This window comes from Saccopteryx bilineata, chromosome 9, assembly GCF_036850765.1.
Source record: "Saccopteryx bilineata isolate mSacBil1 chromosome 9, mSacBil1_pri_phased_curated, whole genome shotgun sequence".
Taxonomy (NCBI): Eukaryota; Metazoa; Chordata; class Mammalia; order Chiroptera; family Emballonuridae; genus Saccopteryx; species Saccopteryx bilineata.
In genome coordinates this window covers 41,238,138-41,305,343 of record NC_089498.1, presented here as the reverse complement: position 1 = coordinate 41,305,343, position 67,206 = coordinate 41,238,138, and the positions used below count along the sequence as shown (strand labels likewise).

Here is a 67,206-nt window from a genome sequence, read left to right as displayed (position 1 = left end):
TTATTGAGTGTTTTAAACATAAAGGGATGCTATATCTTATCAAATGCCTTCTCTGCATCTATTGATATGATCATATGACTTTTGTTCTTTGTTTTGTGATATGATGTATAATGTATCGATTTTCATATGTTGAGCCATCCTTGTGCTCCTGGAATAAATTCCACTTCGTCGTGATATATTATTTTTTTTAATGCATTGCTGTATTTGATAGTATTTTATTTAGAATTTTTGCTTCTGTATTCATTAGAGATATTAGTATGTAGTTTTTTTTTTTTTTGTATTTTTGTATTTTTCTGAAGCTGGAAACGGGGATAGACAGTCAGACAGACTCCCGCACGCACCCGACCGGGATCCACCTGGCACGCCCACCAGGTGGCGACGCTCTGCCCCTCCGGGGCGTGGCTCCGTCGCAACCAGAGCCACTCTAGGACCTGGGGCAGAGGCCAAGGAGCCATCCCCAGCGCCCAGGCCATCTTTGCTCCAATGGAGCCTCGCTGTGGGAGGGGAAGAGAGAGACAGAGAGGAAGGAGAGGGGAAGGGGTGGAGAAGCAGACGGGCGCTTCTCCTGTATGCCCTGGCTGGGAATCGAACCCGGGACCTCTGCATGCCAGGCCGACGCTCCACCACTGAGCCAACTGGCCAGGGCCTGTAGTTTTATTTTCTTGTAGTGTCTTTTCCAGGTTTTGTTATGAGGGTTATGTTGGCCTCATAAAATATGTTAGGAGGTAGTGCTTTTTCTTTATTTTTTGGAAGACTTTCAGAAGAATAGGAACACCTCTTCTATGACTGTTTGGTAGAAATCACTAGTGTAGCTGTATGGTTCTGGACATTTTTTTGGCGGGGGGGTTGATAGTTGTTTCTATTTTCTCACTGCTTAATGTTAAGCCTAATTCAGAGGGACTCGAAACATTGAAGACACGAACAAAATCCGTCGACTCCACACCAAAGCTTTATTGTCTAGCTTGGCCAAGTGGCGGCAACTCTGACAGAAATCTGAGGGAGAGCGCACTGGCCCTTTGTTCTACCTAGTTTTTATAGTTTTTTTTTTTTTTTTTTCATTTTTCTGAAGCTGGAAACAGGGAGAGACAGTCAGACAGACTCCCGCATGCGCCTGACCAGGATCCACCCGGCACGCCCACCAGGGGCGACGCTCTGCCCACCAGGGGGCGATGCTCTGCCCACCCTGGGCGTCGCCATGTTGCGACCAGAGCCACTCTAGCACCTGAGGCAGAGGCCACAGAGCCATCCCCAGCACCCGGGCCATCTTTGCTCCAATGGAGCCTTGGCTGCAGGAGGGGAAGAGAGAGACAGAGAGGAAAGCGCCGCGGAGGGGTGGAGAAGCAAATGGACGCTTCTCCTGTGTGCCCTGGCCGGGAATCGAACCTGGGTCCTCCGCACGCTAGGCCGACACTCTACCGCTGAGCCAACCGGCCAGGGCAGTTTTTATAGTTTTGCAAGTGGGAAGTACAGAAGCAAAAATTGCAGTTAGGTGCCCTTTACCACTATTGGTTATAGTCATATGCCCTTTAACATGATAGGACCATGTTCAATTTGCAAGCCATACATCATTTTGGAGAAAACAAAATTTATAAGTCAACACAATGGTAGAAAGATGTCTCTTTACATATTAAGAGGCATTCCTATATTTTCTAATGTTTATCCGCCATCTCTTTGTCCAGAGTCACACACATTAACCACATGCATTCACATGGGAGAGGTAGTTTCCTGAAAATGGCTCATTACTATAAGAAAAGGTTTATTTTGGCTTTTCTCTTCCTGCACCTGGCTAGCCATTCACCCCTTTCCCCACAGGTGTACTGGAAGGTCAGTGAATCCATGTTTTCCTTCCCTTTGCATTTACAATACAATGCCAAGGGCCATCCTGGTTTTATGCCAATCACACAGTACAGAGATTATTCTCAAAATTTCTCTGCACACCTTAACCCAAATTAATAAAATGTTCTTCAAGCCTCTTAAAATATTAATATTAATTCTGTGCTTTTGGTACTTTACAACACTTGTGGGTGAGGTGGTGCAGTGGCTCCTCAGGGCTCCTCACTTAAGGTCTATTTAGGCTTTCCTCTTCTTTGTGACTCAGTCTAGGAAGATTGTATAGTTCTAGGAATTTATCCATTTCTTCTAGATTGTTGAATTTGGTGGTATATAATTTTTCATACTATTCTACAATGATCCTTTGTATATCTATGCTATCTGTGGTAATTTTACCTCTTTCATTTTGGATTTTGTTTATATGAGACCTTTTTCTTTTTTCCTTAGTGAGTCTAGCCAGAGGTTTATGAATTTTATTGATCTTTTCAAGGAACCAGCTCTTTGTTGAATTACTTATTTCTCTAGTTCTTCTGTTCTCTTTCATTTATTTCTGCTCTAATTTGTACTATTTCCTTCATTCTGCTGATTTTGGGTTGCCTTTACTTTTCTTTTTATAATTCCTTAAGATGTGATGTTAACTTGTTTACTTGGGATCTCTCTTGTTTCTGGATATACGTCTGTAATGATATAAACTTCCCTCTTATTACTGCTTTCACTGCATCCCAGAAAGTTTGATACATCGTGTTGTCATTTTCGTTTGTCTGTATTTAACTTTTGATCTCTACTTTTATTTCTTCTTTGACTCTGTCATTTTTTAGAAGTATGTTGTTTAATTTTCACATTTTTGTGGGTTTGCTTACTTCTTTTTTGCAGTTGAATTCTAGTTTCAAAGCCTTATGGTGAAAAAATATGGTTGGTATAATTTCAATGTTCCTGAATTTGTTGATGTTAGTTTTGTGACCCAACATATGGTCTATCCTTGAGAATGTTCCATGCACACTGGAGAAGAATATACAATGTAATTTTTGGGCAGGAAATGTCTATTATGTCTGTTTGGTTCAGAATGTCATTTAAGGCTGGATTTTTTTTATTCCATTTTTGTTTGAATGATTTATCTAAATTTGTCAATGGTGTATTGACATCTCCAAGTATGATTATGTTTTTGTCTGCTTCTACTTTTAGATCAGTTTGTAGATGTCTTATATACTATTTTGGTGCTCCCTGGTTTGGTGCATATATATATATTATGAAGTGTTATGTCTTCTTGGTATAATATCCTCTTTATCATTATGAAATGTCCACCTTTTCTCTGATTAACTTTGTTGTCTTGAAGTCAGCACTGGCAGATACGAATATGGCTACACCTGCTTTTCTTTGGATATTTGTTTGGAGAATTGTTTTCAATCTTTCACATTGAATCTGCTCTTGTCCTTGTATTTTAGATGTGTTTCTTGAAGGCAGTTTATAGTTGGGTTTTGCTTTTTGATCCAATATGCTCTTCTGTGCCTCTTTATTGGTGAGTTCAGTCTGTTTACATGGAGGGTAATTTTTGACACATGAGGATTTCCTATAGGCATTTTATGTATTGCTTTCTAATAGCTCTGTGTCTCTTTTGGTTTTTCTTTTTTGTTTTCTGTCAGTTGTTTTTGTATGGTGGTATTCCATATGTAATAAGGTGCCAAAGAATTGTAAAAAATTGTTAACACTAGTATTTTAAAAGGAAGAGTCAGGCCCCCTTACCCCTCCTTTCTGAATAGAAAAAAAAAAACCAGAGAAAGAGATTAAAGGGGCAAAAGTTAGTATTTGAAAACTTCCTTTCCCTTCAATAAGATCCTTTAGGAGACAATGTTTACATATCCTACACTGATTAGTCCTGAGAGTGATGTGCACCTCTAGACAAAGAGATCAGGAGCCTACTCCCCTTTGCTTGAAAAACGTGCATTCTGTAACATTTTATATTCTTTCTAATAATCATCCCTTTTGAAATTCTTTATATATATAAAACTTGTAAACTAAAACAAGAGGGGACTACCTTATTGGGTTTTCCTAATAAGCTAGCCCCAACACTTTTATCAAAGGCAATCTCCTTATCCTAAACTGTATCTACAGGGATGGGGGAGTGGACACTTGAAGATTTGGAATTTCTTTAATATGTAAAACGACATTTACCACTACTGTGTTGGGTATGTAAAACATTTATCACTACTGTGTTATTTTGTAGTTAATGTATAGGAATGTTTTTTCCTTTTAATAGATCCTAAAGATAAATGTAAGCTTATCAGTAAATGACTTGTATCATGCTCCCCCTCTTACCCCCCAACCTGTATGTGATCATGTCTATATAACTAGCCTCAGAGCTATATTCGAGTCTGCACGATTTGGGTTAGCTATACCCCGTGTAAGTCATATGTAGCCAGCTTATTAATAAATCTTCTCTTAAAATTTCTTCTGTGTCCTGCCTTGGTGTCTCTATGTAACCCGCGGATTGTAGTACTTTACAACACTTCCTTCCTTCCCTTGTTTCTCATTGTTTTAAGCTCCATATTTTAGTAGTGGCTATTTTGTGGATGGTTACCATTAAGTCATGAAGAGAAAAATGGTCATATTTACAAGAGCTCATTATCTTATGAGTGTTTCTGCACTCCATCCTTCTTTGCTATTGCTGATCTTTATCCTCTCCTCTTTTATGTTATTTTTGTCACATATTATCCTAGTTTTTATTGTGATTTTGTTGGAGATTTTATTTATAGTTTTGTTTTGTTCTTTTTATCTGGCAAGATAACCCCCTTTAGTATTTCCTGCAGTTGGGGTTTTCTGGTGATAATTTCCCTGTGCTTCTGTATGTCTATAAAAGTTTTTAATTCTCCTTTACATTTGAAGGATATCTTTTATGGATATTGTACTCTTGGATGGTAATTTTTCTCTTTCAGTACTTTGCATATTTGGGTCCACTCTATTCTGGCTTGTAGAGTTTCTGCTCTGAAGTCTGACAATACCCTAATGATTTTTTCTTTATATTTTATGTTCTACTTTTCCCTCTCTGCTTCAAGGATTCTTTCTCATTGATTTATTACAATTTTATTATGCTGTGCCTTGGAGAAAGTCTGTTTTGGTTGAGATAACTCTATGTTTGTAGGGAATCACCCATCTAACCTTGAACCCTCTATGACTTGGATTGGGGAACTTTAATTAAAAAGCCCTTATATGAATGTCTTTGGGATGCAAAGGCCAAGAAATTTTGTGAGTGATTTTTGTGCAGACACAAAGGAATGCATGTGAACAGGCTTTTAGGAAATTAGCCTGGAGTTCTAGATTGCTCCTTCCTTTGTGCTTGTTATTAGCAAAAGAAAAAGAATGTAATGACTGAAATTAGCCCTTTCTTCATGTCAACAAGGAATAGATTAGTCCTTCTTTCCCTTTATCACCTGATCTTTCTTCCCTGTAATCCTTTTACCTTTGTTCTTGCAAAAATTTTCTGATTCTCATCAATGAAAGCTGAGGGAGAAGAAGATTCAGGAGGTTTTTGTCACTCTTCCTCTTCCTCTTTCTTTTGACATCAGTTTGTATCTCTTCCTCTTGACTAAGGTGACCAACTTTTTTACAATGAAAAAGAGGACAAAAATAAATTGAAGAAAACAATATTGTAAATAAAAGAAACATTTTATTCATTGCAACAATAGTACACTATAATATGATAAATGCATAATAAAAATACTTGTAATATTTTATATTGTAATTATGCTTACATGCCTATTAATTTTAATAATAATTGTAAGAAAAAAGTACTCATTTAGTGAAACTAAATATCAAACAAAATCACTAATTTGGAGTGACATTTGGGTATATTTATCATTTTCTAATTTCAAAACGTCTTTTATGCAACTGTAAAGCCAGTAGCCACGGCCACCATCACAGCTGTTCCCCATCTCCTTCTCTGCACAAACTGGCTTCTTCAGCATTCCTCCATCTTGGTTGCCTCTCCTCTCCTCCACGTGTCTCTGTTCTCTTACAGCATGGGCTCCTCCTAGAATGTAATCCCTCTTCTCCTGGAACAATGTGATCTCTCTTCCTTTTAAAACCTTTTGGTGCGAAAGCCCTCCCCCAACACACATTAATACAATCACGTCCATCCCAAGCAATCACCTGGGTGATGGGCTTCCATGTGGGCAGCACCATCTTTAACAAAGTGAGCATAATATATAAATATTTTATCTGCCCAACAGCAACTATTTAATTAAAATGCATTATTAATAGATAATGGTGTGAGGGTTAGATTTCCACTTTAAAACTCTAATTTCAGGAAAACATTTGTAAATAAAATTATATATTTGGGAATTATTAAATAGATAATAAATTAATAAAATGTGAATTGTGCTTACCTATGATTGAATATTCACTGAGAAAGAAATAATCATGAGTCTACAATGTCGTATGTGCTGTGTCATATTTCAGTAAGAAGTACACTAAGCCATTTGTGCACTCAGTATATTGCACACACTCTCAAGGTCTCCCATGCGGAGCGCATGAGTCTCATAATTGCGTCTTGCTGCACTAATCCTTGACGAATCATCATGTCAAATACAAATATGTCACATCACATGCACAGATTGAATATGACTATTTACAGATTAGTCTTCCAATATCAAAAAGGAGGACATGTAGGAGGACACTTTTTGAAGGACGGAACTTACAAAAGAAGGACTGGGCCCTGGCCGGTTGGCTCAGTGGTAGAGCGTTGGCCTGGCGTGCAGGGGTCCCGGGTTCGATTCCCGGCCAGGGCACACAGGGGAAGCACCCATCTGCTTCTCCACCCCTCCCCCTCTCCTTCCTTTTCCCCTCCTGCAGCCAGTGGCTCACTTGTTCCAGCATGGCCCTGGGTGATGAGGATATAGCTCTGTTGTAGCGTTTCAGCCTCAGGTGCTAAAAATAGCTCATTACTTGAGAATTGGCCCAAGATGGGGGATGCCAGGTGGATCCCGGTTGGGGCACATGTGGGAATCTGTCTCACTATCTTCCCTCCTCTCACTTAAAAAAATAATAAAAAAAGAGAAATAAACAGATAATTTTTTATAATCTGTTACCTCTGCATACCATGAGAACATAGTTCAATATGTTTTGTCCACATCATCTAAAATGGATGATTTCAGATTGAGTAGGAGTGTGTTTTTACAGGGAACAGTGACATTTAAAGATGTGGCTATTGACTTCACCCAGGAAGAGTGGCAGCAATTGGATCCTGCTCAAAGGAACCTGTACCGGAATGTGATGCTAGAAAACTATACCAACTTAATCACAGTGGGTAAGGGTAGTTTCCTGTATAACCCAAATTCTGGGAGTTAAGTTGCTTTTCCCTTCCAATTTTCTGAAGTGTGTGGAACCATTAGGTGGTAGAGTGAGTTTGTACTTTAGAAGCCTTTACTTATGTGAACGTGCATGCTGCATCTTTCAAAACAAAAAGTCCTTTTTGGTTATGATTCAGGGGGTAACATCCCCAGAAACCACACTTTTCTTGTCCTTCAGAAAGCCTGGTTTCCCTGTGCCAGGCTAAACTCTTGGAAGATTTTTTGTTCTAGTGTTTATGCTTAAATCTTATGTTATTTCCCTTTGACAGGCTGTCCATTCACCAAACCTGATGTGATTTTCAAGTTGGAGCAAGAAAAAGAACCATGGGTGGCAGAGGAAGAAGTGTTAAGGAGACACTGTCCAGGTTAGTGGGAGGGAACCAGACAGGTGAAGAAGAGCCACAGCTTTTTTTATTGATTCTAATGTGAATAGTTGATTCCACTGAAGTGTTCTTCAAAGGTATTGTCCTAAAGACCAGACTTTTACAGTGAGGATTGCTGTGAATTCTTTATGAACCTAAGTTATTTCTAGATAAGATTTTTAACTTCCTTCCAAGAAACTTTAAGAACCAGTTGGCCTTTTCCCCTGTATACTAAACATCAGTATTTCCTAACTCATTTCCAGCTTTACTTTGATAATCATTATGTTTTTGACATCTTCAGTGTCTGCCTACCTTTTCACATAGGATACTTTTTTTTTTCAGATATTCAAATAAACATGTTAACATTTATACTTCTTATTTTTTTTTTTTAATAATAAGTGAGAGGCAGCGATGCAGAGAGACAGACTCCTGCATGCACCTGACCAGGATCCACCCGGCAAGCCCCCTACATGGTGATGCTCTGCCCATTTGGGGCTGCTGCTAGTTGCTCAGCAACTGAGCTATTTCAGTGCCTGAGGCAAAGCCATGGAGACATCCTCAGCACCTGGGTCAACTTACTCAAACCATTTGAGTAATGACTACAGGAGGAGAAGAGAGAGAGAGAAGAGAGAGGGGTGGAGAAGCAGATGTTCACTTCTCCTGTGTGCCTTGACAAGGAATCAAACCTGGCACTTCCACACACTGAGCTAATTAATGCTCTACTGCTGAGCCAACCAGCCAGGGCCATAGTTATAGTTCTTTAATTTCTATTTGCTTTTGTTTCTTCCATTATAAATGCCTTAATATTATATTTTGTACCCATAATCATACTTTCCACTGTATTGTTAGCTTTTGCTCCCATACTTGAGTAATGTCTACAACCCTTTTACTTCAAAAAATGTTTTAAAGACAGTGCTTCATTTGTTAGCTTGCATTTTCTACTACATTTGTCATGTTTATATATGCTTGTATTTCTGTGTGTATATGTGTGAGGTGTGTATACACACATATCTATACATGTATACACATATATAGATTCATACAAATACATACATGTTGTTCTAATTTGATTGATTTTTATCAAGTCTTTCTTCTCACCAAGATGATTTTAACAATTGATACTTCTAGCAACAATTTCTGCCAACTTAGTCTACTAACATTTTTTTTTATTTTTTTTTATTTTTACTGACATTTTTAAAATCTTCTCTAAATTGATAGGTGAAAAATAAACTTGTAATAGTTTGAATTTGCATTTCCTTTATTATTAGTGCAGGCACACCTCTTTTGATGTTTAAAATCTATCAATATTTCTTTCAAAACAGTTTGTATCTTGTGCCCTTTTTCTTGTTGAGTTCTTAATTTTTATGAACTCTTATATTAATGTGAACCCTTTATCATATGTTTTTCTAGTATGTTTTCACAGTGGTCATTTAAAGTACAATTCCTCTTTGAAATACTTTTACCTACCTTGAGTTTTTTAAGGTTCATGTAGTTAAAATAATAATCTTTTCTTACAGGAAATTATAATCTGATTTTTTTCTTTTATGTATATGCGTAAATGCTATTTACATATATAAATATTTTTAGTAATGACTTCTCCCATTTTTTGCTATGAATTGAAGTGTTCTTTCTCAGTCTTTGAAGCCAGTTTTACACTGGTTTCATAAATAAAATTTGGGAGCTTTTCTTCATGTTCTGGAACACTTGTAATGGGTCTGGCATATACATCCCTTTAAGTTAGGGGTCGGGAACCTTTTTGGCTGAGAGAGCCATGAACGCCACATATTTTAAAATGTAATTCCGTGAGAATCATACAATGACCCGTGTATGTTACGCATTATCCAATAAAAATTTTGTGTTGTCCCGGAGGACAGCTGTGATTGGCCCCAGCCACCTGCAACCATGAACATGAGCGGTAGGAAATGAATGGATTGTAATACATGAGAATGTTTTATATTTTTAATGTTATTATTTTTTTAATTAAAGATTTGTCTGTGAGCCAGATGCAGCCATCAAAAGAGCCACATCTGGCTTATGAGCCATAGGTTCCCAACCCCTGCTTTAAGCATTGGTTTATCTTACCTGTTGAACTCTCTTTGGACCTTGTGGATCATTGAGGGAAGGTTCTTTGACAGCTTTTTCCACTGTAGCTTCTTTAACTATAAGATAGGGTTTTGTTTTTCTGTCTCTTGTATCTCTTGGCATTTTTGATAATAGATTATATTTTTCTAGAAAATTATCCATTTAATACTGATTTTCAAATTAATTTTAAGAGTTGAACAACATAATTTCTGTAAATATTTGTTTCCTCTGTATCTATAAAAGCTTATAACATATTGATGTCCCAGGGTGATATGTTATATTTAACCATTTATTTCATCTGTATTTTCAAATCTGTTCATATAAAATTACTGATAGTGTTTTCTTCTTATTTATGTTTTCTATTAATTCTGTAAATTTCTTAGCCAGCATTATCAAATATTGGCTCTCTTTAATTCTCTCTACACTCTACTTTGGGACTCCTATTAGATAGATTCTAGACCTTTTCTTTTTTTCTCCATATATATTTTTTTATCTACTACTATTTTCTACTTCCCTGTCTGTCTTGCCTTCTCAGTTGTTTGGATATATTTTTCAGTTTACTGATTCTCTCTCCAACTGTTTATATTTACCTTTTTTTTTTTTTTTTTTTTTTTTTTATTTTTCTGAAGCTGGAAATGGGGAGAGACAGTCAGACAGATCCCAGTCGGGCGCATGATCCCGCATGCGCCCGACTGAGATCCACCTGGCACGCCCACCAGGGGGCGACGCTCTGCCCACCAGGGGGCGATGCTCTGCCCCTCCAGGGCGTCGCTCTGTTGCGACCAGAGCCACTCCAGTGCCTGGGGCAGAGGCCAAGGAGCCATCCCCAGCGCCTGGGCCATCTTTGCTCCAATGGAGCCTCACTGCAGGAGAGGAGGAGAGAGACAGAGAGGAAGGAGAGGGGGAGGGGTGGCGAAACAGATGGGTGCTTCTCCTGTGTGCCCTGGCCGGTAATCGAACCCGGGACTTCTGCACGCCAGGCCGACGCTCTACCACTGAGCCAACCGGCCAGGGCCTATATTTACCTTTTTAACTTATCCACTTATTAAGATTTTTTTTTCAGTAGTGGTATTTTGTATTTTTAGAAATTTCTTGGGGATTTTTTTTTGTTTTCATTTTTATTTAAAAATATTTGAAACTATTTTAAACACAAAGATATAGGAAAAACATAACACGCATCTATGTATGAACTGTTAATGTTAAATTGATACAAAGATTTCTTGTATTTTACTTTATTTTAAAAATCACTTTTAATTTTTCAATTATATTTGACATACAATATTATATTAACTTCAGGTCTATACCCCAATGATTAGACATTATATATCTTACCAAGTAATCATCCCACTAAATCTTGAACCCATCTGACACCATTACACAGTTATTAAAATATTGTTGACTATATTCCCTATGTAGTACTTTATATCCCTGTAACTATTCTGTTAATACAAATCTGTACTTACTTCATCTTTTCCACCCATGCTCCTAATCCCCTACCATCTGACAACTGTCAAAATGTTCTCTGTATCTGAGTCTGGATCTGTTCTGCTTGTTCATTACTTTGTTTTTTAGATTCAATTGCTGAGAGATGTGTATTTATTACCATTTTAATGTTCATATTTTTTTTTATCTTCTCCATCTTAAAGAAGAACCTTTAGCATTTCATGTAATACTGGTTTGGTGGTAATGAACTCCTGTATTTTTTGTTTTGGTTCTTGATTTTTGTCTGAGAAGCTCTTTATACATACTTTGATTCTATATGATAGTTTTGCTGGATAGAGTAATCTTGGTTGTAAGTCATTGCTTTTTATCATTTTGTCTTATTTAAAACATTGAATTTAATGGGGTACATTCATCAATAAGAGTTCATAGGTTTCAGGTAAACATCTCTATAGAATTTGAACTGTTGATTGTGTTGTGTACCCATCAGCCAATCTCAAATCACTCTCTGTCACCGCATACTTATCCCTTTTTATTCTCCTGACCCACACCAGTGCCCACCCCTCTCTTTGGTAACCACTTCACTTTTATCTATGTCCATGACTTTCAGTTTTATATACCACCTACATGAGAAATTATGTAGACTTATTAGCTTTTCCAGATTTATTTCACTTAGTTCAGTGTTCTTAAGGTCCATCTACATTGCTGTAAATGTCACTATGCCATCATTTATTATGGCTGAGTAGTATTCCATTGTATATATGTACTACAATTCTTTATCCAATCTTCTGTCAAAGGAAACTTTGATTTTTTCATGTCTTGACCACTGTGAATAATGCTACAGTGAACATGGGGGTGCATGTGTCTTTATACACCAATGTATTTGAGTTTTGGGGGTATATACCCAGTAGAAGGATTGCTGGGTCATATGGTAGTTCTATTCTTAATTTTTTGAGGAAGCACCAAACTTTCCCACCAGCAATGAATGAGGGTTCCTATTTCTCCAACACTTGTTATTACTTGTCTTGTTGATAATAGCCAATTTAACATTTGTGAGGTGGTATCCCATTTTAGTTTTGATTTGCATTTCTCAAATAGCTAGTGAAGATGGCATCTTTTCATATATCTCTTGGCCATTTGTATGTCTTTTTGGGAGAATTGTTCAGATCCTCTCCCCATTTTTTAATTGGATTGTTTGCTTGTTTGTTGCTGAGCTTTGTGAGTTCTTTTGGATATTAACTGTTTATCAGAGCTGTTGTTTGCAACTGTCATCTCTCATTTAGTTGGTTGCCTTTTCGTCTTGTTATCAGTTTCTTTTGCTGTGCAGAAGCTTTTCAGTTTGATATAGTCCCATTCATTTATTTGTGCCTTTACTTCCCTTGCCTTTGGGGTCAAATTTATAAATTGTTCTCTATGGCCAAGGTCTATGGGTTTAGCACCTATGTTTTCTTCTATGTAATTTATTGTTTCAGATCTTATACTTAGGTCTTTGATCCATTTTGAATTAATATTTGTGCATAGGGAAAAACTGTAGTCAAGTTTCATTCTTTTGCATGTAGCTTTCCAATTTATCCAGCATCATGTATCAAAGAGGCTTTCTTTTCTTCATTGTGTGTTTTTGGCCCCTTTGTAGAAGATTATTTCTCCACATATATTTGGATTTATTTCTGGACTCTCGATTCTGTCCCATTGATCTGTATGTATGTTTTTCTGCCAATACCATGCTATTTTGATTATTATTGCTCTATAGTATAATTTGAAGTCAGGTAGTTTGATACCTCCAGCTTTATTCTTTTTCCTCAGGATTGCTTTGGCTAGTCGAGGTTTTTTATGGTTCCATACAAACCTGGTGATTTTTTGTTCTATTTTTTTTAAAATGACATTGGGATTTTGGTGAAAATTATATTATATTTGTATATTGCCTTAGGTAAGATGTCCATTTTAACTATGTTGATTCTTCCAATCCATGAACATGGAATATTTTTCCATTTCATTGTGTCTTTTTTAATTTCTTTCAATAATGTTTTGTAGTTTTCAGTATATAGGTCCTGCATATCATTTGTTAGGTTTGTTCTTAGGTATTTAACTTTTTTTGTTGCAATTGTAAAAGAATTTTTTTTTTTTTTTTAGTTTATATTCTTTTTTTTTTTTTTTTTTTTTTTTTTATAATTTTATTTTTTTAATGGGGCGACATCAATAAATCAGGATACATATATTCAAAGATAACAAGTCCAGGTTATCTTGTCGTTCAATTATGTTGCATACCCACCACCCAAAGTCAGATTGTCCTCTGTCACCTTCTATCTTGTTTTCTTTGTGCCCCTCCCCACCCCCTATCCCTCTCCCATTCCCCCCTCCCCCCCGTAACCACCACACTCTTGTCAATGTCTCTTAGTTTCAGTATTATGTCCCACCTACGTATGGAATAATACAGTTCCTGTTTTTTTCTGATTTACTTATTTCGCTTTGTATCATGTTATCAAGATCCCACCATTTTGCTGTAAATGTTCCGATGTCATCATTTCTTATGGCTGAGTAGTATTCCATAGTGTATATGTGCCACATCTTCTTTATCCAGTCATCTATTGATGGGCTTTTTGGTTGTTTCCATGTCCTAGCCACTGTGAACAATGCTGCAATAAACATGGGGCTGCATGTGTCTTTACGTATCAGTGTTTCTGAGTTTTGGGGATATATACCCAGTAGAGGGATTGCTGGGTCATAAGGTAGTTCTATTTGCAGTTTTTTGAGGAACCACCATACTTTCTTCCATAATGGTTGTACTACTTTACATTCCCACCAACAGTGTATGAGGGTTCCTTTTTCTCCACAGCCTCTCCAACATTTGCTATTACCTGACTTGCTAATAACAGCTAATCGAACAGGTGTGAGGTGGTATCTCATTGCCGTTTTGATTTGCATTTCTCTAATAGCTAAAGAAGATGAGCATCTTTTCATATATCTGTTGGCCATTTGTATTTCTTCCTGGGAGAAGTGTCTATTCATATCCTCTTCCCATTTTTTTATTGGATTGTTTGTTTGTTTGTTGTTGAGTTTTATGAGTTCTTTGTATATTTTGGATATTAGGCCCTTATCTGAGCTGTTGTTTGAAAATATCATTTCCCATTTAGTTGGCTTTCTGTTTATTTTGTTATCAGTTTCTCTTGCTGAGCAAAAACTTCTTAGTCTGATGTAGTCCCATTCATTAATTTTTGCCTTCACTTCTCTTGCCATTGGAGTCAAATTCATAAAATGCTCTTTAAAACCCAGGTCCATGAGTTGAGTACCTATGTCTTCTTCTATGTACTTAATTGTTTCAGGTCTTATGTTTAGATCTTTGATCCATTTTGAGTTAATTTTAGTACAGGGGGACAAACTGTAGTCCAGTTTCATTCTTTTGCATGTGGCTTTCCAGTTTTCCCAGCACCATTTATTGAAGAGGCTTTCTTTTCTCCATTGTGTGTTGTTGGCCCCTTTATCAAAAATTATTTGACTATATATATGTGGTTTTATTTCTGGACTTTCTATTCTGTTCCATTGGTCTGAGTGTCTATTTTTCTGCCAATACCATGCTGTTTTGATTGTCGTGGCCCTATAATAGAGTTTGAAGTCAGGTATTGTTATGCCCCCAGCTTCATTCTTTTTCTTTAGGATTGCTTTGGCTATTCGGGGTTTTTTATAGTTCCATATAAATCTGATGATTTTTTGCTCTATTTCTTTAAAAAACGTCATTGGAAGTTTGATGGGAATTGCATTAAATTTGTATATTGCTTTGGGTAATATAGCCATCTTGATTATATTTATTCTTCCTAGCCAAGAACAAGGTATATTCTTCCATCTCATTATATCTTTTTCGATTTCCCTTAACAATGGTTTATAGTTTTCATTATATAAGTCCTTTACATTCTTTGTTATGTTTATTCCTAAGTATTTTATTTTTTTTGTTGCAATCGTGAAGGGGATTATTCTTTTGAGTTCCTTCTCAGTTGTTTCATTGTTGGCATATAGAAAGGCTATTGACTTCTGTATGTTAATTTTGTATCCTGCGACCTTACTGTATTGGCTTATTGTTTCTAGTAGTCTTTTTGTGGATTCTTTGGGGTTTTCGATGTATAGGATCATATCATCTGCAAAAAGTGATACCTTTACTTCTTCTTTTCCGATATGGATGCCTTTTATTTCTTTGTCTTGTCTGATTGCTGTGGCGAGAACCTCTAGTACCACATTAAATAAGAGTGTAGAGAGTGGACAACCCTGTCTTGTTCCTGATTTAAGGGGGAAAGCCTTCAGTTTAGTGCCATTTAATATGATGTTAGCTGATGGTTTATCATATATGGCCTTTATCATGTTGAGATATTTTCCTTCTATACCCATTTTGTTGAGAGTCTTAAACATAAAATTGTGTTGTATTTTATCGAAAGCCTTTTCTGCATCTATTGATAAGATCATGTGGTTTTTGTTCTTTGTTTTGTTGATATGGTGTATTACATTAACCGTTTTACGTATGTTGAACCATCCTTGAGATTCTGGAATGAATCCCACTTGATCATGATGTATTATTTTTTTAATATGTTGTTGTATTCGATTTGCTAGTATTTTGTTTAGTATTTTAGCATCTGTATTCATTAGAGATATTGGTCTGTAGTTTTCTTTTTTTTGTGCCATCCTTGCCTGGATTTGGGATGAGGGTTATATTGGCCTCATAAAATGTGTTTGGAAGTATTGCTTCTTCTTCAATTTTTTGGAAGACTTTGAGTAGAATAGGAACCAAGTCTTCTTTGAATGTTTGATAAAATTCGCTGGTATAGCCGTCAGGGCCTGGACTTTTATTTTTGGGGAGGTTTTTAATGGTTTTTTCTATTTCTTCTCTACTGATAGGTCTGTTTAGGCTTTCTGCTTCTTCTTGACTCAGTCTAGGAAGGTTGTATTGTTCTAGGAATTTATCCATTTCTTCTAGGTTGTTGAATTTAGTGGCATAAAGTTTTTCATAGTATTCTACAATAATTCTTTGTATATCTACAGTGTCCGTGGTGATTTCTCCTCTTTCATTTTGGATTTTGTTTATATGAGTTCTTTCTCTTTTTTCCTTGGTAAGTCTTGCCAAGGGTTTTTCAATTTTGTTGATCTTTTCAAAGAACCAGCTCCTTGTTCTATTAATTTTTTCTATAGTTTTTCTGTTCTCTAATTCATTTATTTCTGCTCTGATTTTTATTATTTCCTTTCTTCGGCTGGTTTTGGGTTGTCTTTGTTCTTCTTTTTCTAGTTCCTTAAGGTGGGAAGTTAAGTGGTTCACTTGGGCTCTCTCTTGTTTGTTCATATATGCCTGAAGCGATATGAACTTCCCTCTTATCACTGCTTTTGCTGCATCCCATAGATTCTGATATGTCGTATTGTCATTTTCATTAGTCTGTATATATCTTTTGATCTCTGCACTTATTTCTTCTTTGACCCATTCATTTTTTAAAAGTATGTTGTTTAGTTTCCACATTTTTGTGGGATTTTTTTCCTCTTTTTTGCAGTTGAATTCTAGTTTCAAGGCTTTATGATCAGAAAATATGCTTGGTACAACTTCGATTTTTCTGAATTTGCTGATGTTGTTTTTGTGGCCCAACATATGGTCAATTCTTGAGAATGATCCATGTACACTGGAGAAAAATGTATACTCAGTCACTTTGGGATGAAATGTCCTGTAGATGTCTATCATATCCAGGTGCTCTAGTGTTTTGTTTAAGGCCACTATGTCTTTGTTGATTCTCTGTTTGGATGACCGATCTAGAGCCGTCAGCGGTGTATTGAGGTCTCCAAGTATGATTGTATTTTTGTCAGTTTTTGTTTTAAGATCAATAAGTAGCTGTCTTATATATTTTGGTGCTCCTTGGTTTGGTGCATATATATTAAGAATTGTTATGTCTTCTTGATTCAGTGTCCCCTTAGCCATTATGAAATGGCCATTTTTGTCTCTGAGTACTTTTCCTGTCTTGTAGTCAGCATTATCCGATATGAGTATTGCTCCACCTGCTTTTTTTTGGATGTTATTTGCTTGGAGTATTGTTTTCCAGCCTTTCACTTTGAATTTGTTTTTATCCTTGTTACTTAGATGAGTTTCCTGTAGGCAGCATACAGTTGGATTTTCTTTTTTAATCCATTCTGCTACTCTGTGCCTTTTTATTGGTGAGTTTAATCCGTTTACATTTAGTGTAATTATTGATACTTGTGAGTTCCCTATTGCCATTTTATATCTTGCTTTCTGTTAGTTTCGTGTCTTGTTTGATCCTTCTCTTTCGTTTTTCTATCTTTTGTTTTTATTTGGTTGTATTCCATACATCTTTCCTCTGTTGCTATCTTTTTTATCTCATGTGCTTCTGTGGTGGTTTTTTCAATGGTGGTTACCTTTGAGTAATGAAAAGGGTCCCTACCCTGTTCATTGTAGCGAACTATTTTGTGAGTACTTTTGCACTCCATCGTCCTTTACTACTGTTAATCTCCGTCTTCTCCCCCTCTTTCTTTTTGTTGTTGTCACAGTTTAAATGTGGTTTTATTGTGTTCTTCTTGGAGCTTTTACTTGTGGCTCTGTTTTTTTTTGTTCTTTGTATCTGATTGGAGAACCCCCTTTAGTAATTCCTGGAGTGGGGGTTTTCTGATGATAAATTCCCTCATCTTTTCTGTATCTGTGAATGTTTTTATTTCTCCTTCGTATTTGAAGGATAGCTTTGATGGGTATAGTATTCGTGGCTGAAAGTTCCTCTCTTTCAGGACTTTAAATATTGGGGTCCACTCTCTTCTAGCTTGTAGAGTTTCTGCTGAGAAATGTGATGATAATCTAATGGGCCTTCCTTTATATGTTGTATTCTTCTTTTCCCTGGCTGCCTTGAGAATTTTTTCTTTGCTGTTGGTTTGTGTCAATTTCATTATGATATGCCTTGGAGTAGGTTTGTTGGGGTTAAGAAAACTTGGAGTTCTGTTTGCTTCTTGAACTTGAGGCTTTAGTTCTTTCCACAGGCTTGGGAAGTTCTCATCTATTATTTGTTTGAGTATGTTCTCCATTCCATTTTCTCTCTCTTCTCCCTCTGATATACCTATTATTCTTATGTTATTCTTTTTGATGGAGTCAGATAATTCTTGTAGGGCTATCTCATTTTTTTTAATTTTTGAGTCTCTTTCTTCTTCTCTCTGTTGTGCCTCAAGTTGCTTGTCTTCTATTTCACTAATCCTCTCTTCTATCTGACCTGTTCTATTAGCTAAGCTTGTTACTTCGTTTTTCAGCTCGTGAATTGAGTTTTTCATCTCTGTTTGATTTGTTTTTATAGTTTCAATTTCCTTGGACATATATTCTTTGTGTTCATGGAGTTGTTTTCTGATCTCCCTATATTGCCTTTCTGTGTTTTCTTGTATATCTCGGAGGATTTTTAGGATTTCTATCTTGAATTCTCTGTCATTTAGCTCCAAGGTTTCCAATATATTAAATTTTTTCTCCATAGATTTTTCCTCATCTAGCTGTGTTACCTCTCTTTCTTTTGTATCCATGATATTCGATTTTCTCTTCCTTAATGGCATCTGAGGGTGGTTTTGTTGATAGTATTAATGAGATTTAATAAAGAATAAAAAGTTAAAAAAAAAATCGAAAAGAGTTGTTTTTTTTAAAAAAATTAATAATGAAATAAAGAAAAATAAAATAAAATAAAAATTTTTAAAAAAAGGAAATTATTCCCCCCCTCCTTTTTTCCTCTCCTCTCCTCTCCCCTCTTTCTTGAGAAAATCTTGTGGTGGACTGTGAGTTATAACAAACAATGCCTGTGATGGAGGGCCTGAATTGGGGAAAAGTAATAAAGGGGCAAAAAAGAAGAAAAAAAAAAAAAAAAAAAAAAAAAAAAAAGAGCGTATGGACCCACAAAAAGCAAATAAGGAAAAAATTTGGGTCAAGAATAAAATGATTTGCCTGACCTGTGGTGGCGCAGTGGATAAAGTGTCGACCTGGAAATGCTGAGGTGGCCAGTTCAAAACCCTGGGCTTGCCTGGTCAAGGCACATATGGGAGTTGATGCTTCTAGCTCCTCCCCCTTCTCTCTCTCTCTCTGTCTCTCCCTCTCCTCTCTAAAATGAATAAAAAAAAAAAAAAAAAAAAAAAAAAGAATAAAATGATTTGCTTTTAGGTGTTGGTTATCTAAGAGTTATGATGAGAGGAATAAGAGGAAAACGGAAAAATGGGGGGACAAATTAAAAACTTATTATTGTATTTAGTGGAACAAGAACTAGATAATATGGAGAGCCAGGGATGGGAGCACTGCTAGTGAGTTAAAAAGGTGAAGTAAAAACCCCCCAAAATGCCACAAACATAGGTTTGAGTCCCAGATAAGATAATTTGTTTGTTATTGAGGTTTGAATGAGAGGAGATGTAAAGGAGAAAGGAAGAAACTAATATAGAGGGAGAAAAGAAAGAGAGAGAGAGAAAAAAAAGAGGGAACCACTAAAAGAAGAAAAAAGGAGAGAGAGAGAGAGTTAAGGGTTTTGGAGTGCAACCCTCATAGAGAGAAAGGAAGAGAAGAGAAAAGATAATGGGAGATGTAACACTTATGGGTAGTGTAGTTCAAGGAGAGGAGAGAGTAAGACCAGTAGAGAGTTAATCGGCCAAATTGGAGGAAGAAAAAAAAGTATCAAGAATGAAGATAAGAGAAACAAACGAACAAATATAATAAAATGGGATAGGTTATAAAGTCTGCAGATTATTCTTGATTTTGAGAGGTTATCTTCTTGCTTTTTCTTTTCTCTCCCTCTTCCTGGTCAGTGACTCTGTACCCCGGGTTCTGCCCCTTTGGCACGCTCAGGTAGAGGCTTGCAGTTGATAAGTCTCTATGGCAATGTCATGTATTGTGCTTTAGTCTCGTGGGAGTCGAGGCTCATTAGCATTTATAGGCTCCGACAGTGAGAGAGTCCGTGTTCCTGGAGCCTTTCTCCTAGTCTTTCCTTCCTCAATTAGTAGCCTGATAATCCAGCTATGGGGTTGCTGCTGCCTCTGCCTGGATAGTAAGAGGCTCAAAGAGCTGGCAACTCCCCACTCTATTTCCACTCAGCACAGGGCTCTGGGTAAGGCTCAGTCAGTCAGAGCTGCTAGCATAATCAGGCGGGCTTTCCGCCCACTCAAAGACCACTGGCTCTGCCACTCTGTCCGGTAACACAAGCGGGCGCCCACTTCTGGGGGGCGCTTGGAGAAATCTTTCACTCACTGTCTGTGACCAGGATATCCAGCCAGCAGTCTCACGCTCTGAGTGAAACCCCCAACCGCAGGGAAAAGTTGCAGCGTTGGAATTGAGTCTCGCTCGTCCCCGTGCGCGGCTTTTGCAAGGCGCTGGGGCGGCTCGAGATTCCGCTTTGGCTCACACAAAGGCCCCTGACTCTGCCCCTCTCTGCGATAACACGGGCGCGCACTGCGGAGGCACTCGGAGGAATCGCTCACTCCTTATCTGCCCGCGCACACCAGGATATGAGGCCGGCCGCGGTTCCCTCTGAGTGAAACCCTCACCAGCACGGAAAATCTCCACCGTTGGAAGTAGTTCTCACTCCCTCCCGTGCGTGGCTTTCCCAGGGCGCTGGGGCTGCCCAGAGACTCTGTCCTCGGCCCACAGAAAGGCCTCTGACCCTGCCTCTCCGTGGGGCAACACGGGCACCCACTCTCGGGGCCTAGGAAGAAATTCTCGCCCACTAACTGCGCACCGACCAGGAGATCGGGTAAAATGGCCGCTCCGCTTGTCTTTCTTTGTTTGGGTTTGGCGCGAGTGTTAGCTTGTATTGCCCGGGTTGCCACAGGATCAGATTTTCCTCGGCTTGGATCTGTGTGCCACAGCCTGGTTCGGCCGTTTGTGCTGCGGCGGCCTGGATCTATTCACCCCCTTTGCCCACCTCAGTTTCTATATTCACAGTTACCAGAGAAAGCCGCCCTGTTTAGGTTAGTGAGGAAGGCGGAGCATTTCTTACTCCCTTTTTCCTTCGGGGTTTGGTTATATATTTAGCCAATTTTTCACTCAATCATACCTTTGGGTGTATTGCGAAGCATCTGGAAGCTCCAAGTATAGGTTTTTCTGTTTCTGGTTGAAGATCTTGTTGAGTTTTGGGGGAGATTTATCGGTATCGCTTCCTACCCCGCCATTACTCTGACGTCATCTCCCTAGTTTATATTCTGAAATTTCATCACTGGCATAGAGGAAGGCATTAGATTTTTATTGATTTTGTGTCCTAAGAGTATACTGTATTGATTTATTGTTTCTAATAGTTTTTTGGTGGAGTCATAGGGGTTTTCTATATACAAGATCATGCCATCTGCAAAAAGTGGTATCTTTACTTCTTTCCTGATATGGATGTCTTTTGTTTCATTCTCTTGCCTGATCACTTGGGTTAATACTTCTAGAACAATGGTTGAATAAAAGTGGAGAAAGTGGGCAGCCTTGTTTTCTTCCTAATTTTAGAGGAAAAGTTCTCATTTTTTTCACCATTTACTATGCTATTGGCTGGTGGTTTGTCATATATGGCCTTTATTATGTTGAGGTACTTCCCTTCCATTTCAATTTTATTGCGTGTTTTCAACATAAAGGGATGTTGTATTGTATGGAATGCCTTTTCTGCATCTGTTGATAGGATCATATGATTTTTTTTCTTTGTTTTGTTGATGTGGTGTATTATGTTGATTGGTTTATATTTTGAACCATCCTTGTGCTTCTGGAATAAATCCCATTTGATCATGATGTATTATTTTTTTTAATGTATTGTTGTATTTGGTTTTTGCATCTATTCATTAGAGATATTGCATCTATTCATTAGAGATATTCATTAGAGATATTGGTCTGTAGTTTTCTTTTTTTGTGTTGTCCTTGCCAGGTTTTGGTATCACGGTTATGTTGGTCTCATAAGATGTGTTAGTGAGTATTGCTTTTTCTATTTTTTGGAAGACTTTGAGAAGAATAGGTACCAAATCTTCTTTGAATGTTTGTTAGAATTCACTTGTATAGCCATCTGGTCCCGGACTTCTGTTTTTTGGGGAGGTTTTTGATAGTTGTTTCTATTTTCTTTCTTCTTATAGGTCTTTTTAGGTTTTTCACTTTTTTTGACTCAGTCTAGGAAGATTGTATAGTTCTAGGAATTTTAAGATTTTCTTTAGGTTTTTTAATTTGGTGACATAATCTTTCATAATATGCTAGTTTGATCCTTTGTATATCTATGATGTCTGCATTTTCTCCTTTTTCATTTAGGATTTTGTTTATATGAGTCTTTCCTCTTTTTTCCTTACTGGGTTTAGCCAGTGGTTTGTTGATTTTATTGATCTTTTCAAAGAATCAGCTCTTTGTTGTATTTATTTTTTCTATATATTTTTTGTTCTCTATTGTATTTAGTTCTTCTAATTTTTACTATTTCCTTCCTTCTGCTGACTTTGGGTTGCATTTGTTCCTTTTTTTAAAAATTCCTTAAGATGTAACGTTAGGTTATTTACTTGGGATTTCTCTTGTTTTTTTGATATAAGCCTTTAATGATATAAACTTTCCTCTTATTTATGCTTTTGCTGCATCCCAGAAATTTCTATATGTTGTGTTGTCATTTTCGTTTATATATATCTTTTGGTCTCTGTTTTTATTTCTTTGACCCATTCATTTTTTAGAAGTATGCTGCTTAATTACCACATTTTTGTGAATTTCTTTACTTTCTTTTTGCAGCTGAATTCTTATTTCAAAGCCTTATGGTCAGAAAATATGCTAGGTGTAATTTCAATCTTCCTGAATTTGTTGATGTTAGTTTTGTGACCCCACATATGATCTATCCTTGAGAATATTCCATGCACACTGGAGAAGAATGTATAATCTAGTGTTTTGAGATGTAATGTCCTATAAATATCTATTACGTTCATTTTTTCCCTGTGTTGATTAAGGCCAATTTCTTTATTGATTTTCTGTTTGGATGATCTATCTAAAGCCCCATTCACTAGTGTGTTGATTTCTTCAAGTATGATTTTGTTTTTGTCTGTATCTATTTTTAGATCAGTTTACCCTGGTCAGCAAACTGTGGCTCGTGAGCCACATGCGGCTCTTTGGCCTCTTGAGTGTGGCTTTTCCACAAAATACCAGGTGCGGGTGCTACCTCGATAAAGGAATGTACCTACCTATATAGTTTATGTACTTTTGATATTTGCCGACCACTGATTGAGTAGATATATTTTGCTTCTCCCTACATTGTTGCAGTATGTTAAGAAGTGTAATATCTTCTTGATAGAGTGTCCCATTTATCATTATAAAATGTCCATCTTTTTGTCTTGTTACCTTTGTTGTTTCGAAGTCAGCATTGTCAGATATTAGCATTGCTGTAGTTGCTTTTGTCTGGGTATCGTTTTCTTGAATAATCATTTTCCAACCTTTCACGTCAAATCTACTATTGTTCTAGTTACTTAGATGTTTCTTTTGAAGGCAGCATACTGTTGGGTTTTGCTTTTTGATTTAATTTGCTACTCTGTTCCTCTTTATTGATGAGTTCAGGTCATTGAGATTTACAGTAATTATCGACACTTGAGGATTTTCTATAGCCATTTTATGTTTTGTTTTCTCATAGCTCTGTGTTTCTTTTGGTTCTCCTTTTTTGTATTTATGCTAGTTGTTTTTTTTTTTTTATAGTGATAGAGAATCAGAGAGAGGGATAGATAGGGACAGACAGACAGGAACAGAGAGAGATGAGAAGCATCAATCATTAGTTTTTCGTTGCGACACCTTAGTTGTTCATTGATTGCTTTCTCATATGTGCTTTGACCGTGGGGCTGCAGCAGACCGAGTAACCCCTTGCTCAAGCCAGGGACCTTGGGTCCAAGCTGGTGAGCTTTGCTCAAACCAGATGAGCCCGTTCTCAAGCTGGCGACCTCGGGGTCTTGAACCTGGGTCCTCTGCATCCCAGTCTGACGCTCTATCCACTGCGCTACCGCCCGGTCAGGCTATGCTAGTTGTTTTTGTGTGGTAGTATTATATACTTCTTTTCCCTGCTTTTTTTTTTTAATATATGTGTTTCAGTTGTGGCATTTTTGTGGGTGGTTACCATTAGGTTATTAAGAGAAAATTTGTCATATGTATAAGGGCTCTTCGTCTTATGAGTGCTTCTGCACTCCCTCCTCCTTTGCTACTGAGAATCTTTATCTTCTCCACTTTTATGTCATAGTTGTCACAGATTGTCTCTGTTTTTATTGTAACCTTGTTGGAGCTTTTACTTGTAATTTAGATTCATTTTGTTCTTTGTATCTGGTCATATAACCCCCTTGAGTTTTTCTTGCAGTAGGGATTTTCTGATGATAAATTACCTCAATTTCTCTATGTCTGTAAACATTTTCATTTCTCCTTCATATTTGAAGGATTGCTTTGATGGATATAGTACTCTTGGCTAGTAATTCTCTCTTTCAGTACTTTAAATGTTTGGGTTTACTTTCTTCTGGCTTGTAGTGTATCTGTTGAGAAATCTGATAACCTAATGGGCCTTCCTCGATGTTATATTCTTTTTTACCCTGGCTGCTGTGAAGATTCTTTCTTTGTCATTTATTTGTGACAATTTTATTATGATTGCTTAGGAGTGGGTCTGTTTGGGTTGAGGTAACTTGGTGCTCTATTTCTTGGATTTGAGGGTCTAACTCCACAGGATTGGGAAATTGTCATCAATTATTTGTTATAATAGGCTCTCCATTCCCTTTTCTCACTCTTCTCCTTCTGATATACCCATTATTTTTATATTGCTCTTTCTGATGGAGACAGACAATTCCTGTAGGGCTGTCTTTTTTTTTTTTTTTTTTTAATTCATGAGCTTCTCTCTTCTCTCTGTAGTATCTCTAGTTGCCTGTCTGATATCACTAATTCTCTCCTTTATCTGGCCTAGTCTATTAGCTAAGCTTCCTACCTTATTTTTCAGTTCATGTATTGAGTTCATTTTTCTTTGGTTCTTTTTTATAGTTTTAGTCTTCTTGGTGAAGTACTCATTTTGTTTATTAATTTTTTTTGTATTTTTCCGAAGTGTGAAGCAGGGCAGGGGAAGCAGACAGACAGACTCCCGCATCGCCCTACCAGGATCCACCCGGCATGCCCACCAGGAGGTGACGCTCAGCCCCTCTGGGGTGTTGCTCTACTGCAATCTGAGCCATTCTAGCGCCTGAGGAGGAGGCCATGGAGCCATCCTCAGCACCTGGGCCAACTTTGCTCCAATGAAGCTTTGGCTGCAGGAGAGAAAGAGAGAGATAGAAAGGTGCATAAGAAGGGTGGAGAAGCAGATAGGCGCTTCTCCTGTGTGCTCTGGCTGGGAATTGAACCCGGGAGTACCACATGCCGGGCCGACACTCTACCACTGAACCAACTGGCCAGGGCTTCATTAATTCTTTTTTTTTGAGCTTACTAATTTGCTTGTCAGTGTTTTCTTGTATCTCATTGAATGTTTTCAGAACTTTAATTTTCAATTCTCTGTCATTTAACTCCAAGATTTCCATGTAATTGAGATCTTTTTCTGAAGGTTTTCCATCTATCTGAACTATCGATACATCTCTGTCTTATGTATTCATATTTGATTTTTTCTTCATGGAATTTAAGAGTGGTTTTGATAATAAGTAATAAGAGACAACTAAAAAGTGAAAAAATGAAAGTTATAAAAATAATAAGTAGAAAAATCTACAAAGAACAAAGAGCAAGAACAAAAAAATGAAAATAAAGAAAAAAATGAAATAAAAAATAAGACACCACAAAAAATAAGAGTAAAAATATAATTTGAAGAAAAATAAAGTTCAAATGAGAAAAAAAGGATAAAAGAGGAAAAAGTAAAAAAAAGTATCAAAAATAAAACAAAAATGTAGACTAAAAAATAAAAAATTAAGGATAATGAAATTTAAATGGGAAAAAGAAAAGGAAAAGAAAAAACAAGAAAAAGAAAAAACATCTTTTTTAGTTTTGAGAGTTTACTTTTTTATTTTTCCAGTGGGTGTTGCTGGACTATAAGTTTTAGCTCTGTGAGATTCTTGGGCAAAGCTCTGCTTAGGCATTGCTGTTATAATGATGTAGGCAGGGCTACTGTCCTGTTGGTGGGTAGGGCTTGTTGTCAGGGCTTTATAGTTTCAACTTTATGACTTTGCAGTTTTATGGCTCTAGCAATGGCTGTCTTAGGTATCCGGATACTCCTCTCCACGTTCCAACAGACCAGGGGATCAAACATGGGGCACCTGTCTCTGGGGTCCCAGAGAGTCAGCTGTGGGCGAGCTGCCACAGCCACTCTTTGTCCCGCAAGGTGAGCAAGGCGGGACCTGCGAGGTTGGGGTGCTGCACCTTGGTTCTCTCTCTGATACTGCCCAAAGTGCAGACCATGAGTCGAGCAGGGGCTGTACTCTGCAAGCCAGTCTTGCCTAAATGCCATGTATACTGCATTCCATGGGCTAAGCGTACACAGATTGAGTGTGCCTCAGCACCATGCTGGCCAAACTCTGTGGGCTGAGCACTCACAGATTGAGCACTGCACTGGCCGAACTCATTGGCTAAGCTCACGTAGATCGAGCGCACCCCAGCTCTGCATCGGCTGAACTCCGCAGGCTAAGCACAGCAGATTGAGGCAGTGCTGCAGGCTGTGTGTGTACACCCAGCAATGCGGGCAGACCACAGGATCCCAGGCCATCTTCTTGTTCTTGGTTGTACTTGGCCTTAATTCAGCTCCTTCCCCTCTGCCCCTCAGTCTCTCCACTTCTCCCAGCTCCAAAACAAAACCTATGCTCAAAGTGCCTTTTCCCCTCAGATCAGGAAGGAAAGAGAAAAATTCAGTCCTCTGGCTTCTCTCCTTTCCAGAGTCCACCACGAATGTGCATTTTATTTTCTTCCCGTCCTTTCAAACCCACCTTACCTTTAGTCCCTTTGGTGCGTGGATCTTTTAGACACTGCTGCGAGCCTAGCTGGCATTCGTTCTCTGCATTATAGTTGTCAATTTGTTGGAATTTGTTGAAATTTCAAGGAAGGTGATCAGGAGTATCTCTCACACTGCCATTTGTCTGACATCATTCATATAAAGGTTTTTTTTTAATGGAAAATAACTGCTAAGTTTTATTGTCTCTTTAATATCTTTGAAATGATTACTTGATTTTTCACTTTGACCTGTTTACTTATAGTAAATAAATTTTTCTAATATTGAAACATACTTATATACTCCTGGGGAAAAATCTGCTCAGGTACAGTATATTTAATGTGTTTCTGGGTTCCTTTATTTTTCTTTGGGGTTATTTTGACATTTTATTTAGAATTTTTAGATATAATTGAAATGTGTATATAATTTGATTTTTTGGTTGTCATCTTTGTCAGGTTTTGATATTGTTTATTTTACACACACACACACACACACACAAAATGGAAATTCCTTTTTTTTTTTATAACATTTTACACAGCATGAATGTTTCTTAAAATTCCATGTGAGTCTCTCTGGGTCTTTTTTATATTTTTTTCTTTTTAGGGCATTTGTTTTCATGTTTTCCTGTTTACTTTGTAGAAATTGGTTTAATAAGTTTTCTATATCTTACAGTTATTTTGGTCTTTTTCATTTTTCAAAAATTAATGTCAAACAGTTTTTAAGAATGTGTTTCAATAAAGTCCTGCAAAATAGTTTTATGGTTATTAAACCATAAAAGACTTTGTCTTTGTTCTTTATCATTATTTCATCTTTATTCATAAGTTTTTATTCTCTTTTATTTACCCAACAGTTGATCCATTTTTTTCAGATCCTATTTAAAATCTACCAGGGCTATTTGTATTAATATATGTCTGCCTGTACTCCAATTTACCTTAAATTCTCTAAAGTTTAGGAAGTAGGAGGTATATGTAACTGGAATTTGCTTACTGGTAGGCCGCAAGGCCTTTAGCCAAGGATCAATCATATAATGGCATATTTTTAAAAATCTTAATATTAGGACAATTTACAAGTAATATTTATTTGCAATCTGTTTTAGGAGAAATACGGAGAATTGATGACCAGCAGAATATACAGGAGAGACTTTTGGCACTTGAAGATAAGTTTGTAAAAACATTGAATGGAGAAAGCGTCAGTGAATATCATAAGAAAATTTCTTATGCATTTTCTTCCAACTCAGACTTTTTTCCTTCTAGCTATAACCTCAATGACTATAACTTATTTGGAGAGTGTTTAGAACATACTTTTGACTGTCATAATAATGAGAGAATCCTTATAAAAAAGGAATACTATGAATATAATGAACCTTTAAAATCATCTAGCAATAGCTTATCACATCTTGTAGTAACCCCCTTGAAGTGTAACCATTGTGGAAAAGGATTTAATCAAACCTTGGATCTCATCAGACACCTGCAAATTCATACTGGAGAAAAACCCTATGAATGTGAAAAATGTAGAGAAACCTTCAGCCATAAGGAAAAACTCCTAAAACATTATAAAATTCACAGTAGGGAACAATCTTATGAATGTAATGAATGTGGGAAAATTTTCATTAAAGTGTCAAATCTCATTAGACATCAAAAAATTCATACTGGAGAGAAACCTCATGCATGTAAAGAATGTGGGAAGTCCTTTAGCCAGAAATCAAATCTCATTGATCATGAAACAATTCATACTGGCAAGAAACCTTATGAATGTGATGAGTGTAGAAAAAGATTCAGCCAGAAGCAAAGCCTCATCACACACCAGAAAGTTCATACTGGGGATAAACCTTATGCTTGTAATGAATGTGGTAAAGCCTTCCCTCGAATTGCATCCCTTGCTCTTCATATGAGAAGTCATACAGGAGAAAAACCTTATAAATGTGATAAATGTGGAAAAGCTTTCTCTCAGTTTTCAATGCTTATTATACATGTGAGAATTCATACAGGTGAGAAACCCTATGAATGTAAGGAATGTGGAAAATCTTTCTCTCAAAGTTCAGCTCTTACTGTACATGTGAGAAGTCACACTGGTGAGAAACCCTATGAATGTAAGGAATGTAGAAAAGCTTTCAGCCACAAGAAAAACTTCATTACACACCAGAAGATTCATACTAGAGAGAAACCTTATGAATGTAACGAATGTGGGAAAGCATTTATTCAGATGTCAAATCTTGTTAGACACCAGAGAATTCACACTGGAGAAAAACCTTATATATGTAAGGAATGTGGCAAAGCCTTTAGCCAAAAATCAAATCTTATTGCACATGAAAAAATTCATTCTGGAGAGAAACCATATAAATGTAATGAATGCGGTAAAGCCTTCAGCCAAAAGCAAAACTTTATTACACATCAGAAAGTTCACACTGGAGAGAAACCTTATGACTGTAATAAATGTGGTAAAGCATTCTCTCAAATTGCATCTCTTACTCTTCATCTGAGAAGTCACACAGGGGAAAAGCCTTATGAATGTGATAAATGTGGGAAATCTTTCTCTCAGTGTTCACTGCTTAATTTACATATGAGAAGTCATACAGGTGAGAAGCCCTATGTATGTAACGAATGTGGAAAAGCTTTCTCTCAACGAACTTCTCTTATTGTACACATGAGAGGCCATACAGGAGAAAAACCCTATGAATGTAATAAATGTGGAAAAGCCTTCTCCCAAAGCTCATCCCTTACTATACATATACGAGGTCATACAGGTGAGAAACCCTTTGACTGCAGTAAATGTGGAAAAGCCTTCTCTCAGATCTCATCTCTTACACTTCATATGAGAAAACATACAGGTGAGAAGCCGTATCATTGTAATGAGTGTAGTAAGTCTTTCAGCCAAAAGTCACATCTTGTTAGACATCAGAGAATTCATACTCATTAAAAATAAAACTCCATGAATATGAAAAAAACTCTCAGAAGGGTTAGCAACTCCTTGCATATTATATAAATATAATCAATTCTAGAACAGAAAACTATGAATATGGGAAAACCTTTTGAAGAAGTCAAACATTTGTGAAACATGAGAATACTTACCAAGGTTACAAATTGTATAATGAAAATCTGATCATCAAGAACCTGTAGCAGACATCTATTCATCATTCTCATTAGAATCTGAAACAAGATATCTTCTATCAACTTATCTACATGATGTTTGAGTATTATCAAGAAAAGAGTGGATTAAAAGAGAAACTATTAAGATAATCTTTTGTATGAGAAATAATTAGAAAATGTATAAGCATAAAATATATAAGAATAGATATAACAATGAATTACAACAGCACACATAGTTATATAAAACATTTTGAAGAGCATAAAAGAACACCTTGAAATTTAGAAAAATAACACTGAAAAGACTTGGCATTGTAAAAAAAATATTTTTTCACAAATCTCTAAAGTACTTAAAAAGTGTTCCACTCAAAATTTTTACTAGTTATACTTCAAGAATTTTACAAACTGATTCAAAGTTTTATATTGGAATGTAAAGGACTACAAATAGCTGAAAAAAATGTGGAAAAACAAAATAAAAGAATACAGTTTACTAGATCTCATATACTTTATTTAAAATGGTGTCATTTAAACAATATGTTCTTGATGAGTAAATAAGTGGAAACAAATTAAGGATTGGAGGGAACAAATATGTGGATTTTGTGTATGATAGTGCTATGGAAGTCATTGGAAAGGGTGGCTTATTTAATAGTGGAACGTTCATATTAAGAAATATTAGTTCTGCCTGACCAGGTGATGGCGCAGTGGATAGTGTGTCAGACTGGGATGCGGAGGACCCAGGTTCGAGACCCTGAGGTTGCCAGCTTGAGCGCGAGCTCATCTGGTTTGAGCAAATCTCACCAGCTTGGACCCAAGGTTGCTGGCTTGAGCAAGGGGTTACTCGGTCTGTTCTAGCCCCATGGTCAAGGCACATATGAGAAAGCAATCAATGAACAACTAAAGTGCCACAATGAAAAACCAATGATTGATGCTTCTCATCTCTCTCTGTTCCTGTCTGTCTGTCCCTAGCTATCCTTCTCTCTGACCCTCTCTGTCTTTGTAAAAAAAAAATTAGTTCTCTCCTTTATACCATATGTGAAAATAAAATCCAAGTAGTTTAAGAATATGAAAAGCAAAATTCTAAAGCTATGGTGAAAATAGCATATATTCCTTAGGATTTCTAAAAAAACGTCAGTATGGTACAATTAATTCTATTTTGGTGTATTGAGGTACCCACACATGTGCAAATATGTTCCCTGCATGGTTTGTGTTACTATAAATAGGACATGGCATAAATTATCACTAGTAGAGACAGATTGATGTGATGCAATTATTTCTCTGATAATACAGTATTTAGAGAATACAAGTTTGGCATTGTTACATGGATAGATCACAATATATAATCTTAAAAAGCAAAGTATAATAAAACAGTATAATATAGTAAATATAAAACATGATAAATATAATTTTGTATAAATTTAATAAAATACTGCAAAGAATAGTATTGTATATTGACCATAGATCCATATATTACCATGGATTCCACTTTTAGGAAGTGGAAAAGATTTGGAGTGAGTATATTTACTTATACTGTTTCTTAAAGAGTGAAAGCAAATATGATAGTGGTAACAAATTTGGTTGTCAAAATCGTGTTGCACTTTTTGGGTTCTTTCTTGCCTTTATTACTTATTTTTCCAACAAAGAATCGAGTTGGTGCAGGTGCAGGAAACCTGACCTATAGAAACAATTTTTGAATAATTTTTCATCAGATACTAACATTTATAGCAAATTCTCTTTGCTAATACATAAACCAAAGCTGAATTAAAATAATGCTTTGCTTACTGTGTCCTCATAGTGTTAATTAGGATAATGAAAATCAGCAGTATATAGTATTTGTTTTAGGCCAGATTTCTTTAATTTAATTTTTATTTTAAACACTATTTCTTTGCTAGTTAGAAGTAGTAAAACAGCAAAAGAAATACTCAATATTTGTGATAACTGACTCCATTGGGGGGGAGTAAATGCATTTGGCTTTGTTTCAGATTGAGAAGAAACAACCATCCATGCATACTATAAAATGTGATTAATGTTCTAAAACGTCAAGCCCAAGGATAGTTACCCATATCAGAGCAGAAGCAATTTCAGTGTATCTCAACAAAGATTTCTTTAGTTTCTAAATCCTTAAATGAGGATGCAGATGCTGGTGATTTTATATGTCAGGTAAGGACCCAGTGGATGTCAAAGGTCACTACCACAGCTGTTTTATATTTTTGCTACTCAAAATTTTTTTTGTGAATAGCCCATTCATATTTCTTTTTCTATTGAGACTTTTAAAAATGTTTCTATTTAGAAATAAGTATAAATTTGTAGGAATTTAAATAATAACCTATAGTACCATTTAGTTGGCATACCCTACCTCCCGTTTTCCTTAATGGTAACATCTTGCATAACTATAGTGCAGTATCAAATTTGACATGGGTTTTGCCCACAGACCTTATCATATTTCACTAGTTTTACATGCACTTATGTGTGTCTGTGTAGTTCTATATAATTTTATCTTCTAAGTAAATTTGTGTAATTACCACCACAATCAAGATATAGAACTTCCAGGCTGACCTGTAGTGGCACAGTGGATATAGCGTTGACCTGGAATGCTGAGGTCATCTGTTCAAAACCCCAGTCTTGATCAGTCAAGAAGCATAAGAGAAGCAACTACAATGAGTTGATGCATCCTGCTCTCCCCTCACTCTACTTTCTCCCCCCACCAAAATATAGAAATTCCAAAACCACGAAGATCCCTTATTCTATCCTACTTTGTAGTCACATTCATCCTTTCTTCTCTCTATTCCCTGGCAACAACTGACATTCTCTATAATTTTGTCATATCAAGAGTGTTCTATAAATGGCCCTGGCTGGTTGCTTCAATGGTTGAGTGTTGATCCAACGTGTGGATGTCCCAGGTTTGATTCCTGGTCAGGCACACAAGAGAAGCAACTATCTGCTTCTCCTCCCCTCCCCTTTCCCTTCTCTCTAGCTCTCTCTCTTCCCCTGCCACAGCCATGGTAGATTAATTCAAGTGTGTCAGCCCTGGGGACTGAGGATAGCTCCATGGAGCTTCCACCTCAGGCACCAGAAATAGCTCAGTTGCAAGCACTGGCCCCAGATGGACAGAACATCAGCCCCTGAAGGGGGTTGCCAGGTGGATCCTGGCCAGAGCACGTGCAAGAGTCTATCACCGCTCTTCTCAGTTAAAAAAAAAGTTCTATAAATGGAATCATACACTATACAAGATTTTGAAGTTGGCTTTTTACACTCAACATATTCCTTTGAGATCAATTTCAGTTTTCCAGGCACAATAATTTGTTCCTCTGGGGGTGGGGTGGTATTTTCTGAGTAATTTCCTATGGTATGGATAATATACCATGGTTTCTTTATTCAGCCATTGAATGACATTTAGGTTTTCAACTTGGGATTATTACAAATAAAACTGCTATAAACATTTGTCTGCCATTTTATTGGTTGTTTCATGTGTTTCCTGTTTTTCCTGTTTTACTTTTTAGTTTTTACTCTTGGTTACTTGAGAATTTTTTAAAATTCTACTTTGATTTTTTTATAGAGTTCTTAAGTACATCTCTTTGTACAGATTTTTTAGTAGTTGCTCTAGGTCTTATACATACATAACTTAATCACAGTCTACTTTTGTCAACATTTAATCAGTTCAAATCCTTTTTTAAACACTGATGTCCTTTAATTTCCCCCACTTCATTATATAATGGTTTTAAATAATTTCTCTGTGTACCTTATGAACTACAAATACCAGTGCCATTTTTGCTTAAACCATCTAACATAATTTAGGAAACTCAGCAGGAGATGGTATCTCAAATGTGCCCATATTTTTTACTCTTTATTGTTCTTTCTTCATTCCTGATATCCCATGTTTATCATTTCTCTTCTGCTTAAAGAACTTCCTTTAGCCTTTCCACAAAAAACATTTGTTTCTCACAGTTCTGGAGGCTGGAAATCCAAGCTCAGAATGCCAACATTATAAATTTCTGTAAAAGCCCTTTTCCTGGTTTATAGATGGCCCTCTTGTAGTTTTTTTTTTTTGTATTTTTCTGAAGCTGGAAACGGGGAGAGACAGTCAGACTCCCGCATGCGCCCGACTGGGATCCACCTGGCACGCCCACCAGGAGCGAAGCTCTGCCCACCAGGGGGTGATGCTCTGCCCCTCCGGGGCGTCGCTCTGCTGAGACCAGAGCCACTCTAACGCCTGGGGCAGAGGCCAAGGGAGCCATCCCCGGCGCCCGGGCCATCTTTGCTCCAATGGAGCCTTGGCTGCGGGAGGGGAAGAGCGAGACAGAGAGGAAGGGGGGGTGGAGAAGCAAATGGGTGCTTCTCCTATGTGCCCTGGCCGGGAATCGAACCGGGGTCCCCCGCGTGCCAGGCCGACGCTCAACCACTGAGCCAACCGGCCAGGGCCCCTCTTGTAGTTTTTATCATCACAAGATGTAGAGCAGAGACACTAATATGTTTCCCATCCTCATGACCTAATTACCTGCCAAAGACCCTACCTTCTAATACTATCACACGGGGTTAAGATTTCAACATAAGTATTGTGGGAGGGGCACAAACAGTCCACAGCAAAACACAGACACTTTCTGTATCCTCTGGAGCAATGGTTTGCAAAGTGGAATGCTGGACCAGCTTATTGGCGCTCCTTGGGAACTTATTGGAAATGCAAGTTCGTGGTCCCACCTCAAACCTACTTATCAGATCAGAAAGTGGTGGTGGGTTCCAGCAACGAGTTTTAACCAGCCCTCAAGTGATTCTGATATATGCCTACCACTTCAGGCTGGATTATGTTTTTTTGAGCAGGGACCAGATTTGTTAAAAGTTGAAACCCAGGCACATAGCTCATAGTGATTCAATATATATACATATACATACATATATATATGTATAGATATGTATATAATTTAAGAAATGATCACAATGAATCTAAATTATAATATTATTGACTATATTTCCTATGATGTACATTATATTTCTATGACTTATTTTATAACTGGAAGTTTGTACCTCTTAATTCCCTTTATCTTTTTCTCCCATCCCTCTACCCTTACATCCTCCCCTTTATACCTTTTTATTTTTTATATAAAGTTAAGTTGTATTTAAAATAGAACTTAACTGGCATTTAAACTTAATTTTATAAGAAGTTGAGTCTGTGTATAGTACTATTAAATACAATATAAATAGGAAGCTCTGAAATTAATGTACTTGTATAAATGACTGAATTTAGGGAAACTGGGTTTAAGGACTGACCTACAGGGTCTGTATCTTTTAAGTACCACCTTGGCCTGAGATGAAAGGTTGTTTTGTTTTTTTTAATCGATTTTTTTTAGAGAAAGGAAGGGAGAGAGTAGGAGAGAGAGACAGACAGGAATATCTGTTCCTATAATGTGTCCTGACCAGGGATCGAACCAGCAACCTCTGCACTCCCGGTTGATGCTCTAACCAACTGAGCTATCTGGCCAGGGCATGAGATGAGAGTTTTTTATACCATTGAAGTTTTTCAGTAGAAACAATTATAGGAATTATTCTTTTGGCCTTGTACATTTTGGTTAGTTTTAAAAATTTCTCTAAATGGCAATAAAATGCTCTTAAACATGATATACTCTAAAGCTTTTTGATTTTTAAAAATTGTTGATCAATTTAAAATTTCCTTTACTCAAAGTTTATTCAACAAAGAGTAAAGAGGAGCTTAGTTGAACCTGCAGTTTATTAAAAATATAAAATCAGATTACATCAGAGTAATGGTCACATGAGAGATACTCCTGATCTCTCCCCTTGGAATTTCAACAAATTGAATAACTTATAATGCAGTGAAGAAACCCAAGCTGGGCTCTCAGGAGCACCTGAAAGATCCATGCACCGAATGAACTAAAGATGGGATGGGGTGAAAAGGGAGCTGAAGATAAAACACATTCATGGTGGGGTTTGGAGAGGAGAGGAGACAAACCTGGAGTGACTTTTTTTTTTCTCTAATGGACTATGGGGAAGAGGGAAGCTTGGGCTCTTTGAATTTTGAGGGATATGGCAAAGGAAACCTGAAGTGACTGGGTCTCCTTTTGGGAAGAGCAGTGAGACAGAGGGGCAGAAGGGGAGATACACCAAAGTGGCCAGAGCAAAGGGTCACGGCTAGTGTTCCCATGGTCTGCCTGCAGCCCTCACTGAGCAGAGAGAGAAAGCTAAAGTGTGGCCTCCCAGATCCTACCTTCCTCACTTTGCGATAGGGAGAGTGGCGAGACAAAACCCACAACTAGCTTTCCAGAGCCACTCTCTCCCCTAAAGAACAGAGGTGCTCCATATCCAGTGTCCAGATCTGTTCAGACATGGGAAGGAGAACCTGGAGGCCTGAGATTGCCATTGCTAGAGCTATAAAGCCAGAAAGCCAAAGCAATAAGGCAGAAGTCATAAAGTCCTCAAAACATTCCTCACCCACTAACACAACTGCAGCCCCACCTACATCATTGCCACAGCAACATCTCAGCGGAAGACAGCCCATGAAATTCACAGAGCTAAAACTTGTAATATAGCTACACCTACTGGAAGAAACCTCTCAAACCAAATTTTATTTTTTCCTTTTTCCTTCTTTGTATTCTTTCTCTTTTTCCCTTTTGAATTTCATTTTCTTTAATTTTTATATTTTTTATTCTTATCTTTTGTGGGTGGTTTTTTCATTTTCTTGTTTGCTTTTGATCTTTTTTTCCATGGTTTTTCTTGTCATAATTTTAATTTTTAATATTTTAATTTAATTTTTTATTTTAATTTTTGATTTCTTTAGTTGTTTTCTTGTTAGGGTTCTTAACAATACCACTCTCAAATTCCATCAAGGAAGAATACCATGGCTACGCAACACAGAGATATAGTTCAGAAAGAATGAAAAATCTCCAGAAAATATCTCAATAAAATGGAAACATTAGAGTTAAATGATAGAGGATTCAAAATTGAAGTCCTGAAAATACTCAACGAGATGCAAGAAGACACCAATAGGCAACTTAATGAGCTCAGAAAACAAATTACTGAACAAAACGAATACCTCACCAATGAAACTGAAACTAAAAACAGATGAAAAACTCAATACATGAATTGATGACTGAGGTAGTAAGTTTAATTAATAGAACAAATCAGATAGAGGAAAAAAATCAGTGACATCAAAGACAGGCAACAAGAGATGCTACCCAGAAAAAAGGAGAGAGACTCACAAATTAAAAACAGAACTGTACAAGAATTGTTTGACTCCATCAGAAAGTGCAATATAAGAATAATAGGTATTTCAGAAGAGAGGGAAAAGGGAATGGAGAGCCTATTCAAACAAATAATTGATAAGAATTTTCCAAGACTATGGAAAGAATTAGAGCCTTGAATCCAAGAAGAAAACAGAATGCTGAGTTACTGCAAACCAAACAGACCTACTCCAAGGCACATTATAATAAAATTGTCAAAATCATTTAAAAAGGCAACTAGGGAAAGAAGAACATAACATATAAAGGAAAGTTTATTAGGTTATCATGAGACTTCTCAGTAGAAACTCTACAAGTCAGAGAAAGTGGACCCAAAGAAAGTACTGAAGGAGAAGAATTACCAGCCACGAATATTATATCCATCAAAGTTGTCTTTCAAATATAAAGGAGAAATAAGAACTCTTACAGAGATATAGAGGCTGTGGGAATTTATCACCAGAAAACCCTCACTGCAGGAAATACTCAAGGGGGTTCTTCAATCAGACACAAAGAACAAAAACAAATCAAAATTAAAAGTAGAAGCTCCAACAAGATCATAGTAAGAGCAAGGATAATCTGTGACAACAATAGCATAAAAGGGGAGAGGATCAAGATCTGCAGTAGCAAAGAGTATATAGCACAGAAGCCCTCATAAGACAAAGGACTCTTATACATATGAACATTTTTCTCTTAATAACTTAATGGTAACCACCCACACACACACACAAAAAGACACTACTGAAACAAACAGCTAAAAACTTTTAAAAAAACAAAGAAGTATGAAATACCACCAAACAAAAGCAACTGACAGAAACACAAAAGAGAAAAACCAAACAAGACAGAACTACCAGAAAACATAAAATGGCTATAGGAAATCCTCAATGTCAATAATTACCTTAAATGTATATGGACTGAACTCACCAATAAAGAGGCACAGAAGAGCAAATTGGATCAAAAAGCAAAACCTGGCCCTGGCTGGTTGGCTCAGTGGTAGAGCGTCGGCCTGGCGTGCAGGAGTCCCAGGTTCGATTTCCGGCCAGGGCACACAGGAGAAGCGCCCATCTGCTTCTCCACACCTCCCCCTCTCCTTCTTCTCTGTCTCTCTCTTCCCCTCCCGCAGCCAAGGCTCCACTGGAGCAAAGTTTGCCTGGGCGCTGAGGATGGCTCTATGGCCTCTGCCTCAGGCGCTAGAATGGCTCTGATTGCGGCAGAGCGATGCCCCAAGATGGGCAGAGCATCGCCCCCTGGTGGGCATGCCGGGTGGATCCCGGTTGGGCGCATGCGGGAGTCTGTCTGACTGCCTCCCTGTTTCCAGCTTCGGAAAAATACAAAAAAAAAAAAAAAAAAAAAAAAAAAAGCAAAACCCAACCATATGCTGCCTGCGTGAGACACATCTAAGCTGCAAGGATAAAAGTAGATTCAGAGTGAAAGGTTGGAAAACGATTCTCCAATAAAATAAAATTCAAAGGAAAGCAGGTGTAGCCAAATTCATATCTGACAATGCTGACTTCAAGACAAAGGTAACCAGAGACAAAGATGGTCATTTCATAATGATAAATGGAACATTGTATCAAGAAGACATAACACATCTTAATATATACTATATGCATCTGCTACCTGATCTAAAATTAGGAGCAGACAAAAACACACCCATACTTGGAGATTTCAACACATCGTTGATGGCTTTAGATAGATCATTGAGACAGAAAAATCAATACAGAAATATTGGCCTTAAATGACACTCTGGACCAAGTGGACATAATAGACCTTTATAGGATGCCTCATGCCAAAATGTCAGATTATACATTCTTCTCCAGTCTGCATGGAACATTCGCAACGATAGACCATATGTTGGGCCACAAAACTAACATTAAGAAATTAAGAAAGATTGAAATTATACCTTTTTTCCCCTTGCCCTTGGGGTCAAATTCATAAGTTCTCTACAAACAAGATGGAATACTACTCAGCCATAAGAAATGATGACATAGTGACATTTATGACAACATGGATGGACCCTGAGAACATTATACTGAATGAAATAAGTAAATCAGAGAAAGCTAAGAACTGCATGATTTCACACATAGGTTGGATATAAAACTGAGACTTAAAACAAACAAACAAAAAACCCCTGAGACTTATGGACATAGATAAGTGAAGTGGTTACCCGGGGGAAGAGGACATGGGGGAATGGAGAAAGGGTAGGGGGTAGGGGAAGTGTGTAAAGAAAGACCAATATAAGGTGACAGAAAATGATTTAACTTTGGGTGATGGGTATACAACATAATCACCAGTTCAAATGCTAGAGCAGGGGTCCCCAAACTTTTTACACAGGGGGCCAGTTCACTGTCCCTCAGACCGTTGGAGGGCTGGACTATAAAAAAAAACTATGAACAAATTCCTATGCACACTGCACATATCTTATTTTAAAGTAAAAAAACAAAATGGGAACAAATACAATATTTAAAATAAAGAACAAGTAAATTTAAATCAACAAACTGACCAATATTTCAATGGGAACTATGCTCCTCTCACTGACCACCAATGAAAGAGGTGCCCTTCCAGAAGTGCGGCGGGGGACGGATAAATGGCCTCAAGGGGCCGCATGTGGCCCGCGGGTCATAGTTTGGGGACCCCTGTGCTAGAATAATGCTCACCTAAAACTTATGTACTCTTACTGATCAGTGTCACTCTATTAAGGTTAATTTTCTAAATCAAGTTTTTTAAAAAAAAGTAGCTTTGACAACCCTTCAAATTTGCAGTTGGTGTCTAAAGTGAGGGCAACTTTGTGTGGACTTTTAAAAAATATCTTTTATTTAGAATATTGAATTTAACATGGTGACATTGATCAATAAGTGTACATAGGTTTCAGGTAAACATTTTTATAGCATTATAACTGTTGATTATGTTGTATACCAATCACCCAAAGTCAAATCATTTTTTGTTACATTTGAGTGGACTCTGTGTGTGCGTGTGTGTCTGTGTGTATGTGTGACAGAGAGAGAGATAGGGTGAGGGACAAATAGGGACAGACAGACAGGAAGAGAGAGAGATGAGAAGCAACAATTCTTTGTTGTGGCACCTTAGTTGTGCATTGTTTGCTTTCTCATATGTGCCTTGACCGGGGGCTACAGCAGAGCTAGTGATTCCTTGCTTAAGCCAGCAACCTTGGGGTCAAGCCAGTGATCTTTGGGCTTAAGCCAGCGACCATGGGGTCATGTCTGTGATCCCACGCTCAAGCCAGCGACCTCGCGCTCAAGCTGGTGAGCCCATGCTCAGGCCAACAACCTTGGGGTTTCAAACCTGGGTCCTCTTCATCCCAGTCTGATGCTCTACTCACTGAGCCACTGCCTGGTCAGGCATGTGGATTCTTTTTAATAAGTTAATAGTTGCTAAGTTTTACATATACCAGTGTATCAGAATAGCAAAACATACAGACACACACTTTATCAGTGAGACTATGAAAACCTATTAGAATATAATATTAGAAAACTAGCTCATTACATGAGAAAAATAAAAGTAGTTTACTACCTTATGCCATATACAAATAGGGATTCCAGGTGGAATCGAAACCTGTGAAAGATAATGCTAACAAGAAAAAAATCTTGCAGAATATTTTTTGACCTGACTTGGGGAGACCTTAAAACAAGATTCAAGAAAGCACAAATTATAGGTAAAAAAATAATTTTAAAGATTGGTTTTTACTTTACCAAAAGTAGTTTAATAAGCAAAGGAACCCAAAGGTATGAGGGAAAAAATGACATTGTGAAATATTTGCAACATTTAGAACTAATACATAATACACTGCTCACAAAAATTAGGGGATTTATCACTTCATATTCATTTTGAAATATCCCCTAATTTTTGTGAGCAGTGTATTAACTGGACTATCAGCTAGAACAGGGGTAGTCAACCTTTTATACCTACCGCCCACTTTTGTATCTCTGTTAGTAGTAAAATTTTCTAACCGCCCACCAGTTCCACAGTAATGGTGATTTATAAAGTAGGGAAGTAACTTTACTTTATAAAATTTATAAAGCAGAGTTACAGCAAGTTAAAGTATATAATAATAATTACTTACCAAGGACTTTATGTCAGATTTTTGCTAAGTTTGGCAGAATAAATCTTTATAAAACAACTTACTATAGTTAAATCTATCTTTTTATTTATACTTTGGTTGCTCCGCTACCGCCCACCATGAAAGCTGGAACGCCCACTAGTGGGAGGTAGGGACCAGGTTGACTACCACTGATCTAGAATATACAACTAAACCATATCAATCAAAAAGAAAAATGTAAATACTTTCAATAAAAAAAGGATATGATGTCATTTTACACAATGAAAAAACGAGATAGTTAAACAAATTGAAGAAACAATGTTCAAACTTTTTAATAGTTTAATACATAAAATGTAAACAAGACACATATCTGATTGTGAAAAGTTATAAAGTTGGATAATGCCAAGTGTTAGCAATGGTGTGGAGAAAGAGAAACTATTACACACTCCTGACAGGAATATACAATTATTCTGAAAAGTGGTGTAGCAGTTCTCAGTCAAATGAAGTATAAACCTATTATATCACAACTCCATTGTTGTGTACATAACCCAGAGATAATATCACATTTCCATGATATATGTACAAATTTTTTTTATCCTAATCTAGTTTTTCTGTTGTTGAAGGGCTCATGTTTGACACTTGTATTAAAGACAATTTAATATTCATCACTCAGGCAAAGGGTAAATAAAATGAGGTAAAATATTAGAGCAATTCAAATAAAAGAACTAGACATAGTTTGTGCTGAGTGAAAGAAGTTACAAAATGTCTGTTGTGCAATATTTGTTTATGTAAATTAAATAAAAGCAACAAAGAACAAGGACATTTGCATTTTTGTGACACTTAAACTTAAGGAACAGTGAGTTTGGAGAGATTAGAAATGGGGAGAAAATAGAATTGTGTGCACCTGAGTTCTAATAAAAACTACATCTGTGTAGTTTTTAATATGTTACAAACAGCATGTATAGTTTCAAAGAAATGATTTTAAATGTAAAAAAAGTCATTGTAATAAGTGTTTTATTTTTTATTTATTTATTTTTTGTATTTTTCCGAAGGAAACGAGGAGGCAGTCAGACTCCCGCATGCGCCCGACCGGGATCCACCTGGCACGCTCACCAGGGGCGATGCTATGCCCATCCGGGGCGTCGCTCTGCCGCGACCAGAGCCACTCTAGCGCCTGGGGCAGAGGCCAAGGAGCCATCCCCAGCGCCCGGGCCATCTTTTGCTCCCTCCAATGGAGCCTCAGCTGTGGGAGAGGAAGAGAGAGACAGAGAGGAAGGAGAGGGGGAGGTGTGGAGAAGCAGATGGGCGCCTCTCCTGTGTGCCCTGGCGGGGAATTGAGCCCGGGACTTCCGCACGCCAGGCCGACGCTCTACCACTGAGCCAACTGGCCAAGGCCAAGTGTTTTAAATACAACATAAGGCTTTGAGAGACCAGAAGTACCAGACCTAGCTTTCGATAAGACATGAATCTCCCTGTGCAGAGACCAGCTCAGCTGTGGGTGTGCACAAAAGGCGCTGCTGGACTTAAGAAAAACACACAAGATACAACATACAGAAAAGATGAGCACAGAGGACTCCCAGCCTCTAGAATTGAGAGCCCAGATCTCTGCAGCCTCATCATATTTATTAGTCTCTTTGCTCATCAAGCAAATTAGCAGAGCCCGGGTCAAATTAGTTTACAGTGGATTCAGGTGCAGAAAAAGATGACCAACCGGTGCCCCCCAAGGCATGTGGGAAAATGGCTATAGGGATCAGCTGCTTCCTATAAACCAGGGGTCCCCAAACTACGGCCCGCGGGCCACATGCGGCCCCCTGAGGCCATTTATCTGGCCCCCGCCGCACTTCTGGAAGGGGCACCTCTTTCATAGGTGGTCAGTGAGAGGAGCATAGTTCCCATTGAAATACTGGTCAGTTTGTTGATTTAAATTTACTTGTTTGTTATTTTAAATATTGTATTTCTTCCTGTTTTGTTTTTTTACTTTAAAATAAGATATGTGCAGTGTGCATAGGGATTTGTTCATAGTTTTTTTTATAGTCCGGCCCTCCAACGGTCTGAGGGACAGTGAACTGGCCCCCTGTGTAAAAAGTTTGGGGACCCCTGCTATAAACAATCATAGTGCTTGCCGGAGCAGCGTTCTTCCCCCGCAGGACTTGGAGTCCCAAAGTCCACACGGAAGACTTGTCTCCAGGCTGCAGTTCAATCTCTCAGCCATTTTCCCACATATTCCCCTTTTTATTTTTGTATAGCCACATAAGCAGTTTTTACAAGCCTCCTTCTGCACCAATTGTTGGAGAGTTTGTTACGAACATCTGAGGACTAAAGAAAAACGTATTAAAATAATACATATCCCAAGGAGACCTCCCAATAATCCAGTAACCACTGTTTTATCCAAGAAATAGGATTAAGGGATTGCAGACCATCAGAATAGTAGTATGGTTGTAATTAGACACACTCCATTGTAAAGCTTCATGGGAATTGCAAGTCTCATTCTCCTTGCTACAGTCTCGAAGTGCATACCCCTTAGGGGACCAGTTCATCACAGTCCAATAGGAACCAGTAAGTAGCAAAATACTATTAGGCCCTCGACAATCTTCCCAATGCATTTTTTCAATGGATGGAGTCCAAAGTGTAGGAATGGGCAGCTGTAGCACTGCATGCAGCTAAGGGTCCTAGAAGATTAGTAAGTGAATGAATGAGTGATATAGAAAAGGAAGTGGCATTGTCAGTTTACTGTAATTGAGAACAATGATTAATAAGAGGTTGTGGTAAAGAAGGTTTTAACAAAGCTGTTTCAATCACACTAGGGTCTCCATGCAAAAGAGAAAGAAGAGAGCTCATGTGTCATAATTTCCATTTTTGAGTGAAGCCAATTAATATCTTATAATTTCCTTAAATCATTTAAGGTCTTAATGCTATCTGTGTATTTGTACTTTTGGGGATTGTATTGTAGTGCAGTCTACGATAGTGCCTAAATAAGAGATTGGGAGTCTGTTGAATCTTTTCAGGTGCTATTTATAAACCAACAATTTGCACCTGTTTCTCTCAAGCAGCATAGACTTAATTCTTAATTCTTCTTGGTTTCTTGCTGCTACAAGAATATCATGATGTAGCCCTGAGGAATAGGTTCCAGGGCTTTAGCTACAAAGTTCAACAAATAGTAGGGCTGTTAAGCATGCCTTGTTGCAATACCTTCCACTGAAATCTTTTCATTGGCTCTTTAGCATTAAGGGAGAGATCAGGAATCTTTTTGGCTGAGAGAGCCATGAACGCCACATATTTTAAAATGTAATTCCATGAGAGTCATACAAAGACCTGTGTACATTACGCATTATCCAATAAAAATTTGGTATTGTCCCGGAGGACAGCTGTGATTGGCTCCAGCCACCCGCAACCATGAACATGAGCAGTAGGAAATGAATGGATTGTAATACATGAGAATGTTTTATATTTTTAACATTATTTTTTTTATTAAAGATTTGTCTGCGAGCCAGATGCAGCCATCAAAAGAGCCACATCTGGCTCGCGAGCCATAGGTCCCCAACCCCTGCATTAAGGGAAGGTACAGAAAAGGCAAATTTTTCTTAATCTTCCTGTGCCAAAGGTATAGTGAAAAAACAATCTTTTAAATCAATCACTACTAATGGCCATTCCTTAGATATTAAAGATGGATTTGGTAACCCTGGTTGTAAAGCTCCCGTAGGTTGAATTACTGCATTTACTGCATGTAAATCTGTCAAAAACCTCCACTTTCCTGATTTCTTCTTAATCGTAAACACTGGAGAATTCCATGGGCTAAATGATTCCTCTATATGTCCTTTTTCTAATTGCTCTAATATTCTTGAAGAGCCTTCAATTTTTCTTTAGTTAATGGTCACTGTTTAATCCAAACAAGCTTATCTGTTGTCCATTTTAAAGGCACTGCTTGGGGTTTAGAGGAAGCTTTTGTGAACAGTAGCCACTAGAGAAGATGCAATGGATACTCTATTCCTTGTCTATGGCCTTTTATTTTAGGCTGTCTAAAAGTTTCACTTCACTGGCTTTAGCCCCGCCAGCCTTCAACAATTAGTTTAAGAGGCAGATATAGGGACGGCATTCCATAACACTGTCCTCGTTCCCCATTGTTACCTGTATTTTCCCGAGGATGTCCTTACCACTTACCTGTAATGAACTGAACTGAGGCCTCTGTTTCCCCTCGGGGTCCAGCCGTTATTTCCTTACTTTATTGCTCTGGCGAGCCTTCTTCCAATCAGGTCCCTGTTTGGCAGGTCCCTGTTTGGGCACCACTTGCTGAGACCAGCTCAGCCATGGGTGTACATGAAAGGAAGGCACTGCAGGACTTAAGAAAAACATACAAGACACAACAGACTCCCGGCCTCTAGAACTGAGAGCCCAGATTTCTGCAGCCTCATTGTATTTATTGGTGTCTTTGCTCATCAAGCAAATTAGCAGAGCCCAGGTCAAATTAGTTTACAGTGGATTCAGGTGCAGAGAAAGATGACCAACTGGTGCCCCCCAGGCATGTGGGAAATGGCTATAGGGACCAGCTTCTTCTTATAAACAATCATAGTAGTGCTTGCCAGAGCAGTGTTCTGCCCCCGCAGGACCTGGTATCCCGAAGTCCACATGGAAGACTTGTCTCAAGGCTGCAGTTTAATCTCTCAGCCATTTTGCCACACCCTGAGTAAATATAAACAGATTAAATAAACCCCATGTGAACTGAGAATAAAGTAACAGATATTCATAACAGGTAAAGGGAACATCATGTGCAGTTGTATAGCAATGGCACAATAAATAGGAATTATGCAGACTGCAAGAAAATCATATAGAGTTTGGAGTGATAAGCTTAGTAATCAGAAGCAAGATAATGAAGCCTTTGGTGTATCATACAGAGAAATCCAGGCATTATTCAATGGATAATGGAAAAAAAAAAGATTTAAACAGGAAAGTAATTGTTATGGACAGATTTTAGTATTGTGAAATAAGAGTGCTTTGTAAAATAAATAAATAAATAAATAAAAAACCCCAAAATGTGAAAGTAGTTTTGGAATTAAGTGATGAATGGGTAAAGTCTGGAGAAGTTTTTTGATTCATGTTAGAAAAAGCCTTGATTTCATTAAAGGAACTGTTGGTAGAAATTTGGATGTTAAAAAGATAGTTCTGGTCATCTCACACATGGAAATAATGAACATATTATTAGGAACTGAAAAAAAATGATACTTGTTAAAAAGTAACAAAGAACTTGGCTGAACTATCTTCTAGTGTCCCAAGGAAAGTAGAACTTACTAGTGACAACCTTGCATATTTAGCTAAGGATATATTTTTATATATATATTTTTTGTTTTTTTGTATTTTTCTGAAGCTGGAAACAGGGAGAGACAGTCAGACTCCCGCATGCGCCCAACCAGGATCCACCTGGCATGCCCACCAGGGGCGATGCTCTGCCCACCAGGGGTGATGCTCTGCCTATCCTGGGCGTCGCCATGTTGCGACAAGAGCCACTCTAGCGCCTGAGGCAGAGGCCACAGAGCCATCCCCAGTGCCCGGGCCATCTTTGCTCCAATGGAGCCTTGGCTGCAGGAGGGGAAGAGAGAGACAGAGAGGAAGGCGCGGCGGAGGGGTGGAGAAGCAAATGGGCGCTTCTCCTGTGTGCCCTGGCTGGGAATCGAACCCGGGACTTCTGCACTCCAGGCCGACGCTCTACCACTGAGCCAACCGGCCAGGGTATTTTTATATTTTTTTAATTTTAATTTTTTTTTCTTTTTTTTTTTTTGTATTTTTCTGATGCTGGAAATGGGGAGAGACAGTCAGACAGACTCCCGCATGCGCCCGACCGGGATCCACCCAGCACGCCCACCAGGGGCGACGCTCTGCCCACCAGGGGGCGATGCTCTACCCCTCTGGGGAGTCGCTCTGTTGCGACCAGAGCCACTTTAGCGCCTGGGGCAAAGGCCAAGGAGCCATCCCCAGTGTCCGGGCCACCTTTGCTCCAATGGAGCCTTGGCTGTGGGAGGGGAAGAGAGAGACAGAGAGGAAGGAGAGGGGGAGGTGTGGAGAAGCAGATGGGCGCTTCTCCTGTGTGCCCTGGCTGGGAATTGAACCCGGGACTTCTGCACTCCAGGCCGACGCTCTACCACTGAGCCAAACGGCCAGGGCCTAATTTTAATTTTTTAATTTACTGTGTTAATATGGTTTCAACTGTCCCACTCAGTGTGACTCCCTCTACACACTGCATCATGCCCTTAATGCCCCATGCAAAGTCTCTTTCCACCTCCATCCCCCCTACTCCCTCGTACCTTACCTTCACACCCCCTTTCACTTGTTTGTATCTTCCTTAATTTATTTTTTCAATGTCTTGTAATTTTTTGAGTACAAGACTTTTACCACCTTGGTTAAATTTATTCTGAGGTACATTATTTTTATTGTTGTTGCAACAGTAAATAGGATTGCTTCCTTAATTTCTCTTTCTGACTACTCATTATTGGTGTATAAAAATGTCACTGATTTATGAATAGTAATTTTATATCCTGACACTTTGTCAAATTTTTTTGTTTATCAGGTTTAGTAGTTTTTCAATAGAGACCTTAGGGTTTTCTATGCATTTCATCATGTTAGCAAATGATGGCACTTCTACTTCTTCCTCTTCAACTTGGATGTCTTTTCTGATTGCTGTGGCTAGGACTTCCAGTACTATGTTGAATAAGAGTGGTGAAAGGGGACACCCGTTTTAAGTTCCTGATACTAAGGGGATTGCTTTTAATTTTTGTCCATTGAGTATTATGTTGGGTGTGGGTTTGTCATATGTGGCCTTTAGTATGTTGAGGTATGTTCCCTGTATTTCCAGTTAGCTGAGAGTTTTTATCATAAATGGGTGCTGGATTTTATCAAAAATATTTTTTGCATCTATTGATATCATGTGACTCAGGGGGTGACACTGACTTAGTTGTCTGGCATTGAAGCCAGAGCTTTTTTCTTCACATTCTTGAGAATATGACTGGTGCTTCTGCCCCAGGGAAGACTCAGTAGAAGCTGTCCAGACTGAGGGCAGACCAAAACTCTGGGTTTCAAAAACCATACCCACTGAATTCCTTATGTCTACCAGGGGTCATCAAACTTTTTATAAAAACCGCCCACTTTTGCATGCTGGTCAACCTGGTCTGTTGTGGACCGGTAATGGCAAAAAGCCATTATAGATTCAAGGCTTGGCAGGGGGCTTAAGTTCTACCCCCTCCATCTCCATATTTGGCTTTGATGCTCTGTGTTTGCACCCACTCCACTTCCTTCCTTGGGTTGCAGGAAGCAATATACATACCCTTCCTCTGACTCTTTGTTTTCAGATGTTTGTAAAATTCACTAATGTATACTGTTTTTGCCTTGGGAGAGTTCCTGTCTTAGCCTTTGATGTGCAACTTTGTATCAGGGTCCTTGATTTGCATAGGTCCATATAATAAAGCGAACTGAGGCTGTGAGGCACTCAGATGCTGCCAGGCAGTTTGAGGAGTCCTCCCGGTCCCATCGGTTTTGTTCTGACAAAGTGTGTTTCCTTAATTCCGCACCGTTATTTGGAAGCTGCGCTGGTCCGCGGCAAGTGGCGCCCGAACAGGGACTTGAGTATGAGTACAAGGAAACTAAAACTGAAGGAAGGTGACGGAACTCCCCAAAGTGAAGTGCGCACAGTGAGTAAAGAAAGTTTTTGGGGAAAGTGTAGTTGGGAGTAAAAGAATATGGGACAGATAGGGTCAAAAGTAAGGGACCTTTTTGTAAAAATGTTTCCATATGAAGACAAATCATTGTCTGAAGAGTATCAGGGTAAGCCGGAAACAGAGGGATGTGAATATGAGGATAACTTGAAGTCTGAGGATGACAGGGGGGGATGAAAAATCCGTGGCTATGGCTGCCTTAGCCGCGGGGCCTCCGCTGCCCTCAGCTCCTTCCTACATTCAACCCTCTGCTCCTCCGTTCCCTTATCGGGCTGATTCCATAGTCTATAGCTCAAAATCTGGGAAATCTCCTCTCCAACAATCTATAGACCAGGCTCGAAATATAGGGGAAACAATAGATGGCTTTGCCTGTTTTCCTATTGTGGAAAGACAGGATGATACAGGGAGACTAGTGCGAGAACATGAACCTGTACCTTTTAAAACTCTGAAAGAGCTTAAACTTGCTTGTGCTCAGTATGGGCCTACTGCCCCTTTTACACTTGGTTTATTAGATACCATTAGTGCAAAGGCTCTTCCCCCAAATGACTGGAAGGCGATTGCTCGTGCTTGTCTCTCTGGGGGTGATTATTTGTTGTGGAAGTCAAACTTTCATGAAAAGGCTATAGAGCTGGATGAGAAAAATCAGCAAGAGGAGGTTGCTGTTACTGTAGATATGTTAACTGGAGAAGGACAGTATGCCCATATGGCAACTCAATTAGAATATCGACCAGCTATTTATGATATAATTAATCAGCTAGCCACACAGGCATGGAAATGCCTGCCTATTCCAGGGACCAAACCAGAAGAATTTGGTAAAATTAGGCAGGGTGCAGACGAGCGATTTCAAGACTTTGTCTCACGGCTAATTCAAGCAGTTGAAAGAATAGTAGGGGATAAAAATGTGGGAAAGGTTTTAATAAAACAACTAGCCTATGAAAATGCTAATTCTGCTTGTCAGGCTGCACTTCGGCCTCACCGCAAGAAGGGAGATATAGAGGATTATATTAGAATTTGCGCTGATGTTGGGCCTTCATACATGCAAGGTCTTGCCTTTACCACAGGTAATAAGGCAAGATTTCCAGGACAAAATTTTGATAAAGGACAGAACAAGCGAAGGAAGGAAGGTCAGGGAAGTACTTTTGCCCGTGGAAACTGTTTTCAATGTGGGGGTTCGGGGCATTTTGCTAAAAACTGCCCTGCTTTCCCCGGATATTGGTCTCGGCCTCTCCCTCAAGGACAGCCAGCCCTTAAGGCTCCGGACCTCTGCCCACTTTGTAAACATGGGAAACATTGGAAAAATAAGGGGAGGCCTAAATGTACTACCGCAGGACAGGGAAACGAACAATGGGGCCCTCCCCGGCCCCATCAAACAATAGGGGCAATGTCAGTGTTTCCTCAGCAAATTCAGATTCCAGTAGGCCAAACATTGCCCAACTATCCCAGGCAACAACAGGCAGTACAGGACTGGACCTCAGTCCCACCTCCCAATTCGTATTGACTCCAGAGATGGGACCTCAAGCCATACCCACTGGAATTTTTGGGCCACTTCCCAGTAACACAGTAGGAATCTTGTTAGGCAAAAGTAGTTTAACTATGAGGGAATTCTTTGTTCTTCCTGGAGTGATAGACTCTGATTATACAGGGGAAATTAAAGTAATGGCTCACACTTTGAGGAATATAGTCACTATCTCCCCTGATAAGAAAATTGCTCAATTAATCCTTTTACCTCTTTTAAGACAAGGCCAAACCCTGCTAAAGGGACCCCAAGAGAATCAAAGATTTGGCTCCACTGATACTGCCTATTGGATTCAAAAAATAGGTCAGGAACGCCCTGAAATGGAACTAACAATACAAGGGCGTAAATTTAAAGGGCTTTTAGATACTGGGGCTGATGTATCTGTTATTGCAAAGCTACATTGGCCTCCTTCCTGGCCCACTCATGCAGCAGCCACAGAATTACAAGGTATAGGGCAGAATAAATCCCCTCAACAAAGTTCTAGTTTTTTACAATGGGAAGATAAAGAAGGTCATTCTGGATTTTTTCAGCCTTATGTGCTCCCTGGATTGCCAGTTAATTTATGGGGTAGAGATGTTTTGAAAAATATGGGGGCATTGCTTGTCAGTCCTAATAGTTTAGTTAGCACTCAAATGCTTAATCAGGGATTTTTGCCCACTAAGGGTCTAGGGAAAGAACAGCGAGGAATTCTCACCCCCATAGAAGTGGCACCCAATACCAGAAGGCATGGATTAGGATATCAAAATTTTGCATAGGGGCCTTGGTAGCTCCTGCTACCCCAATAATGCACTGTGCAGACCCAATTACTTGGAAATCAGATAATCCTGTATGGGTAGACCAATGGCCCCTTTCTCAGGAGAAACTTAGGGCAGCTGCTCAATTGGTACAGGAACAGCTACAGCTTGGGCACATTGAACCATCTAATAGTCCATGGAATACGCCTATATTTGTCATTAAAAAGAAATCAGGAAACTGGAGGCTATTACAAGATTTGAGAGCAATAAATAAGACTATGGAAATTATGGGTCCTCTCCAGCTAGGACTTCCTTCTCCTACTGCCATTCCATGGAACTATCACCTTATAGTTGTTGATTTGAAGGATTGCTTTTTTACTATTCCTTTAAGCCCTCATGATTGCAAGCGTTTTGCATTCAGTGTTCCTTCACTTAATTTTCAGGCTCCCATGGAGCGATACCAGTGGAGAGTTTTGCCTCAAGGTATGGCTAATAGTCCTACCTTGTGCCAAAAATATGTTGCTCAAGCCATCTCTCCAGTGCGAAGGCAACACCCTAAGGCATACATAATTCATTATATGGATGATATTCTTATTGCTCATCCAGATAAAGACACTGTGTTGACCATTTTGCAACAACTAGAATATTCTCTGAAAAAATCAGGACTTTATATAGCTCCTGAAAAGGTACAGCAATCTTTACCTTTTTATTATTTAGGACAAATTATTGAGGGACAACAAATTCGCCCACAGAAAATAGAAATCAGGACAGATCATTTGCAAACTTTAAACGATTTCCAGAAACTGTTAGGAGACATTAATTGGCTTAGACCTTCCTTGAAATTAACTACTGGAGAACTGAAGCCACTTTTTGATATTCTTAGAGGCTCAGCTGAACCAGCTTCTCCTCGGCTACTTATACCTGCGGGACAACAAGCTTTAAAGCTTGTAGAAAAGGCCTTGCAGCAAGCACAACTAAAACGCATAAATCCTGAGGAATCAATTGCCCTACTAATATGTCCCTCAAGTTACACTCCAACAGGACTATTGTGGCAAGCTTCAGGTCCTATTGAATGGATTCATTTAGCTGTTACTCCTAAGAAAGTTTTATCTCCATATTTTGATCTTGTTGCCTCCTTGATTATCAAGGGGCGTAGGCGACTCTTGCAGCTTATAGGTTTTGAGCCACAGACTATTGTTGTTCCTTTTTCAAAGGATCAACAACAATGGCTCTGGGAAACTTCCACAAAATGGCAAATCGCTTTTGCAAATTTTACAGGCCAAATTGATTCTCACTACCCAGCTGATAAAATAGTTCAATTTTCATTAATTATTACCTTTATATTTCCTAAGACAATTGTTAATGAGCCCATTCCTGAAGCACCTACAATCTTTACTGACGGATCCAGCTCAGGAATAGCAGGCTTAATAATCAATGGACAGCTTTATACTGAAACAGTCACCTTAAAATCAGCCCAAAGAGTAGAATTACATGCCATTATCATGGCTTTTCAGCATTTGCCATACTCCTCCTTTAATTTATATACAGACAGCAGATATTTACTTATGGTTGTTTCCACTATAGAGACTGCTGTCTTAGGGACAACTGCTGATGAGGAACTATTTCAGCAGTTCCTCCTTCTTCAAAGACTTGTACGTCAACATACAGCTCCGTGTTTTATAGGACATATTCGAGCTCACTCCATGCTCCCTGGAGCTTTAGCGCAAGGGAATGCCCTTGTTGATCAAGCTACCCAAAAGAAAATTATTGGAGCAACCATGACAGATGAAGCAATTCAGTCTCATACTATCCATCACCAGAACGCTGCAGCCCTGCGTAAACAGTTTCAACTTTCTCGGGAAGCAGCACGGCAGATTGTTAAATCTTGTCCAAGGTGCCCTATATTACAATCTGTCCCTTCGTTTGGAATTAACCCTTGAGGACTCCTACCGGGGCAACTTTGGCAAATGGATGTTACTCATATACCTTCATTTGGCAAACAATCCTTTGTCCACGTTACAGTAGATACTTATTCTGGATTTATAGTAGCCTCTACCAGAACAGGAGAGGCTGCTAAACATGTTATAGCTCACTGCTTGTATGCATTTTCTATTATTGGACTTCCTAAACTGATTAAAACTGACAATGCTCCTGCATATGTAGGAAAAGCATTTACTACATTTTGTCAGACTTTTGGACTTGACCTAAGGACGGGAATTCCTTACAATCCCCAGGGTCAAGGCATTGTAGAGCGTGCACATCAAACACTTAAAAACCAATTGGAAAAAATTAAAAAAGGGGAATTATACCCTCAAACTCCTGCAAATCTTCTTTGTCATGCTCTTTTCACTTTAAATTTTTTAAATACTGATGTACAGGGTCATTCAGCAGCAGAGAGACTCTGGAACCCTGCAAGGAAAGCCTTCCCTGAAGTGCGATGGAGGGACCCACTCACAGGAATCTGGCAAGGGCCAGACCCTGTTCTCTTATGGGGCCGAGGATATGTGTGTGTTTTTCCTAGGTCTGCTGAAGCTCCTCGGTGGATCCCTGAACGACTGGTGAGACACCATGATTCTAGATGAGAGACTCACTTCACAAGAGCAATTGCATAAGAGTTACTATGCTCTTTTCCCTTTCTCAATTATTATCTAATTTTTTAAATGTTTTAGATCATTTTATTTTCCTGATCCATTGCTTGAAAGGAGGGTGAAAGGGGGGCCTGATTTGGGTATTGCTGAATAGAAATCTCATACGGCCGTCTTGAGATTTTTCGAGAGAGATCTCTGTTTAGTATATATCCTTATTACGTTCCTATTAAGATAGCCCTACTTAAGATCAAGCAGGCCATAGTTCAATCTCTAAAACCCCGGGTTTCACTCTTGATTTGTGTGATTGTATGTGAAGTCTTTGTTTAATGTCTAAGTGTTTTTGTTTATAAGGCCTGAATAAGTCCTTACATGAAAAGTAATGATAATAATAGTTTTGGAAGTGCCGGCTGTAGTATTGAAAACAAAACGGGAATAATTTCATTTCCCTATATAAATATAATTTTGTTTGGAATAAGTAGAGCACGCTCATTTTGGATCCAAAAGACTTGCTGGTTTGGCCAGGCTGCTCCAGGCCACAAGTGAAAGGCTTGAAGCAGCATAGATTTACATAATAAAGGTGTAAAGATTTTTTGCTGTAGAAGAATAATGAAGATCACAATGGGATTTTTCAGTTTTGATATGTACTCTGTAAAGTGCCTGTTAATTAATGTTAAGGGGGTGTTTTGATAAGTGTGGGAATGTTGTTTGGAGGTGCTTTTACTCTATTTTTGTTAAAAGTTAACAAAGTCAAAAATTTCTTGCAATAGAAGTCAAAATATTGTAAAGTGTGATTCAATTATAAATAATATAAAAAGAAAGGGGGGGGGAGTCATGTCCTGGAGCTCCTGCAGGTCTACCCTGTTACGCTTTTTACTTCAAACAGTTTATCTTGAATGCTGATGTACAAGAGATGCCCAAATTTTTGTCCTGCAAACTACTACCCTTTTTTTTTTTTTTACTTTTATTTGATTCCAGCTAATGACACTGTTTTGTTCTATTCTGAATAGCTCCAGATATATAGGCAGATAGGGACCCTCAAGCCCCTCAGCGAGATCTTCTGAGCATGGCTTTTAAGGTACCAAGAGGCCGAAAAAGCCCAAAGGAGATCAGGTAAAATACTAGCTCTTGGCATACGCCCTCAGAGGCTCCAACGCTCCAACTGGAACTTCATCAGGGCCCTGCTTCAATAGTGGAAAGGATGGTCATTTAAGCCAAAGCCTGCCAGGCTTACATGCCTTTGCTGTGAGGAAGAAGGGACACACTGGAAGGTAGGCTTCCCCCTCACTCCTCTAAGGGAGGGTTCAGTCTCTTCCAGCCCTGCTCCATCCACCTGTGACCTAACCTTGCCCAGAATACTGGGATTTGCCACTGAAGGCTAAAAGGTGCCCAGGGCCGTCGGCCCCATCTTCGACACTGTGGACGAGCCTGGGGTATTTCTTCCAAGTAGCTGGTAGACTGGTCTCATTTACACAAGGGTCATTTAACTAGGTCTTGCCTGAATATTCAGGTTTTTTATTCTTCCCTCGAAGATCTCTGTTGTGGGTATTGATAGTCCTGTTTTCTGCTGCTTTGATTAATATACAGTCTTTCTTTTATTCCTCCTGCCTCAATGCCCCACTCATAGTTTAGGCTAGGACCTACTCCTAATTCAGAGCTCCTTTTTTCCTTTTTTTGCCAATTTACAAAATTACCTCTGCCACCCAGCTTAGTGTATCCCAAGGTTCTCCTCACCACTCCATGGCTGTAAAGCTCCAGTATAGGACCCCTGGGTTCATCTTTCCAGTTTAAAGAAAATGGAAGCTCCGTCTTCATGCGTGCTGCAGATGGCTTTTCCAGTCTACCTGGGTCATTGCCAGCTGGGAAGCAGCGGTCATTGGGACTTTGATGCTAGCTGCAGAGTGTGGAAGTGTGACAGCAATTCCAGTGCCATGTGGACTTCTCCTGAAAGTGGAATTTTCCTGGACTCCTGCTCCTGTGACAGTTTTTGATGGACTGAACTGGGGTTGGGTTGCATTTGCAGAGATTTGGAATGGTGTTGGTGCCAACTTGGACTTGGTGAACACTTTAAGGACATTACTCTTTTATAGATTCTTATTGTATTATTAGCTTAAAGAGTTTGCTTAAAGGCTTTAATTACTGTGATGTATTAGTATACTTGTTTTGGGTATCTGTTAGCATTGGCTATACTAATTTTGTGTTTATTCTGTATTTTCTCCGTCTGCCTCCAAATTAGAAAATCAGATGAGTGCAAATCTCCGCACACAAATTAAAAAGAAAAGGGGGATATGTTGTGGACCGGTAATGGCAAAAAGCCATTATAGATTCAAGGCTTGGCAGGGGGCTTAAGTTCTACCCCCTCCATCTCCATATTTGGCTTTGATGCTCTGTGTTTGCACCCACTCCACTTCCTTCCTTGGGTTGCAGGAAGCAATATACATACCCTTCCTCTGACTCTTTGTTTTCAGATGTTTGTAAAATTCACTAATGTATACTGTTTTTGCCTTGGGAGAGTTCCTGTCTTAGCCTTTGATGTGCAACTTTGTATCAGGGTCCTTGATATGCATAGGTCCATATAATAAAGCGAACTGAGGCTGTGAGGCACTCAGATGCTGCCAGGCAGTTTGAGGAGTCCTCCAGGTCCCATCGGTTTTGTTCTGACAAAGTGTGTTTCCTTAATTCCGCACCGTTATTTGGAAGCTGCGCTGGTCCGCGGCACCTACATAGACCCAATGCCCACACACCACACAGGGCCAAGTCCTCCAGAGCTGTGCTGGGTGGAAAGTCATCTGTGAGCGTACTCCCAGACGCATGCTGAGTCCCCAGCGCAAAGCCCTCCCAGAACCCACTACAGGCCTAACCTACTCCTTTCCCGCAGCCCTCGTGCATAGGGAGCAGCTGCTAACCAGAAGGGCAGAGCTGGAAAACAACCTCAGGAACGGGGTGACAGTGGGAAGAGATGGTGGCGAGCAAAGATGGCCCGGGCGCTGGGGATGGCTCTGTGGCCTCTGCCTCTGGCGCTAGAATGGCTCTGGTCGCAACATGGCGACGCCCCGGAGGGGCAGAGCATCGCCCCCTGGTGGGCAGAGCATCGCCCCATGGTGGGCATGCCGGGTGGATCCCGGTCGGGCGCATGCGGGAGTCTGTCTGACTGGCTCTCCCTGTTTCCAGCTTCAGAAAAAAACAAAACAAAACAAAACAAAACACCAGCATAGTCCCCGGACAAATGTGCATAAACAGCCACTTCAGATCAGTTAGGGCGCTCTGGGGACTGGCCCGTTTCATCAGTCTGAGGGTTCTCTCCCAGACTCCACCCTCTGGGGAAGAACGCTGTCCTGTTGGGTTTCTGGCCCAGGGCCCTGCTTCCAGCTGACTGTGCCCAGGATGCACGGCTGCTCTCTGGCTCCCAGGAAGCACTCAGCAACCCCATTCCTCCTGCTGGAGAAAGGGACCCACAGGCCCCTTCATTACAGAGGTGCGTGAGTCTCAGAACAAACACCTGGGGGCAGGTTCTGTACTGTCCTCTCTCCCTCAGAGAGGGCTGCCAGGCATTGCAAGTTCATCACCATAGTGAACACGTGTTCAAGGAAATGTTACCAGGCCACAGTCAGACCCGGGCTGTGTGTTACCTCAGGCCGCTCTTAGTGGCCCGCACCTGGAATGTCTGGAACAGGTCGCAGATGACCTGTCTCAGGAAACTAGAGTGTGTGGTCCCAGGCCCAGGCCACCCCAGCCCCAGCTCAGACCCTGTTCAGGTGAGGGCCCCAGGCAGCAAAAGATAATAAGATTCCACCTGTCTGCTCATTACTTTCTCCACCAAGAAATCGCCCCCTCTTATCTGGCTTCTTAGGGCCTCCAGTGGATACTAGACCATCTTGTCATAAAGGATCTTGGCCCCATCAGTTCAGTTCCTTGGTCCAGAATAATTGTGCTGTGTGTTGTCGTCTCTCCTCAGACCTTCACTGGCTCACAGCTGGAATCATACACACCCACCCAAGATGAATGGACACACAGACATACTCACCGCACCAAGGACACTGCTACAGGATTATGGTGCTGCAGACACACTCATAGAAACACACTGATACCCCAGAACACAGGTCTTTACAATACAGACAAATCAAACCCAAGGTGTAAGAGAGCTGAAGTCAGGAACGTGTACAAACCCAAACACACAGCTAAACACTGACAGGCGCAGCCCTGAACCTCCCACCGACCCTGTGCACCTCCGTGACCTCGTATCTCGTACATGACACCCTGTCCCTCCCCGTGGCCCTATCCTGGCCTCCAGGCCCACCAGGAGCCCTTAATAGGAAAGGTGGTGGTAGGATGTTCAAGACAGACACTCGGAGGGGATGGAGCCAGGGTGCTAGTGGCTTGGAGTCACCTTCCTTCTGGGTGGCGCAGTGCTCAGGCTCATCGCAGGCCACGAGCCAGAGTGAAGCCACCGGGCTCCCAACCACTTGGGGTGCAGTTGAAGAATTTAAATATTTATTCTTGCCGCCTATATTTGGAAAGTATTTAACCTGTAAAAATGCAGTTAAAATTACATAGTGATTAGAACCATACTCCTTACTGTATTACTCCTCAGTTTTAATGGAACTCAGACCCTATGCAAAATTATCCGGAGGCATATCCTCGGATATAAGGACAGTCTAAGTCTTGACATCAGCTAAAGTGCTTAACATGCAGAAAGCACCACTGCAGCTTCTACCTGCCTCTCACACCATGGCGGAAATAACTCATGAACTGCAATCTCTAAATCCAGTAACCTGGATTAAACAATGGGGGTCCAGACTGCCAGGAGAAATCGGCTTATTATGCATAATCTTGTTTGCTTCTTTTTAGTCTTCAGATGCACAAACAAAGCCTCCAGTGAGTAATGAAACAAGAGGTCGCAAAATCTGCTTTTGCTGCTTTAAGAAATCAGAAAAAGGGAAATGTGAAAAATGGCCTGAGAATGGATGTTGCCTTGATACCATTTGTGTGGATTTAGGAACACCGGGTCCCTGACATGACTGTCTGCACAAGAAGCTTCTGTACTCTGCCATTTCCTAGCTCCCCCGAATACGTGCTTACAAGCAAGCTTGCCCTGATGTGTCAGAGGATGATGACCTCGTGTCCTGAAGCTTTAGGATAAGTAGGTAAAGAAGACAGATATATACGATGGGGACTCGCATATGGAGGCTCTCAGTTCATGAGGCTGGGAGACCCCTTCTCCCATCTTTTCTGCATCTTGTGTCTGTGCTTTCTTTAAATTTCCCGGTGCCTTCCACTCCGGACTGTGTTTCGCAGAGCTGGGCTCTGCGCTCCTGCCCTTGTCGACCAGGCTGCAGGATTTAGCCCCGGCAGACTAGTCTTGCGCTGCCCCCTATGAGGGCACAGGGCAGAACCTACGGGAATCGCATCCACTCAGATTAGAGAACAAAGGTCCTCGTGGACCTTTACAGTCACGTTTGAATCTGGGGAGGACGAAAGAGGTGTTGGGGTACGCAGGAAGGGGGGACATGCAAGTCTGCAGCCCTGTCAGGAGACCCAGAAATCAGAGGTCTCAGGGGAGCGTCCATTCCGGGGCAGCCTGACCCTGACTTCCCAGGCTGATGTGAGGATCTCTGGAAGCGGTCAAAAAGCTCCCTCTCACAGACTCTCCTGTCCTCCGCTGGGTACGAGTCCCCTGGCCCTGCTCACCGTAGGAAGGATGACCCAGAACTGACTTTGCGCCACACACGCAGACCTACCCCTTCAGTCTCGTGGATCTGCACCGCGACTCCCAAGACTCTGGACACACTGCTCCTCCCGCGCTTCGCTGCGGGGTTCTCGCCTCTGCGCCTCTCAAGACTACACAGCAGCCAGCAAAGAGCGGCTCTAGGCATACGGGACAGCCTTGGAGAACTTGTCCAGCAGGGGCTCACTGACACGTGCCTCCTACTTGCAGGCCTCCGTGATGCAGACTAGTCGAGGCAGGACCACACAGCCCCCCACCACTCCCCTCAGACCTGGCCCGCAGACAGTGCGGTCGTGGTCTGGAGTCACTACTGGGAACTCCCCCTGTCTGCGCCCACCCTTTCCCACACAGCCCCACACCCTCTGGGCAGCAAACTGACAAAACAGCAAACAGCCTGGCTCACCCCCACATCTTTATTCAACCAGAACCTATGTATGAGACCTTGGACAGCGACGATTTGGACACCACAAGCTTAAACCAGTGGCAGTGCGCGCGCAAACACACACACACACACACACACACACACACACACACACAGCCTGAGGTGCACATGCGCAGGAAGACGCGGAAGTCCACCTGCAGGGCCCTTCAAGGGAAGATGGACACTTACCACACTTACCAGGTTTGATGTCCCACACACTCTACACGCCAACACATTAGGAACATCTGCATACCCTCCACTTCATCCAGCCTTTGAGAGGAGCTGAGCAGAGAGGTCTCCACCTGGAAGAGGGACTCTGGTTTCCCATAGGTAGGTCTTCACTCCTGTTAGGGATCAAGGAAAGGTGTCCCTGTGTGATTGCATCCTGAAATCCTGTTCGTTCCTTGCTCTGAGACCTTTTATTTTAGAACCCAGATCCCCCCACAACCGTGTGAGGAGAGTAAAGGACAGTTATATCATGTCCACTTAACTGAAATACTGGGAGAAGCTTCACTGAAACACTACGAATCAGGAAAAGCCCAGACGTGACATAAATTCCTGTTACCACTGTGCAGGTGGTGTCTCCAAGGAAGGAGAAGATCACAGACACATAAAAGTTTGCTACATTACACAACAGATGCATAATAACTGTAAAGAAAGAAAATACAAATTGAAAAAAGGAAACTGATACCTGGCATCTTACCTCCCCAGCAGGACTGTGATTATATAAAAGTAAAATTGTCACTTTTCAAAAACAAGATCCCAAGAACAATGTTTAACAACTCTGCTTGGTGAAATAATACAACCGCATTTTAGTACAATTCTTTCTTGAAAGCCAGGATGGGGAGTTTTGTAGGGGGATTAAAAATAAAATCCCCTGCCAAACCAGAAAATCGTATCTATCAATACATATACAAACATCATGAAGACAGTTTAGATGGTTGTTGAAGAACCGTGAAACCAGACTGTGTGGTGCAGGGCAGGTGAAACACTAAGGAAATTGCAAAGAAGGAAACGAACCTCATCTTCCATCTAGCTCAGCAGGAGCAATCATTACAGATGCGCTCCCATGGTAAATGGTAACTGTCTCCTGTGAAAGGACAGCACCATTCGCTGCACGTTCTTTCACAGTCTACTGTAAATTCACCTGCTGGTCTGGGTGGCCATTATTGCCTTTCTCCCAAAGAAAATGAAAACCTCTCCTATCTTCATGACACACAGGTAGTTACAGCCCAGAGCTAGGTGCCTAGTGCCTAGGCTAAAGTCCCTGGTGACAGAGACAGGGACATTATCTGCCTTGAGCATGACTTTCAGCATTAAACTCATCCTGCACAAAACCTGTGCTTCTCCAGAGCTACTCTTGGAAGTGGCTGCTTCCCCAGGAACGGTCTTCTCCAGCTCCTGCTGCTGCTGAGCATGGCCTGTGCCTGAATTCTCACTGATGCAAGGCTGGAATGTGAGTGACAGTGATCCCATCTCGGGCCTGAGCCAGGAAACCTATAGGTTTCATTTCCCAATGATCTTTTCCATTTCCAGCAGGTAAAGGATGGGAGCTGCGCCCAGCACCGTAGAAGGAAGCCTTGCGGTGAAGATGAGCAAAGCGCCATCAGCCTGGGTCCCGGCCTCCAGTTCTCACCTCCACCATGTGCACTGACCGGTGCTCAGCGGAATTCCCAGGTGCCCTCTGCACCCTACTCCTCTCTAGTTTTCTGACCGCAAACACCAGCTGCCATGTGCCCTCAATGCCAACACTGTCCCTTCAGCTCAGATACATGCTGAGCACCCAGAGAGCCTCCTCCCGGTTCCGAGGCCGGGACTCTGTCTGGGCAGTGAGCTGGACCCTCTCAGGGCTCACTCTTTCTCCAAATGGCTAAAAACTGTATTTTCACAAATGTCACGCATTTTAAAAGCTTGCTTGAACTGGGACAGAAATCTGGACCCCGTGATAATGTCTCGGCCAGAAGCAGCAGATGTCCACACTTACTGCGGCTTCATTCAGGTATCTAGAACATAAATCTTTCTCCTTTTGAATAAGTGGAAAATGCAAATATTTCCCATATTTGTCATCTGATTTTCTAACATTATTTATTCACTTTTATTTTATGCCATATACACATTTATTTTTTGGTGTGTGTGTTCAAATCCTTCTGCTTTCTCTTCCTACTTTTCACCTTTTGACATTGACCATGAAAAAGCCTTTCCTGCCCTACTTGTCTCATTAGTTTCCTGTGTTTTCCCTGCTTGTGTCTTCTCTCTAATGCAGTGTTTCCCAACGTGGGGCCCACGCCCCACAGGGGGGCAATTCAATAGTTAAGGAGGGCAATTTGAAAATGGACTCGACACGACTTTAACTCTTTCGCCCCGGGCCATTTAAATGCAATGCTAGATATCGGTGCAAAATTTAACAAAAAATGCAATTCTTAAATAATTGCGGTAAATAATTATTAAGTATAATTTCGTTTGACGAGACCAAAATATCAACTGGGTGATTGGCGTCGTCAAATAAACTTCGTCCAGGGTTCACCGCGGAGCGTGCCGTCTGCCGCGGGGAACCCGGACGTTTTAAAAACTCGCTAAACAACGCAGTTATTCTCACCTAATTGGCCCATCGCAACTTCTGTAGTGTTTCACATCATTCAGTTGGTGTTAATTTGAAATAAGTGTCAGTCAAAACTGTTGTAAAAGCTCGTTGATTTAATAAATATACATATATATATTGCATAGATATAATTGGTAAGTATTTGATTTTATTTTTATCAATATTAAACTCTTTATTAAGTACTTCTTGCATCGGGGCTAGAAAGCACAATATTTTATAAATATTATTGGGGCTATAATAGTGCATGCATGACAATTTTAATTTTAGAAGCATAACTTTCCAGAAAATTTTGTCAAGTGGAAAAAATATAGATACCTTTTGATTTGCGGTGGTAGTGTAGTAAATGTGTTATATACATTTAAATAAATATGAATTTTTAGTATACATTTACTCTATGTCACATTGAATATATTTTAACACATATTTTAATATTAGTTTTTAACTGATCTTATTTTTATTATAGCCCATAGTAAAATCAGTGGTGCAAGCAAGAAAAAACTCGTCAATATTCGGAGGAATATTTAAAATTTGGGTTCATACCCGCTGTTCACAATGAGCAGATTCCTTTTTGTCTTTTATGCCAGCAATGCTTGACCAACGAATCAATGAAACGAGGTCGTCTTGAGGCGCATTTGAAGGCGAAACATGGTGCTCATATTAATTCAGATTTGAGTTACTTTAAAACTTTAAACAAAAATTTTGAAAAAAGAACAACATTAAAGTCTCTATTTACTGCTCATACTTCAACTAATAATCGTGTTCTTGAGGCTAGTTATCAAATTTCTTTATTCATCGCTAAAACTGGAGAAAATCACACTATAGGAGAGAATTTAATAAAACCGTCAATATCAGCATTTCTTAAAACGGTTCTTGAAAAAGATGACAAAGATGTAAAAGCTATGCCACTCAGTGACAATACTGTTAGCAGAAGAATAGACGAAATGAGTGAGGATATTGAAAAACAACTTATTGAAAAGCTGAAAACAAGAAAATTCTCCTTGCAAATGGATGAATCAACTTTGAGAGACAGTAAGGCAGTATTGATAACTTACGTAAGATATATTGATAAAGGACATTTTGCTGAAGAAATGTTGTTCTGTAAAAGATTAGAAAGCACCACTACCTCCAAAGATATTTATAATAAGCTAAAAAACTACTTAGATGTCAATGATATACCAATGAAAAATATAACATCTTGTGCTGCAGATGGTGCTCAAATATGATGGGCAAGAAAAATGGCTGCTTAAAATTGATGAAAGATGCAAATCCAGAAATGATTCTTGTGCATTGTGTTATTCATAGGGAAAACTTGGTAGCTAAAAACATCTCGCCTGTTCTGAATGAAGTATTACATACAGTAATAAAGTGTGTTAATGCTATTAAAGCTAGTGCCAAATGTGAGCGTCTTTTCAAGCTATTTTGTGAAGAACAAAATGAAGACCATGTGAGACTTTTACTTCATACTGAAGATGGCTATCTAAAGGAAACTGTTTGAAAATATTTATGGAACTGTTTGATACTCTTAGTGATTTTTTAAGCGACAAACCTGAAATGAAGTATCTGTTAACAATAGATGGTAAAGCATTTGTGAGTTATTTAGCCGATATCTTTGAAAAACTAAATATATTAAATAAGCAACTTCAAGGAACAAATAAAACTCTTGTCAATGCAAAAGCAAAGATATTTGGTTTCATTACCAATATTGAGTTATGTCAGAAACATATTAACAACAAAAACTTTAAACAGTTTCATTGGCTCCAAAAATGTGAAGTAACTGATACCGCTTTACTTGTTATTGTCAATCATTTGAATATTCTATCGGCTGATTTAAAAGAAAGATTTTCTGATTTAAAACAAATTGATTTCCCAACATGGATGATGCAGCCAATGTTAGTGGATTTGTCTGATATATCAAATATGCAGTATCAAGAAGAACTCGCAGAATTGCAAAATGATGAGTCAGTTAAAGCTTTATTTAATATCAAAGAAGCGATGGCATGGCTTTGTGAGGAAACAGAAATCAAATACCCAAATTCAACCAAATGTGCAAGAAAACTATTGCTACCGTTTCCATCTTCATTTTTAGCTGAATGTGGATTTAGTGCTGTAAATGATTTACTGGTAAAAAAAGAAATCGGCTGGATATAACACAACCTGGAGACTTGAGACTAAAGCTAACCAAATTGGAACCTAATATAAAATCTCTGGGCAGCAAGCATCAAGTGCAAGGATCACACTAAATTAAAATAATAAATTAATATAGAAAAATCTGTACTAAAATTATTTGGAATTTAAATTTGTTTTTCATTATATGTTTTGAAATCTTACTGTGTTTTGTTAACAATTTCATAGTGATTTCTTCCTAGAACCTATCATTTATGTTTATTAAGTGAACAAATCAATTTTTTAATGTTAAAAATTATGTATGTTACACAGGGGGGGACATAAAATTTTTAGAAAGGTTAAGGTGGGGCATGGCACAAAAAAGGTTGGGAAACACTGCAGTAGAGGGATTGCTGGGTCATAAGGTAGTTCTATTTTCAGTTTTTTGAGGAACCACCATACTTTCTTCCATAATGGTTGTACTACTTTACAATCCCACCAACAGTGAATGAGGGTTCCTTTTTCTCCATAGCCTCTCCAACATTTGCTATTACCTGTCTTGTTGATAATAGCTAATCTAACAGGTATGCGGTGGTATCTCATTGCCGTTTTGATTTGCATTTCTCTAATAACTAAAGAAGATGAGCATCTTTTCATATATCTGTTGACCAGTTAGTTGTATTTCTTCCTGGGAGAAGGGTCTGTTCATGCCCTCTTCCCATTTTTTTTATTGGATTGTTTGTTTGTTTGTTGAGTTTTATGAGTTTTTTGTATATTTTGGATATTAGGCCCTTATCTGAGCAGTTTTTTGAAAATATCATTTCCCTTTTAGTTAGCTGTCTGTTTATTTTGTTATCAGTTTCTCTTGCTGAGCAAAAACTTCTTAGTCTGATGTAGTCCCATTCATTAGTTTTTGCCTTCACTTGTCTTGCCTTTGGAGTCAAATTCATAAAATGCTCTTTAAAACCCAGGTCCATGAGTTTAGTACCTATGTCTTCTTCTATGTACTTTATTGTTTCAGGTCTTATGTTTAGATCCTTGGTCCATTTTGAGTTAATTTTAGTACAAGGGGACAAACTGTAGTCCAGTTTCATTCTTTTGCATGTGGCTTTCCAGTTTTCCCAGCACCATTTGTTGAAGAGGCTTTCTTTTCTCCATTGTGTGTTGTTGGCCCCTTTATCAAAAATTATTTGACTATGTATATGTGGTTTTATTTCTGGGCTTTCTATTCTGAAGTTCCATTGGTCTGAGTGTCTATTTTTCTGCCAATACCATGCTGTTTTGATTGTCGTTGCCCTATAATATAGTTTGAAGTCAGGTATTGTAATGCCTCAGCTTCATTCTTTTTCTCTAGGATTGCTTTGGCTATTTGGGTTTTTTTATAGTTCCATATAAATCTGATGATTTTTTGCTCCATTTCTTTAAAAAATGTCATTGGAATTTTGATGGGAATTGCATTAAATTTGTATATTGCTCTGGGTAATATGGCCATCTTGATTATATTTATCCTTCCTAACCAAGAACAAGGAATATTCTTCCATCTCATTATATCTTTTTCGATTTCCCTTAACAATGGTTTGTAGTTTTCATTATATAAGTCCTTTACATTCTTTGTTATGTTTATTCCTAGGTATTTTATTTTTTTGTTGCAATCATGAAGGGGATTATTTTTTGAGTTTGTTCTCTAATGTTTCATTGTTGGCATATAGAAAGGCTATTGACTTCTGTATGTTAATTTTGTTTCCTGCGACCTTACTGTATTGGCTTATTATTTCTAGTAGTCTTTTTGTGGATTCTTTGGGGTTTTCGATGTATAGGATCATATCATCTGCAAAAAGTGATACTTTTACTTCTTTTCCGATATGGATGCCTTTTATTTCTTTGTCTTGTCTGATTGCTCTGGCTAGAACCTCTAGCACCACGTTAAATAAGAGTGGAGAGAGTGGACAACCCTGTCTTGTTCCTGATTTAAGGGGGAAAGCCTTCAGTTTTGTGCCATTTAATACGATGTTAGCTGATGGTTTATCATATATGGCCTTTATCATGTTGAGATATTTTCCTCCTATACCCATTTTGTTGAGAGTCTTAAACATAAAATTGTGCTGTATTTTATCGAAAGCCTTTTCTGCGTCTATTGATAAGATCATTTGGTTTTTGTTCTTTGTTTTGTTGATATGGTGTATTACGTTAACCGTTTTACGTATGTTGAACCATCCTTGAGATTCTGGGATGAATCCCACTTGATCATGATGTATTATTTTTTTAATATGTTGTTGTATTTGATTTGCTAGTATTTTGTTTAGTATTTTAGCATCTATGTTCATTAGAGATATTGGTCTGTAGTTTTCTTTCTTTGTGCCATCCTTGCCTGGTTTTGGTATGAGGATTATGTTGGCCTCATAAAATGTGTTCGGAAGTATTGCTTCTTCTTCAATTTTTTGGAAGACTTTCAGTAGACTAGGAACCAAGTTTTCTTTGAATGTTTGATAAAATTCGCTGGTATAGCCGTCTGGGCCTGGACTTTTATTTTGGGGGAGGTTTTTA

At 39.2% G+C, this 67,206-nt stretch overlaps 1 protein-coding gene across 1 annotated transcript; it reads left to right on the top strand.

The window, feature by feature from the left end:
* Nucleotides 1-6,963: 6,963 nt before the first annotated feature.
* On the top strand, nt 6,964-30,647 carry ZNF569 (zinc finger protein 569). The gene is made up of 3 exons (XM_066244127.1): nt 6,964-7,129; nt 7,442-7,537; nt 28,022-30,647. The coding sequence occupies exons 1-3, from the start codon at nt 6,964-6,966 to the stop codon at nt 29,839-29,841; spliced, it is 2,082 nt and encodes a 693-aa protein (XP_066100224.1). The 3' UTR covers nt 29,842-30,647.
* Nucleotides 30,648-67,206: the final 36,559 nt, after the last annotated feature.

Bases quoted from the DNA above. Each gene is read 5' to 3' on its own strand.
- ZNF569 (XM_066244127.1), top strand. From the start codon at position 6,964: ATGGATGATTTCAGATTGAGTAGGAGTGTGTTTTTACAGGGAACAGTG. The intron at 7,130-7,441 runs GTAAGGGTAGTT...TCCCTTTGACAG, and splicing joins TACCAACTTAATCACAGTGG to GCTGTCCATTCACCAAACCT. The intron at 7,538-28,021 runs GTTAGTGGGAGG...AATCTGTTTTAG, and splicing joins GTTAAGGAGACACTGTCCAG to GAGAAATACGGAGAATTGAT.